The sequence below is a fragment of the Cyprinus carpio genome, chromosome A25 (assembly GCF_018340385.1).
Source record: "Cyprinus carpio isolate SPL01 chromosome A25, ASM1834038v1, whole genome shotgun sequence".
NCBI classification, from domain to species: Eukaryota; Metazoa; Chordata; class Actinopteri; order Cypriniformes; family Cyprinidae; genus Cyprinus; species Cyprinus carpio.
In genome coordinates this window covers 4,796,931-4,852,704 of record NC_056596.1, presented here as the reverse complement: position 1 = coordinate 4,852,704, position 55,774 = coordinate 4,796,931, and the positions used below count along the sequence as shown (strand labels likewise).

General features: G+C 38.7%; 2 protein-coding genes across 2 annotated transcripts; both read left to right on the top strand.

The window, feature by feature from the left end:
- Nucleotides 1-5,435: 5,435 nt before the first annotated feature.
- On the top strand, nucleotides 5,436-22,571 carry LOC109047389 (intestinal mucin-like protein). Its single transcript, XM_042715901.1, is given in 18 exon segments — nucleotides 5,436-5,501; nucleotides 5,503-5,593; nucleotides 17,084-17,331; nucleotides 17,424-17,607; nucleotides 17,718-17,928; nucleotides 18,015-18,190; nucleotides 18,365-18,434; nucleotides 18,673-18,773; nucleotides 18,927-18,958; nucleotides 19,485-19,662; nucleotides 19,739-19,843; nucleotides 19,991-20,031; nucleotides 20,148-20,270; nucleotides 20,356-20,454; nucleotides 20,893-21,021; nucleotides 21,128-21,167; nucleotides 21,256-21,379; nucleotides 21,853-22,571. Coding segments are annotated over 18 exon segments (2,199 nt in total). The 3' UTR covers nucleotides 22,034-22,571.
- Nucleotides 22,572-25,648: 3,077 nt separating this feature from the next.
- Nucleotides 25,649-52,599, top strand: LOC122135671 (mucin-5AC-like). Its single transcript, XM_042715900.1, has 6 exons — nucleotides 25,649-26,071; nucleotides 26,176-26,247; nucleotides 26,650-26,911; nucleotides 27,016-27,130; nucleotides 35,740-35,831; nucleotides 52,290-52,599. Exons 1-6 carry the CDS (start codon nucleotides 25,978-25,980, stop codon nucleotides 52,597-52,599), a joined length of 945 nt encoding a protein of 314 aa, XP_042571834.1. The 5' UTR covers nucleotides 25,649-25,977.
- The last annotated feature ends 3,175 nt before the right edge of the window (nucleotides 52,600-55,774 follow it).

Genomic DNA, 55,774 nt, shown 5'->3' with positions numbered 1-55,774 from the left:
CAGAAGTCTACCACAACAACATCAAAACCTACCACACCATCTTCCCCTACACCGACAACTACCACGAAGTCTACTACAACAACATCAAAACCTACCACACCATCTACCCCTACACCGACAATTACAACAAAGTCTACTACAACAACATCAGAACCTACCACACAATATTCCCCTACACCGAAAGCTACCAAAAAGTCTAATACAAAAACAGCAAAAACTTCCACATCATCTTCCTATACAATGACAACAATACAGTCTGGATCAGTCTACTACGACAGCTACCACAAAGTCTACTACAACAACAGAAAATCAAGTTAAAGATACTGCAACACCACAACCTACCACACAATATTCCCCTACACCAAAATCAAGTTAAAGATACTGAACAACACACATCAAAACCTACCACACCAGCTACTCCTAAACCGACAGCTACCACAAGTCCCACAACAACATCAAACTACCACACCACTTCCCTCACCGCAACTACCTCGAGTCTACTCAACAACACTCAAAACCTAACACACACCAATCTACTCCCTACCCGACAGGCTACACATTAAGAGTCTAACTACAACATCATCAAAACCGACCACACCACTCTACCCCTAACCACCGACACTTCCACCAGTCTAGCTACACACATCAAAAACACTACATTTCCATCTTCCTACAACTACAACACCACAAACCTACCACACAACCTCAAAACCTACTACAACATCTTCCACTTACACCGACTACCACCAGTCTTCTACAACAACATCAAAAACCTACCACACCATCTACCCCTATATCGACAACTACCACAAAGTCTACTTCAACAACATCAAAACCTACCATTCCATCTTCCTCTACACCCATACAACTACCACGAGAGTCACAACCATCTACAACAACATACCAAAACCTACCACACCATCTACCCCCTACACAAACAATTACAACAAACCACAGAATGGTCTACTAACTACAACATCAAACCTACCATTCCATCTACCCCTACAACCGACAGCTACCACCACGAAGTCTACTACAACCAACATCAAAACCTACCACACCCATCTACCCCTACACCGACAATTACAACAAAGTCTACTACAACAAAACATCAAAACCTACCAGACCATCTTCCCCTACACCGACAACTACCACAAAGTCTACTAGCAACAACATCAAAACCTACCATTCCATCTTCCCTACACACCGACAACTACCCAAAGGTCTACTAAAACAACAAACATCACAAAAACCTACCACACCCTTCACCCCTATACTGACAATTACCAACGAAGTCTACTACAACAACATCAAAACCTACCATTCCATCGTCCCCTACACAGACAACTCCAAGAAATCGACTACAACTCATCAAAACATACCATTTCCAGCTTCCCCTATGCACCGACAACTTACCAACAAAGTCTACTAGAAACAACATCAACACCTCCCAAAACAGCCATCTTCCTACACCGACAAAAAACTACCAACGAGTCCTACTAAAACAACGTCAGCAAACCTACCACCCCTCCAACCTACTCCTATATCGACGACAAGCTACAACGAAGCCTCCTAACAACAAAACAACATCAAAACCTACCCCACAATCTACCCCTACACCGACAATTACAAAAAAGTCTACTACAACAACATCAAAACCTCCCAGGACCCTCTTCCCCTACACCCGACAACTAGACCACAAAGTCTAACTAACAAAACAAAAACATCAAAAACCTACCACACCAGTTACCCCTACAACCGACAACTACAAACGAAGTCTAATACCAACAACGTCAAAACCACCCAGACCCATCTACTCCTACAACCACAGCTACCACGAAGCTACCACAACAACAACCATGCAAAACATACCACACCAGCTACCCCTACACCGGCCAATTAACAACAAAGTCTACATACAACAACATCAACAAACCCTACCCGACCATCTTACTCATACACCGACACTATACCACGAAGTCTACTACAAAAACAAACATCAAAACATACCACAACACCTTACACCCTACACACCGACAATTACAACAAACGGTCGGTACTACAAACAACGCATCAAAAACCGACCAGACCATCTACTTGCTACTCCTACACCGTACCAACTACCACGAATTCTACTACAACAACATCAAAACCTACCACAACCATCTACCCCTACACCGACAAATACAACAAAGTCTACTACAAACACCATCAAAAACATAACAACACCATATTCCCCTTACACCGACAGCTACCACTAAGTCTACTACAACCACATCAAAACCTACACACCCATCTACCCTAGCACCGACAATTACAAACAAAGTATACTACACACTCAAAACTACCAGGACCAGCTCCCCTACACCGACACTCCACGAAGTCCTACTCAACACATCAAAACCTACCATTTCCATCTCCCCGACACCGACACCTACCACAAAGTCTACTACAAACAACCTCAAAACCTTACCACACCATCTTCCCCCTACACAGACAACTACCACAAAGTCTACTACAACACTCAAAACCTACCACACCAAGCTACCTACACGACCATTACCACAAAGTATACTACAACAACATCAAAACCTACCAATTCCAATCTTCCCCTCACACCGACAACTACCACAAAGTCTACTACAAAAACAAAAACATCAAAACATACCACATTTCTCATCTACTCATACACCGAACAGCTACCACAAAGTCTACTAAAACAACCATCAAAACCGACCATTCCGCTTCCCCTACAACCGACAACTAACCCCAGTCCCTACTACAACCAACACAACATAAACCTACCAACCCTCTACCCCTCCACCGACAGTACAACAACGAAGTCTACTACACAACACAAAACCTACCAACCAATCTACTCCTACACCGACATCTAACCACGAAGTCTACTACAACCACCCATCAAAACCTACACACCCATCTACCCCTACACCGACATTACAACAAGTCTACTGCGACACAGCAAACCCTACCAGACCATCTTACCCTGACCACCGACAACTACCACAAAGGGATACTAACAAAACAACAACAACATCAAAACCTACACACCATCTACCCCTACAAACTGACAATTACAAACAAAGGATCTACCTACATACAACATCAAGACCTCACCAGACCATCTTCCCCTACTACCGACAAAACACCATCGAAGTCTACTTACAACATGCAAAACCCTACCACTTCCCTCTTCCCCTACTACCGACAACTACCACAAAGTCTACTACAACAACCTCAAAACCTAACCCACTACCATCCCTACTCCTACACAGACCGCTCCAACAGGTCCTACTAAAAACAACAACATCAAAACATACCAACACCTCCACCCCTATATCGAAAGCTACCACGAAGTCTACTACAACAACATCAAAACACTACCACACCATCTAACCCCTACCACCGACTATTACAACAAACGTCTACTACACCATCAAAACCTACCATCCCATCCTTCACCTACAACCGACAACTACCACCCAAACGTCTATAACAAACAACATCAAAACCTACCAAAATCTTTCCGGGCACGCCAATAACACGAAGCTACTACAACAACGTTCAAAAAACCTTCCATACCCTATACTCCTAAACCGACAACTACCACGAAAGCCTACAACACAACAACATCACAAAACCTACATCCACCTCTATACCCTACACCGACAGCTCACAACATAATGTCCCCCGAGCCTACAACAAAACAACTCAAACCTAACCACATCCTTGACCATCTTACCTCCACCTACATCTACCGACAACTACCAACGAAGTCTACTACAACAACATCAAACCTACCCAAACATCTTCCCCTACACCGACAACTACCACGGGAAAAAGTCCCCACTACAAGCCTTCAAACTACCACAAATCATTTTCCCAGCATCTACTCCTACCCGACAGCTACAACAAAGCCACTACAACAACAAAACCTACCACACCTCTTCCACTACACTGACATCTACAACCAAGTCTTCTAACAACAACATTCACACCCTACGAAACACCCTCCCCCCCTGATATCGACGCTAGCGACACCACAAAGTCCAACTACTAACAACACCTAAATCTACCACACCCGTCTTTCCCCGACACCGGACAACTACCAAAGCTACCTTACTTACGACTGTCCAGAATGGGATATAATAGATGTACATTGAATATACCTTCTCTTTATTTTTTAGTTTCAAGGGGTCATGAGATTCAGTTGCAGATTTGTTGTATTGTTTCCCCCCCCTTTTCTTGAGGTTTCATTGCGGTCCTATTTTGTAAAATCATAATTTCCAACCTCATTTTCACTCTTCGGTGGAAGAACACGCTCAAATATAAAGGTTCGTGACATCTTGCAGAAACTCATGTTTATGCCCACTGCGGCAATTGACTAAATTTATTGCAAAGGCCATACAGCATGTCCATGTATTTGTAGACGCAAGATGGCACAGGGCCGGTGATAGAGACATATGTATGAAACTAGAGTCAGAACCCAAGGCACTATTATTATTGATACTATTGTACTCTGTACAATATTGATTCTTACTTGTCATATACCAAAGAGATTGCTGTATGTGGGCTACTGATTATTTATTAGTAAACACTAAACAAATGACTTACAGCTCATTGTTGTTAATTGCCTTAAACACTTGGCACTGCAGTACTGACAGCATGTTTAGAATAATTTCACAGGAACAGCTCGTTGTGAAAAATGTGAAGACACCAATGAAAACAGTAATCTTTCGGATACTTCAGGCACGTCCACTTAAACAATAAACGTAAGCCTGTGGCATTTTCTAATTTCACTAAATCTTTAGAAAGTCCATGCAAAGTCTTTGCAATGTTGCAGTTTTTTTACATCCCCTGACAGAATGTACGTAGTTTGACAGTCTTCCTCGGAATCGGTACTCTCAACATGCAAATATTGCTCTTGTGATTGATGAGTAGAAATTGGGTTTTTTCAGAAATACACCATCTGTGATTACATACCATTAGCATATGATATCTATTTTAAGGGGTGGGTCGAGGGACACACAGTGTTTCTCCCAAGTTTCAACATCTGCGGCATTTCCGAAGGGTTAAGAAGCATTAAATTATATGTTAAACTGGGGAGTTAGTTTGGAGTTCGAAAACTTGCAGTATGGTTGTATTGTTCGTAAAGTCTCTTCCTAAGAAGTACTCTCTTTAATGTGTTGATATCAAGAACAGTTGGATTCCAAGTTTCATGACCCCTTCATAATATGATGTAATTGTAAATTACAATTTTTTCTACAGGAGCAACTTTTTTGGGTGTCCATGGTCGATTTTAAAATTCCAAGTAAATAACATAGCTCTTCATTGCCAATTTTAAATGTGTCAGTCTTATTCTAGTACTTTTTTTTTTATGTTCCCCAGAACAATGAGACCTTCCACTTGTGTGAATGCACAATTGGGAGGTGCGGTTAAAGACACCATCATCATCGAAAATTATCCCATTTGAATGCCCTTCCACTGCAGAATATCACCTGTGAAAATGGACCAAAAAAACCAGGGCTGGTATATGATAAGTACGGGCTGCTGCAAATATTTGCATGTGACTGTGAGTAACACTGGTTCTACAATCTTTATATCTGATTCTGTAATTCATTGAATGAATAGACAGTGGATGGGTCCCTTTAAACCCAGTGCGCTTTATTTTTTAATGTGCTGCTCTTCATGTTTCCAAAAGTGCTTGAATTTGACTATATTTCCTTGAAAATGCTTTGTTTTTTTTTTTCTCTTTAGGAAACATTCAACGTTTTCAAATTATTCACTTAATAGTTTCTATGCAGAAGCAGGACATTACCCATCAGGCAAAGGTAGCAACCACCTTTGGCCCCAAATGCCAAGGGCCCCCTAAATGTTTTTTATTATCTTCGAGATAATCTCTATATAGGTATCTCAATGCCCTGACTGGCAAAGTAGTTGTAACTGTTCCTGGTCTTCCACTCCCAGGGGGAAGTGCCGATAGAGTTATTACCTGTGCTCTCAAAGGGGTGGAGAGCACCTTAGGTATATACCTGAGCCTTGGTTTCAGGGTGACCTTAGAGTCATTGGGCCCCCCCGAATTCCAGGCAAGAGGGGCTCACAGAGAGTGCCTGTAGATCTCCCATCCACTTTACCGATACTAGTGCCAGTAGCAGAACGGTTTTTCAGCATCAGGGGATGTTCTTCAGAGCAGGGCTACCAACAGAAACCCTGTGTGCCTTGTTCCCTGATTCGCCTGATTACCCTGTGCGATTCAGGGCGATCGGAGGGGGGAAATGCGTAAAGGAGGAGGCTAAGCCAGTTTAGGGCCAACCAAGTCCATGTCCTTCGAGAAAATAAGTTGGGCAGTGAGAGGTTGTCCCTACTTGAAGCAAATAAGTCAACCTCTGCCCTTGCCAACCCAGATCTCCCAGTAGCTTTTCTGAACCGCTTGGGGGTGGAGCATTTCACTCTCTGAGGGGGACATTGCTCTGAGACAAGCATGTCTGCTCCTTGGTTCAACCTGCCTGGCAATATGCCGTCGCCCTCAGCAAACGCAAGTTGAGCTGAGCCCAATCTAGAGGCACTTTACTAGAGTAAACTGTTCAAAGAGGTGCCTTGAGTGAGGTCCTCCCTGGGTGTTTTATGTAGGACACTACCGTCATGCATGTCTGTTAGGACTACGGACATGGCTTGCTGGTGTCCCCTTAGGTCTGGCAAGAAGGGGCAAAGGCCCAAACACACTGCCAGCATTTCCAGGCAGTTGAACTGAACGGGGTATGCATTTCCCGCAGATCAGGAACGACACCTGAGGCGCTGAGTCCAGCACTAACTTGGGCCGGGGTCTAACCTAACACTTTGGAAATGGGTAGGTCTGGGCAGAGCGGGAGCTTGTTGCATGGCCGGGATGACTTCTGTGCAGCAGTGAAGCACTCTGCAAATCCCTTAACCTGAGGTCTGAAGAGGCCAAGAAGGGGAGACCCGGGGAGTCCAGGGGAATGGGACTTAGTGTTGGATCTTATAATGTCATTGATTAAGGTCAACCATAAATGACGCACAAGCACCACTAAGCGGGCACTCGACACTACTGATCGGCTCCGCGGGCCTTGTTCTTGGTGGTGCATCTCCAAAGCCAAGTCTTTCCACACTGTGCAGCTCTTTTAAAAGCTGCAAAGTCCGGACCAGACTCATCCATAAGACACCATGGAATGGAACCATGAAAAACCCCCCCCCCGACCCAAAGTGCCGAGGCTGCTTGTCCAGCCCGACAACATAGGCCCATCCGACGAGGGGCTCCGACTTCAATCCGGCATAGCTGGATGTGTGAGTGAAGAATGGTGAAGCTCTTGTCGAGGGGCTTGAGGGCGCCCCAGAACAAAACAAAACACTCGTCCCAGGTGGCTGTGAGTGGGCTCCTTAGGGCTTGTAGAGACCACTCCCCACCATCCCAGCATACCCCAGCTCCAGCATAGTCTCTCTATGAGGAGAAAGCATGGCAACGCATGGTACGGGGCCAACGTGAGGCTCGCTTGTAGCTCCAGGGCCCCGGCCAAGGTCCTTTGCCCTGCGTGGAGGAAGAAAACGGGTACCGGAGAGCGAGGGGTGGGGGCTCCATTTCTAAAAAGAAAGACTGCCCGCAAAGCGCAGACCCCTGAGAAAAGACGCATATCCTCCGCATGAGGACACTTCCATCCTCCTTTAGCACATCTTCAGTATGGGATCTACCCCAGCATGAGATGCAACCTCGCCGTGACCGTACCCCGCCCCCCCCCCGTGAAGACAGTGCAGGTGAGCCCTGCACAAGTGACAGAAACAACCCCCGCCCCAGGGTGGCATTGGGCATAACCGCCACAAAATTTGCTCTTTTAGATCACTTGGATTTGCGGTAGGGGATTTGGCCCAAGACAGTGTTGCTTGCGGCGGCTGTCGAGGCGACTGCGAGACCCCCCCCCCCCATCGTAAGCAGCGGAGACTGGCTGAGCAGAGAGGTCTTGATCCACTGCGAGGTGTTTTCAATGGCGAAGCTTTCAAGTCCCGTCGTCTCAGCAAAGATTCTGTCATCTTCGCTGAAGGAGAACCCGAATCTATATTGAAAAAGCTTCAGTCAAATCGGAGAAAAACGGAGTGTTTTCGCCCATAGCGTCTTAGCAGACACAGTACCAGTGAAGTATCGAAAGGCGAGCGGTGGAAAGAGTACGAACAATATATTCTACTCAAGTAAAAGGTACCATTACATTAATGAAATTTTACTTTAAAGGGGTGCTATAATGCCTTTTTTCACTTTTTTAAACTCTTTAGTTAGTCTGTAATGTTGCTGTTTGACATAAAAAAGATCTGCAAAGTTACAAAGTCCAATTCAAAAGGAGATATTTATTTAACAGAAATCACTTTTTCAAAAACTACAATGAAACGACTCGTTTGGACCTACATACGCATATTTTATGGGATTTATGATATCACAAAGCTCGTGGACGCAATGGGACAGAGACCTAGTTGAGCTGCCACTGGAGAAGGCAACGAGTGTTATCACTATGTTGGAGACACGCTAGCTTTCCCCAAGGCAGATGAGCTTAGAGTGGTTACAATCATTCGGGTTTAATCGTGCCCAAATTGATTTGATTTGATTCAATATTTACACTGAAGCTCACAGCAGGCGGCATTGATATAGGGGCATGACATTCCATGACCAGGCGCCGAGGTGCTGTCGATCACAATAACACACTGGCGCCAGCTAAACACAATCACAGCGCATATTCGTTATTTCAGAAGGCAGGCCTTCATTTGATGCAGGCAACTATATCAGCTGTTCATGAGAGAGAGGTGTTGTAATAATGTTAAAATATGTTGAAAAATATATGTTTTTCGAAGAACCTAGTATGAGAGGCTGTTTCTAGTACACCCCCAAAACAAATTCAAGACCTTGTAAAAGAGGACCCCTGAAGTACCAAGTAAAAGTACCAGTCTAAAAATATACTCAAGTAAAAGTAAAAAAGTAGCTTGTTTAAAATTACTCAGAGGTAAAAAATTACTGTTACCATTTTAAACAGTGGGAGGGAGGCAATAAATGGAATAGGGGCCAAGGGTGTCAAACTCAGTTCCTGGAGGGCCACAGCCTTACACAGTTTAGAGATAACCCTAACTTAAAACCACATCTGATCCAGCCTAATGTAATCATTTAGGACCTTATTTTTATTGAAAACTACATGGTATGCTATATGTCGGTAAGCAGCAGCGCCACGTAGAGATAATAAGACATTTGGGCTGTGTACCACCCACTTCCTGCAGGTCATATCATCAAATCTAATTTAATGCTTTTTAATGGCTTTTTAAAAAATGTTTTAATGCCATACACGACCCATACATACATACATATACATACATATATTACTACACACACTACCAGTCAAATGTTTTTCATGTTTTTGAAACAAGTATCTTCTGCTCACTAAGGCTGCACATAAGTAATAGTAACTAATGAGAAATATTATGTCGAATTGTGTTGTCCGTGTGATCAAAGCTGAATTTTTCAGCATCATTACTCACCCAACGTGCTTCAGTACAAGTAAAATCATTCTAATATGCTGATTTGCTGCTCTTTGGTGTTGTTAGTGGATTAGGTGGGTGCTAAGTTGGTGCTCAGTCCTTTATAATGGTTATTATTATCATCACATATTGAACACATTTTTTTCCTGCTTTATACTTTGTGTTGTAAATCATGATATTTTACTTTTCAGCATACATGGGGGGTCAGCATACATAATATTATATTCAATATTATTTAATATTCTTTGTGAAATAAAATATCTATTGTAACATTATAAATGTATTAACTGTCAATTTTTATCAATTTAATTTGTCCTTGTTTTCATATGTTTATATAAAAAAAACACACTGATAGTTTTTTATTTTTATGTTTTGAATCGATGAATATATATTATGGTTTCCGTTGGGTCAAAAAAAAAAAGAAGAAGAAAAAAGATTAAGTTTCAATTGCTTTACGTTCTATATTTATAATCAGAAATGTCTGGTTGCGGAGCAGCAAATCCATATGATTATATGATCATATATATCGGATTTCACAATTACTCCTGCTTTTATGGGATTTTTGGTCAAAATCAAAATGTGAATGGCGAAATAATCATAAGCCTGATAAGAGTATATTCTTTCAAAAACATGTAAAAAAAAAATCCTAATGATCCCAAACAATGTAAACCTAAAGTGGGACCAAACCGGCCCTCTATTTTAAATTTAACCAGTATTCACATGTGACAATAATGCCAATAACGATCGTGAGATTTGGAGTAATTCAAGTCAGATATGACAATAAGACATGAACATATCTTAGGATATGTAAAACTATCACTATTGTATATGATCAGTTCTTTACGAGTCTACTACTGAAATGGATTAATGTGATAATGTTAAATTGATTTTCAAGGTGTTTTTTTTAACATCTAGAGAAGGGCAACTTGCCTGGTTTTTTTTTTTTTGTTTGTTTTAAAAAAAATCCTAATCTAATAAAAATGTTTGCATTATCTTTCATATCAAATTCTTACATTTCATTAATGATAATACATTTACATTGCAAAATTACAACTGCATGAATAATGTTATGAGCTTAGTGTTTTAAATAATTTTGTAGATTAGGCCAGCATTAGTTTTACTCCAGTCCGCCGACCCTGTAAACGCCACTACTAAACATCCACATTGCGGTTGGTTCACAGCAACCCGGAGGCAATTACCAAACTGTTCCGCTTGTGTATCACACCAATGTACATATTTTGCAACAGCAAATTAAAAAGTTAATAATTATGAAGGTACTATATTCAAAATAAACTGGTAATATTTTTATTCAAAATCATCTAAAAAAATTGAATGCATGTAGAAATCAATTTAATGACTTTTAATGCTATTTAAGGCCTTAATTTTCACAAAATCCATTTAATGACTTTTAATGCTCTTAAACGCGGAAACCCTGTGTTACCAGGCAAATTAAATCAGTATCAACAAAATTCATCTTTGCAATGCAGAGGAAACACAGAAGCTTCATCTGAAGTGGCATTTAGATTACACACTGTTTAATGCAGGACATGAATGCATTTAACCTGCAGTTACAAATGCAGAAATAATGTTTTGATATATACAACATAAAATGGTGAATACTCATTTCAAATTATAACAAAAAATAATAATAATTCAAAAGATACTTTAAATGTGAAATTAAAACCGCCATTAGGTGTCAGCAAGTCACTGTTAATAAGTGAGTCATTGCGATTGAACTGAATCATTTAAACGGTTGATTCATTCTGGAACTAAACACCATCATTGCTCAGAGACACAAAACTGTGCTATGGTGGCATGTGTTTGGAATTATTTTTGTTGTCGAAATAGAGCAAAAACAGGCAATATGGTGTCTAAAACTCAAGTCTCTTAATCAGGCCCAGTTCTACGGGGGTAGCAGTTAAAAGCACCCGCAGTTAAAGTTGTTTAATGGCATTTTATTGCAGTTATGGCAAACTATCCAGTGCATTATGATTTGCGCTTTGGAGATCGATTTCTGTTTCAACATGTTTTTGCAGCGTTGAGCAATGTAGCCAATAACAGACATATCTGTTGATTTCTTGAATCAGAGGCGTTTAAAGGGGTCCTATTATTCTTTTTCACTTTTTCAACTTTAGTTAGTCTGTAATGTGGCTGTTTGAACATAAAAAAAATATCTGCAAAGTTACAAAGCTCAAAGTCCACTTCAAAAGGAGATATTTAATTTAACAGAAATCACTTTTCAAAAACTACAATGAATGACTACAACGCATATTTTCTGGGATTTGTGATATGGGACGAATGGGACGAGACCTGGTTGAGCTGCACTAGAGAAGTGTTATCACTATATCGGAGACACGGTAGCTTTCCCAAGGCAGACGAACTTAGAGTGGTTACAATCATCAGGGTTTAAATCGCGCAAATTTTGATTTGATTTTGACTCTACATTTACACTGAAGCTGGCAGGCGGCTATGGTAAGGGGCATGACATTTCCCAATCATGCACCAAGTGGTGGCAATCACAACAAACACTGGCCCAGCTAACCAATCACAGCACATTTTTTATTTCAGAAGGCGGGCCTTCATTTGATGCAGGAACTATTTGAGCCATTCATGCCAGACTGGGGAGAGAGGTGTTGTAATAATGTAAAATGTGTGAAAAATAATGTGTTTTTCGAACAACCTAGTGCCTGTTCTAGTACACCCCCAAAGCAAAATCAAGACTTTGTAAAAGAGCATAATAGGACCCCTTTAAGTTAGAATCAGTTCAGCAAAAAGTGTTGATGCAATGTAAATAAGAGATTCTTTGTGCAGCGTGAAGAACTTTAATGATAATAATGTATCTTTATGAGATCACCATGAACTAAGATGAGTGACAACATTTTTAACGTGATTATGAACTGAGCGCTCTTTGCGCCATAGCAACGGACACCACTAATATTTGTGTGTGTGTGTATTATATTATATTATATTATATATATATATATACATATACATACATATATATATACTGTATATATGTATATATGTATATATATATCCCCCATATATGTTATATATATATATATATATATATATATATACAGTCTGACATTATTACACTGTTGTTTAAAAGTCTGGGGAGAGTGTTTTGTTTTAACGTGAGACTCTTATCGGACGATAAAAAAAATATCGCCGTTAATTTATTCTCAAAGTTGGGTTGGGAGCTGGGTCTATACTACGCAAGCTATGATGACTTTCACCGGGATAGTTTAGCGCGGATGTATACCTAGACGAATTGCACTGTAGGGGGCGAGAACGAGTCTTCGAACCTGTGTGTATGCCTACTGTGAAATTACCAAGCTTCCCAAAAAAAAAAAACTCGACAAGACTCACGCTTGTTTCACACATACTCTGTCTGCAGTGCGTATGCAGTCCATGTGTGTGTGGTGCAGAAGCAGCACGGACTCATTGTGCTTTCACACAGGACGCGTTTGCAGTCCGCTACTGGTCCGCGGCTGTTTAGTCCACAAACACAACATTTGTTCATCATTCTATATTTCAAACCATGTTAAAAAAAAAACACAATCGTGACTCTTATCACAGAACAGTAAAAGTCTTTCATAATCATAGACATTAGTTTAAACTTAATAAATATAAACAACATATTATTCATGCATTTTACTTCTAGGTTTGTATAATAAGCTGCTCAAGCAAGCGGCAAAACATTTAAACACAACAATTAGCCTACTTTTCTTGTTGGGATATCGTAAATATTTAAAATTAAAGCACCGCTGACAGAAACAGTCGACTCTCGTGCCTTTTGGATTTAGATCTTTATTACAAGCAATCGCATGGTTCTTAATGAACTTTGTTTTTCTGCTTCCATAAAAGTGCATAGGCCTATATCATGTTGCCTCATTTATCTAAAGGTGCTCTTTTTCTTGTTTTAAACCTAGCCAAAACCCATGTGTTGCGTGTAAAACAGTAGGCTTTAATTAGTATACATTTATTGTGAAATTACTGCATTTCCGTGTCAATCCATGTTAATTTTCACCGCGAACAATGCGCTGTCATGCGCTGCTCCTGGAACGCACTGACGGACCACAACCGCGTGAACGCTGGTATCCGTTCTCTTTCATCATCTCGTGTTCGCGATCCAGAATCCGTTAACATGGGAGCGTAAAAAAAAAAAAATGCAAGGCATACGCACTACAGACGGAGTAGGCCTATGTGTGAAACAGGCGTAAGGTTGTTTGCAACTTGTGCAATGCGGAATTAGTTTACTGTAGGAGTTCTTTCAGTCTTAAGTACCACCTAAACGCAAAGCATCCCTTAGCTAATGCGGAAGATGCCGGGCAAAGTAATGTAGCGCAGGGGAAGAGTCGTCGTCAAACTACTATGTTTGAGTGGAACACAGCTCTATCAGTACTAACAAGTACATCTTATTGAACATAATTTGAATGCCTTCGGCAGAATTCAAATGAGCCATTTTAATCTAGATTAGCACTAGTCTAATCTACTAGACTTCATGGCACTCTGTAGAAGTGGTTTGTTTGGTTTTGGGCAAAATAATGATAATGTCAAATCACACATCTTTAAAACAACAATTACGATATTATCGAAAACGATATATATCGCATACCCTGCACCACTGTCTTTTTGGCTAATTTGTGCAAAACCTTTTGCTAAACTGTCAAAGCTTCATTTTAATCAAACAAATGCAACGATGCAAGTATTTAGCTTACCCCTACATGCTTGCGAAGGGTTGATTTCGAGATTTTATAAGCTGTTCGCTTGGTCTCCCTAGGCAATCATGGCTTACACTGCATAATAGAGCATAAATATGGCCAGGGCTTCACTTCATTTCCTTCGAGTTCAACTTTAGCAGAATACGACAGGGTTTCGTTTTCAGCTGGGTCTGCACCACTAACGCCTGTCTTGTCTGTCTACATCTTTCATGTGATTTTAGCATCAGTTTCTTCTTCTTCTTCTTCTTCTTCTTAAAGAATTTGCGGCAGGCTAGATGCATCACCGGTGTATTACTGCCCTCCTCAGGTCATCTGGATACTCCGCTTAACCTTAAAATCCTTGCGTAAAAGTCCAGTCATGTGCAAAAAATTGATAAAGACTTTCTTAGACTCATAATCCTTGTGCTAAGGATAGATTTTACAGAAACATTTGTGACTCCATGTTCAAATAACTTTGAAAACATGCAACGTCTTGCTGCATGATGAATGGAACACTCCATTATAACATGGCTCACAGTTTCTTCTTGTCCACATCTACATCTGCCATCTGGATGTTTTCCAATCCTTGGTAACCCAAAGTTCAACGCACAATGGCCCAACCTTAGTCTGGTTAAAACGACACTATCTTTTCTTCCCTACCTTCTAGTCATAGAATGCCCTACTATTGGCTGAACAGAATAGTAATGTCTGCCTTTATATCCTTCATTCCATTCTTTTTGCCATAATTTTATTGTTCTTTCTTGGATAACACTTTTACACTCAACCCTACCATACATAACCTCCAACTCTACTTCACTTCTATTTACAGCCTTTATTGCCATTTCATCTGCCTCTTCATTTCCCTGAACACTTATGTGAGCTGGCACCTAAAGAAATCCCAATATATTCCCCATTTTATTAACTCGATTAAGTATTACTAATAATTCTACTATTAAGTCTGACCTGGCTTCACCTTTCCTTCCCTTTAATGCCATTAAAGCTGCAGTTGAGTCTGAACAAATGACTGTTTTCCCCGGTCCATTTTTCTCCACCCACTCCAAGGCCAATAAAATAGCCACCAGCTCTGCAGTAATGACTGACATATTATATGCTAATCGTTTTCCATTCATTAAATTCAACTGAGGAATATGTATTCCTATTGCTGTTTTCCTACTTCTTAAATTCATTGAACCATCCGTAAATATCTGAACATAATCTGACCAGATTCTCTTTAAATGATTATAAACCATAACCACAGGATTACCTTCATCTTTCTTTATTAGATCTAAAATACTAAGGTCCACTTTAGGAACTGGCAGTAACCATGGAGGTACTGGAGGCCAAATAATTACTGGTGCAATAATACTATAATTCACTCCTATTTCCTGAGCTCTCTTACCTATTGAAGTCTTCCTACTCTCTCTTTTATTTCCATCCCTTCTCTGGAATTCCCAGTGTTCCTTTAATAGTGTTCCTTTTAAATTTTAATAATACTCTGGAATTCCCAGTGTTCCTTTAATAAAATCCTAGCAGGGTTAGAACAATTATGACTATGAATTTGTTCCATCGGCGCTCTAATGTGGTCTCCTCCAATTCAATTAACAAATTAGCACCAGTTTGGTGCCCCCCCATTATTTATGTACAAGTTTCCAGGGAGCTATTTTTTTAAAATCAGTTATTAATGTTTTTTAAAATGTAGCAAAGTACAATCCTTCAAACAAAATATACTTAAGTAAAAGTAAAATTACAGCAAAAAGCCACTCAATTACAGTAATGTGAGTAAATGTAATTCCTTACTTTCCACCTCTGTTGAAAGGGAACACCACTCCTGCGCCCAAAACCAGTCATCTGTGGATGAGAATCCAAAACAAGGACTGGTGGGACGTTGTCCTGCTCCACTTAACAGACGCTGAGTGAAATGAGAGTTTTATAATGATGGGACACTCATTTATACTACACTTTATTTAACGGGAAGAACAGCTCGTTCTGTGCGTCATATGCTATTTCTGTGTCATTGCACATGCGCAGTCCTTTCTGTTATGGTTTTCAATCCGATCAAGTGTTTACATGCACTCTCAATCGTATTAGAAAAGGAATAAACCACCCATTTCAATCCGAGCTCAATCGGATTGATTAAGGTGTTTACGTGGTTCTCAGCCACATTCCTGGAGGACCCCCTAACACTGCACATTTTGCATGTCTCCTTAATCAAACACACCTGATTCAGGTCACCTGCTCATTAGTAGAAAATCACAGACTTGAGATGGGTGTGTCAGACAAAGGAGACATGCAAAATGTGCAGTGTTGTATTCAGATAAGGTTGTCATTCCAAATAAATTAACACAAGTTGAGAAAACATTTTCAATTCTACCATAAGCTCTCTCTGCTCTGTGGTGCCTCTCCTAGCAGCAACTATCCCAGCCATGTCCAGCGCAAAATTGATTAATTCATGCTTTTTTGGGCATTTAATAATGGAACAAATATCAGTGATTTGATTACCGCAAACCTTATAGTAGTATATCAGCATATAGTAGTATATCACGCATTATTCATTACAATACTCTTCTCCCATAAAATTTGCGCCTGAAAGGAAAACTCCTGCAAATGCACATACAGTAAGATTAGGCACAAAAATTGCTGTCCACGCCTTTCAATGCTTATTTTTCACTGCGTCATTAGTAAAAAGGCAGTAGTTTTTTGACTGCAAAAAGAGGGTTTACCTGGAACAAACTGTTAGTAAATCTGTCTCTTAGTGTTTACCAGGTTCAAGTAGTTTGATCAGTTCAAATAACTGAATGTTGTTTTTTCTATTGTTCATCCTCTCCTAATCATAGGTTTTTGTGAAGGCTGGGGTGACCCGCATTACAACACATTTGATGGACTCTATTACAGTTATCAAGGAAACTGCACTTACATATTAATGGAGGAAATTATGCCTCAATACCATTTGAAGATCTACATCGACAGTGTCTACTGTGACCCTGTTGAGCGTGTATCCTGTCCCAGATCTATAATTGTGTCTTACAACAAACTAGTCATAACACTCACAAATCACAATCTATTAGGTGGTGCAGACCTAGAGGTGAGATTTTATAGATTTGGAATGAATAACATGTTTTGTCTGCTTTACTTAGTATCCTAAAATTTTCTTGTCTTTGTCTCCTTTTATAACAGGCTTTTGTGAACAATGTAAAGTTACGGCTGCCATATTTTCGTAAGGGTGTGAGAGTTATAAGCTCAAGCCTAGACTTGATGCTTAGTATTCAACAGCTGGGTGTTAATATAACATTTGGAGCTACTGGCTTTGGCATCAATTTGCCATTCCAGCATTTTGGGGACAACACTCAAGGTCACTGTGGTAAGGCATGCAACCTCCTAATTGTTGTATAGATGGAGACAATGTGGATGGTATACGAGGGATTTTTTATGCATTGTCCATCTAAATTATTCCAAATAATTCTCACTAAGGAACATGCAACAATAACAAGGCTGATGACTGCATGATCCCTGGAGGGATCTTGGTGGACAACTGTGCAGTGATGGCAGATTACTGGGCAGCCAGTGGTGTGAATAGTGAAATTTGCACTCCACCAACTGCATTACCTACTGCTGTAGGTATTAGAAAATCTACATCTAAGCCATGCCAGGCTCATCAGGACTGCAACCTCCTCAAAAGCAAGTAAGTGGATTCTGTGTGGTGTCCTTATTATAAATTTAAATATACAGAGCTTCCAAAATTATATTTACTTCTTCTGCCTTTCTCAGGTTGTTTGAAGCGTGCCATTCCCATATACCCCCCAAAAATTTCTTTTTAGCATGTCAATATGACAGTTGTCATATGAGAAACCCTGCCTTGGTGTGTACCAGTCTGCAGACTTATGCGAGGGCTTGCTCTCAATTAGGCATCTGCATACACTGGAGGAACTACACTAACCTTTGCAGTACGTTGCATTTTATTAAATTTTTTTTTTAGGTTTATCTAATTTGCTTAACTTTCTGTTGTACCTTTCTGGCATTAAATTTCTTTTTTATGTGAGATTTGTGATCTTCGTGACCTCAGACTTTTGGAAGCTGTTGATTATTTAAGTGTTGTATTTTATCTTTTCTTCCCCCAGAAATTGAATGTCCAGCAGATAAAGTCTTCAATCCTTGTGGTCCAGCTGAGCCACCAACCTGTGCTGATATGTATGCCCATTTATCCAAATTTTTACATAGTTTAGACATTTGTGGATATGAAAGTTTACTGCTTTAGTATTGTAAACTGAGGGATGGGAATATGACAGACATGTACTTGAAAACAAAAAAAAAACTATTAATATGAAGTTTAAGAGTTAATAAATTGTGTTATGCAGATGTTTATTTGAATGAATCTTAGATGATATGTGTGTAATAAAAAAAAGGTTAAATACTTTTTTAATTGCAGACCTGAACAGAACACCATTACAGTGTCCACAGAGGGCTGCTTTTGTCCTAAGGGCACATTACTCTTCAACAAGAACACAGACGTTTGTGTGAAAAAATGCGGTGAGAAACCTTTGACTCAAGTTTATGTGCATGCATAAGGCATTCAAATTGAGAAGTAAAAAAAAAAGTGTGCCTTTCTGCATCATCCTGCATACCTTAGCTGCTTTTCAAGAACATATCTATCTTATGTTGTTCTTCTCTTTTTGTTTTTAGGATGCCTGGATGCCTCTCGAACACCACGTGAGGTACGGTGGTGTTTAACAGTTTTAATTTAGCTGTTTAGACAAAACTAGAATTTCATTTCATAATTCTTAAACTTCAAGGTCATTCCGCAAAACACTGCGGCAAGCTCACTTATTAAAATCATCCAAGATGGCAGGTGACATGAGAAAAATATGAATAATAATCATTCAGTACCAAAATGTATCAATAAAATAGTTAGCACACATGCATATTGGCATGAAAATACTATGCATTTTTATGCTTACCAGAGTTCAATTTTGGCTTAGCAACATACTTAAGCCAAGCTCATATGAATTTATATGAGTAATGCTATTTATATTTGCTTGCAAGGTGAAAAAAGAAGAAGAACTGCATATATGGATTAATTCTTCACACTATAACCTGTAGCATGAATTTACAAAATCAATAGAGTGAATTTTCATCATATGCCGAATTTAAAGATTTAACTGAATAATGCTAAATAATGGCCAAAGCTAAATAATGATGGAAATAGACTTTTAACAGAATTCTCTTGATATTTTGCGGCAGTTCAATGAGGTTTTCGAGTACAACTGTGAGGAGTGTATCTGTAATAAGGACAGCAAATCAGTGACCTGTAAGCCCAAAAAGTGTTCAGATGTCAACCCTGAGATCTGCACTGAGCCCGGCTTTGTGCTGGTGAATGTCACCAATCCTTCAGACCCATGCTGCAGTAAACAAGTTTGCAGTAAGTTTATGTACAGTTTTTTGCAAGATGTTTCTTTTTCATCTTCCCTTTATTAAGTCTCCTTTATGTGATGTAGACTGTGATGGCAGCATGTGCCCACCTATGAATAAAAAGTGTCCAGTCGGACGTGACCCAGTCCCGAAAGTGCCTTATGGAAAATGCTGTCCAGAAATCAAATGCGGTATTGCTATTATCCACACATCAGTTCATTTTTGTGACATTTGTATGCTTATTTTATTTTTATTCATTTTTTTTTATCTCAGATGGTGTCGGTATCCCCTTTAATATCAGTCTGTATAGTTTTGTGCTTTTTTGTTTGCTTCCTCAGAGCCAAAGAAAGTGTGCGTCCACCTAAATATGGAATATATGGTAACTAGAATGACTTGAATATTACTATTTTTTTTTTTAAAAATCAAACATTTTTGAGTTTTTTATTTTAAGTACTAAATGTTTTACACTCTCATGTCTCCCATCACTTCCCCCAGCCTGGTACAAACATCCCCGTCACTGACTGTCAGGAATGCATCTGTACGAAGGACGTGGATCCTGAAACACAGTTGTTCAAGGTCAAATGTGGATCTGTGCAGTGCAATGAGAAATGTGATCCTGTAAGTTGTGTGATGAGATTTTGATCGTCTTGTCTCAGAACCAACGGTAATTTCGCTGACTTCATGTGATATTTATTTTTCACAGGGTTATGAATACATTAAAAATAACCTTAATGACTGCTGTGGAAAGTGTGTGCAAACTCACTGCACTGTCAATATCAATGGTGTCAATCATACATTAAAGGTAAGGTCAAATGTCAGAGGTTCAGTCACCTTGAGGTGTGGAATATTCAGGTTAAATGGAACTTAAAGGAATAGATGTTTAAAAGTTAAATTAATTATAAATGCAGAAAATGTACTCCACATACCCTCATATGTTAAAACTAATACTGTTTTCTTTCTTTGAACACAAAATGAAACAGTTCATGTTGCTTTTTTCCTCCTCAACAACATAAGTGGATTGTCATAATCAGGGACAAAAAAAAAAAAAAAAAAAAAAAACCTTATTAAAGTATTAGTACTGCAGTAAAGTTTTTTGAATTTGTGTGAGGAACAGACCCATAAGCCATTATTTCTTGAAAATCTCATTCTTCCTAACAAACCTAGGAAAATAATAATCATTCAAATAATCATTGCAAATTTTTTTGCAATGAATTTGACCTTGTTCTCTTTTGGTTCATAGGAAGGAAAGACTTTGCCCTCTACAAATCAGGGCTGTGATAGAATCACGTGTACTAAAGTTAATGGACAGTTCATCATCAACAAATACACAGTCCAGTGCCCTCCTTTCAACATTTCCAACTGCAAGCCTGTCAGTACTTCATATATCCCACAAACACATATTTACATATTATACTGACTGATCATGGTGATTAAATTACATTGATAACATTCTGCCTTTGTGATTCGCTCTACAGGGCACTGTTCAGCGGTCACCCGATGACTGCTGTCCTGTTTGTGAGTATTTTTTTTTAGAAGAATATTTTGTTTTTTTTTGTTTATTTTATTATTATTTTTTTTTTGTTTCTATTGCCCGTGTTTGTAGGTGTTGACCAAATTAAGGGATGTCAACTACAGACCATTCGCAGTTACATAAAACACAGAGACTGTCAGTCAGAGAAGAAAATGGACCTGACATTTTGTAGTGGAGACTGTACCAGTTCTAGCAGGTGAGCAGACACAGACTTAACCTGTGTTATACCTTCCGTGTCCACTAGTGTCCGCTATGGTATGTGTGACGTAAAATTCGTCATCAGAGAGTGTTCGCGGAGGCTCTGAGTGGACATCCGCATGCCTCCCATTTTTTGTGACGCGCGGCTTCAAAAGCACCAATTGCACATGCGCAGCCTGTGTGAAGAAGCCCATTGCTACTCGAACCTGTACAATCTGTCGATAAAACAATATACAGACAGCCAGATGTGCAGTAATTCTGGCCGATTGTTTGTTCACACATATGTTGCGGAGCGGACCATCAGCGTACACTTTCTGTAGTCCGCGTCCGCACTGTCCGTGTACGTGTCCGGATTGGTCATGCGAAAAGTTTAACACAGGCTTTACAGACATAGTTGGCATCCTAACTGAAACAGACACTCATAAGTGACTGATTTGAAATGCTTTACATGTGTTTTTCTGTCATTCGTAGGTACATTCAAGCTGGAATGTCCTCTTGTACCTGTTGCCAGGCCACTCAAGCAAGTAATCGCACAGTGAATCTTGGTTGCGTAAATGGAAACATAGTGACCCATACATACATCCATGTTGAGAAGTGTGCCTGCAGCAGAGCTAACTGCCATAGAGAGGACGTGGGCCAAACACTCACTTAAGACAACCAAAGAAAACCCAAAGGACTTCCATGAGCAGCAGCGAATCATCCACCCATCATAATCAAAATCATAACTTTAATTGCACATGCTTTGTTTAACATTTCTTAAACGTGATCTATAGAGCTTTTCTTTTTTCTTTGTTTGATAAATATGTACTCTTTTGCTTGCTTAAAATGAGCAATTAAAAAAGCAATTAAAAAGGCATTTTAAAACTAAATGCATGTTTATTTAGTCGTTAATTGAGAATATCTTTGTGTTTGTATGTTTGTATGGGGTTTGTGTTTATTTACACATATCTAGCATCTGGTCCTTACTTTGGTGTTCCTAGTGCCATGATCTACTGTTTGGGTTAGGGAAATGCTTTAAAAAATGCCCAAACTCTGTCACCAAAATTGTATGATGTAGCTAAGTTGCTTTTAATTGTTAACTTCTCCAAAGCACATGAATCACCTTGCAGAAATGATTTACTGCTCCTATTTTTCTATTTTATAGTAGTGTTTGTTTATGGACAGTCATGGGACAGCTATAGCATGGCAGCCATTAAATTTTTGCTAATATTTTCTCAGCATCTTGACTTTTGTCAGTGTAACGGCAGTTCTTTCACTGTGAGAATGTCAGTATTCCTCCCAATCTTTAGCACTGGTTAAAGACTCCTATATTTTACTTACATGGGGAAAAATCATATGAAAACGTGTTTATTTAGTAATGTAACAGGTCTAATTAATCATACAAGACAAGTATTTACAATCAAGAAAAAGTGACCATGTACTTAGTAACAAACATTAACAGGATGTCTTTGGAAAGCAGATCACTGTATTGATTTGATTTAATATAAAATACATTTAACGTAATAATTATAATGGCCATGTGATGTATCAAAGATATTTGATAGTTACAAACATAATTACTCTTTATTTACATGTAAAGAATTAATATTAGTCATCAAACAGGATCTGGATCAGCTGGTTGTTCCAGTCATCTTACATTGTATTCTATGGGTATATTTGAATATTTCTGTGGACTTTCTGTGGAAGCCTAACTATTGGATTTGATCATGTATTACAATGAAAACCAAACAGGATTTCCAAAGGCAGAAAATGATATTGTTTAATTTGTATGCCAGTGGAGAGAGAAAAAATGTGTACAAACTGATTTGAGTCATGCAAAGTTGTTGATGCACTGTAGAAAAAAAAGAAGGCTACCTCGAAAAAAGAAAAAAAGAGCAACCTAATACAATCAGTTTAAGTTAACTCAGTTAACGACTGATAACTTCAATATTCTTATTCCTCTAATGAGTAACAGGCAGCCCATTAATCAAAATAATTCTGGCTAAGACAACTAAAGATTGTTAGCATTTAGCAATGCAAGGAGCTACTGGGAGCTACAGTACATGTAAAGCAATAATCATTTTTAATAAGATTTCAAGCTGCTATGCATGCTGGCAACTTGCACAACATTGTGCAACATAAAATTGTTCAGATGACTCTATTTGGAAAATTGGGACAACATTTGAACAAGTTTTGAACAAATACTTGAGTAAATTTTGCCAACTATTTTAGAGTAGGCTACTGTTGCTGAGTTCACACAAAATAATAAACTCCTTAAAACATTGCTACTTTTTAAAAAACATTGTTAGAAGAACTTTTTGCAAGTTAAATATTTTTATGTTTTGGTCTTCAAATCGGATTTGCCATGTTCCAAGAGTGCAGATATATGGATATAACTGATTCTACGGTGGACGAGAGAGCTCAATGCACTGTAACTTAAGAAAACACTTGCAAATTGAAAAAAAAACACACGAGAATATAGAGAAAATATTTTTATGTTTTTGAAAACAGCAAAATGGGGACTTTTCAGTGTTTAAACATGCTGTCGGCCTGTGTTTTTTTTTTTGTGGTACGTTGGTTGGTTGGTCTTTATTTATGTTTGTTGCTTTGTTTGTTGGTTGAGCAAAAATAGACAAAATAACACCTTAAATAAAAATGCTTTAATAATAAATAATGGCCTAAATACAGGACCAGCGCCAGAGCAGGCAATTGCCTAGGCCCTAGGGCCTGGAGCTTTAAAAGGGTGGTCTGCCGGCCATTTTCAAAGGCTTGATTGTGTTTGTGGGGAGCACTGTAACATGTGTTCATGCTTTGTTCACATTATCTTTCACATATTTTACCTTTATTCTACACCGCTTTTTCCATTCTCCTGAAACGGTCTGTTGAGTTCCTGGTTCTGTGAAGCCCCTCCCTCAGAAATACACAATGGCTCAGATTGGTTAGCTGGCCGAGTGTGTTGTGGCATAAGGTATTGCCAGTATTACAAACAAAAATTATAAAACAGTGCATTGACATAAAAAATGACATTTACATTTGGTACTTAATTTCAGTTGTAATGGAGTAATATTTGACCAGCGGTATCTGTACTTTCACTCAAGTAATGGAATTGTGTACTTTGTCCACCTCTGGTCATGGAAGCGGGGTGGGGGGCACCCAGGCCTGGGTATTATTTGACATAAAACAATACATAGGCTATAGGTTCATATGTATCAAGTCAAGTCAAGTCACCTTTATTTATATAGCGCTTTAAACAAAAAAGATTGCGTCAAAGCAACTGAACAACATTAATTAGGAAAACAGTGTGTCAATAATGCAAAATGACAGTTAAAGGCAGTTCATCATTGAATTCAGTGATGTCATCATGCAGCTCAGTTCAGTTTAAATAGTATCTGTGGCAATAATTTGCAATCAAGTCAACAATATCACTGTGAATGAAGTGTCCCCCAACTAAGCAAGCCAGAGGCGGACAGCGGCAAGGAACCAAAACTCCATCGGGTGACAGAATGGAGAAAAATCCTTGGGAGAAAACCAGGCTCAATCGGGGGGCCATTGAACTGGTGCCAGACGAAACCAGCAGTTCAATTCCAGGCTGCAGCAAAGTCAGATTGTGCAGAAGAATCATCTGTTTCCCGTGGTCTTGTCCCGATGGTCGTCTGAGACAAGGTCTTTAGAGGGGATGGGGGGATGTCTCTGGGGCTCTAGTTGTTCTGGTCTCCGCTGTCTTTCAAGGGCTGTAGAGGTCTTCCTTTCTAGGTGCTGAGCCACCATCTGGGCTGGATACATACTGGATCCGGGTGACTGTAGTGACTGCTGATCCACCATCCGGGACTGGATCTGGTGGCTACGGTGACCTCGGAATAAGAGAGAAACAGACTAATATTAGCGTAGATGCCATTCTTCTAATGATGTAGCAAGTACATCGGGTGTTATGGGACTGTGTTTCCGGTTCCGGTTTACCTAATAAATGCAGCCTAAAAAATCCTTTAACGGATTTTTGATATTAGAAGCATATTAGTGTGTTATGTGTAAGCCAGGTTAAAGAGATAGGTCTTTAATCTAGATTTAAACTGCAAGAGTGTGTCTGCCTCCTGAACAATGTTAGGTAGGTTATTCCATTATAGGTATTATCAAATTGCCAGGGTTTTGAGAACGCAGCGGACGTGGAGGACTATAATGTAACAAGAGCTCGTTCAAATCCTACTGAGGTACTAAACCATCCAGGCTTTATAAGTAATAAGCAAAGAAAGATTTGAATTTTGCAGCAAAGTCAGATTGTGCAGAAGGGACTACAAATGCCTAACTGGCCCTGCCTAAATAGACTTCTCCTGCTAACCCAGAATCAGCAATGGTTAGATAAATAGATACTTATTGAATGGTTTACTGTGCAACCCCAACTGCCAAGACTCACATCCTTGTTTAATTTGAGATTGAGATAAATGCATTGACCAAGGTTTCAATGTCTCAAACACAGCTTTGTGATGTTAAACATTTATTTAGAATTTGATGGTAATGTATATACTAGGCACCTCCTTCTGATCATAGATAACATTCCAATGAAAACTGTTAGTCACTATAAAAGTAAAAGTTTAGGCAGATAGCTCACATTAGCTCTTGAGGATGGTTGTTGCCTCTATGGTGACTGTGAGGATGTCCCAGATGTGGATGCTGAGATGGGTCGTCCTACTGGCGGGGCTGCAGTTGATACAAGCAGGTTAGGAAAAAAAACAAACAAAAAAAAACATGATTAATTACTGCAAGAAATACTCACAATATCAGCTACACTATATGACTGTATGTGTCTTTCGATGTTTAAAGACTTTATGATCGATTATGAACTTATGGGATTTCCAATGGGGACTATGTGGCCAACAACAACGGCAAAAACAGGTGAATATATTATTTATGTTTATTATTATGTTTATTATACTTTATGAGATGTACTTATAAAGATTTGCAAAGAAACTATAACTTAAAATTAGTCACAGATTTCTGCTTTAGTATGTGTAATGGACCTACACTTTAAACTCAAGGGCAATATTTTGTTTTTAAATGTGGCAAGGACAGTTGTGCCACCGACATTCAAGTAAATAAAAGTAAAATGCAGACAACGAACTTAAAGAAAAACTTAAAAACAACTGAAACTGTTGTAAATGCATCTCAATTACATGTGAATGTCATATAAACGAAAACACCTCAAATTATTACTTAAAGTTTAAGCAAAACCATGCTTGATAAATAACATACTGTAGGGGAACATGTAAGTTTGCATTCTCTTTTATTTTGTTCCAGTTCGTGCCAGTGACCATGTCAACAACATCTGCAGCATGTGGGGAAACTTCCACTTCAAGACATTTGATGGGGACTTTTATCAGTTCCCAGGCACATGCGAGTATAACCTGGTGTCTGACTGCAAAGACCCCATTTCTTTGTTCTCAATTTACGTGAACAGAACAGGACAAACCAAAACACCAAAGATCAGCAGAGTCTTGGTTACCATTAATGGCATCACATTTAATTTGACCAAGAGCCAGGTCATGATCAATGGAGAAAAGTAAGATTCTGGGGAACTAAAGTGCTGCTCACATCCTCATACACAAAACACAAAATAGATACAAATATAATATTGCTTTACTTTGAATCTTTTCTTTTATTTAGTAAATCGCTTCCCCTGCATGAGGCAGGGATCCTTGTGGAAGAGAACACAATTTACATCAGGCTCTATTACAAAATGGGCATCACTGTCATATGGAACAAAGAGGATGCAGTCACGGTGAGTGATTTATTCCTACATGCAAATGACCACACATTTACTACAGTACTTCAGATTGTGTTCAGGTTTCTAGTTCCAAACTAGAGCTTTAAAGGGGACATTGGATGCCTATTTTATCACAAGTAGGTATGATTCTTTAGGGTTTTAAATGAAATGTCTGTAAAATACTTTAGTTAAAATTCCTCAACGGTTGTGTAAAACAACACCTTTTTACCTTGTCAAAAAAAAGCTCTGTTCACAGCGACTTGATTTGGTGTACGTCTCTTTAAATGATAATGAGCCACTGCTCACCCCATCCCTCGCTTTTGTGGGGAATGTCGACACAAAACATGTGAATTGCTGCCTTGGACTTGGTGCCTTATTCAAAAAGCTAGCTTTTTTTTCAGCTTTTCCGAGCTGGCAGACATGCCAGAATCCTAACTAAATGCAAAAAATTTTAAGAGCTGGCAGACATGACAGAATAACAAAAAAAACCCCACTATATTTCATTCTCATCATCGATCGCTGTTTAAATGAAAGATCAATTAATCGATTAATCATTAACTTTAATACTGAAAATTCCTCTATTGCAGCGGCACATAGTCACCGGCGTGACAAGATGTGCAAATGCCACTCAAAACGGCAGCTTCCTCATCTGAATAAAATGGGTTTTTAGTCTAAATAAGGCTAGTAGTAGGACTGTAAAATGAATAAATGTGATTATGATCATTTGATAAAATGAAGGGAGCACGCAGTAGATGGGATAATTTGACTTTCATATCCTGTCAATGTTTCATATCCTGTCACGGAGACTGCTGAATGTGCCTTTTTAAATGTTTTCATGGTGCTTGATGTTGTATTTTAAAACACAGTCGCAATGTTTGCAATTGACTTTATCGGCATTTAAAATAAGGAAAGACTCAAACCCACGACCTTTGGGTTACAAGTCTGACTCTCTAACCATTAGGCCACAACTGCTCCCAATGTATATAAATAAAATGATCCCAAACGTAACGGCGTGTGGGGCTGTGCCGAGCAGTCAGTGAACCGCTTCCACCAGGCAGTGCTGCGGCAAAACACACTGTTGCTCACATGAAACATTTTTCTGTGAGTATATGACACAGTGAGGTACAAAGCTTTGTTTATAAGAGAAATAATTGGTTAGGAGGCAAATGTTACATCGTGACATTTGGACATTTGGATTCATGCCATTCAAGCCTTTGTTTTCCGTTTTTGCCAGTTGGTCACAAATTTTCATGAATTTAATAATATTTATTGTTTCTTTTCCCAAATCATCACCGTCTCAACCTCTATTTTCGCTGGTTTATTTTCCTGTCATTCACTTTGAATCCCTGTTTTTGCATCTCTTACTGTGGTAAACATGTGGGTGGGAAATGAAAGATCTCATGGCCATGAATTAAGAATTCGTTCTTACGACTTCCCTCATTTTAGTTAAACCGTGGGTTATCTAGGGAACAAATTAATGAAACATCAACCATGGCCACAAATGTAGAAGTCGTAGGAATGAATGAACAAGTTGGAATGAATTATGTGTATGTCCTGCATGTGTTCCACAGCCCTGTCAATGTGCAGTGCCTGATATTTTTCTTCACAAATACTTATTTTGTACTTCTAATTCATCATGACTAGTGTTTTGTTTTGCTCTCTACTCTGCGCTTTTCAATTTGTTACTTCTCACTGGAGCTTACGCCATGCCTACGTCCTACATCATCCACCAGAATGCCACTCTCTTCTGAACACACTTACAACAGTTAGCGGAAGCTAGAGATTACGGTTTATAACAGGGGTCTTTTTAATATTTTTCAGGGCAAAGACCTGTTATAGAGACATGAAGCAGGGACCCCCTGATACAAAATGTGTGAAGCAGAGCAACATATGAAGCCCTCAATATTAACAGAAACTAGTATTATGATTAAGAATAAATTATATTATGTTACATGTACACCGAATCAGGCATAACATTATGAACATTGACAGGTGAAGTGAATAACACTGGTTATCTCTTCATCATGGCACCTGTTAGTGGGTGAGATATATTAGGCAGCAAGTGAACATTTTGTCCTTAAAGTTGATGTGTTAGAAGCAGGAAAAATGAGGAAGCATAAGGATTTGGGCAAGTTTGACCAGGGCCAAATTGTAATGGCTAGACAACTCGGTCAGAGCATCTCCAAAACTGCAGCTCTTGTGGGGTGTTCCCAGTCTGCAGTGATCAGTATCTATTAAAAGTGGTCCAAGGAAGGAACAGTGGTGAACCAGCAACAGGGTCATGGGTGGCCAAGGCTCGTGAGCGTTAGAACTGGACCACTGGAACAATAGAAGATGATGGCCTGGTCATCGCTTACCTGGGGAACACATGGCACCAGGATGCACTATGGGAAGAAGCCAAGCCGGCAGAGGCAGTGTGATGCTTTGTGCAATGTTCTGTTGGGAAACCTTAGGTCCTGCCATCCATGTGGTTGTTACTTTGACACGTACCACCTACCTGAGCATTGTTGCAGACCATGTACACCCTTTCATGGAAACGGTATTCCGTGGTGGCTGTGGCCTCTTTCAGCAGGATAATGTGCCCTGCCACAAAGCTAAAATAGTTCAGGAATAGTTTGAGGAGCACAACAACGACTTTGAGGTGTTGACTTGGCCTCCAAATTCCCAGATCTCAATCCAGTCGAGCATCTGTGGGATGTACTGAACAAACAAGTCAGATTCATGGAAGCCCCACCTCACAACTTACAGGACTTAAAGGATCTGATGCTAACATCTTGGTGTCAGATACCACAGCACACCTTCAGGGGTCTAGTAAAGTCCATGCCTCAACAGGTCAAGGCTGTTTTGGCAGCAAAAGGGGGTCCAACACAATATTAGGAAGGTGGCTATAATGTTATGCCTGATCGGTGTATATTAAGACAGCAGATTAGAACTATGAACATTCTTTTAGTTGCACATGCATCACTGCTTGTATATTACTTGTTAAAATGCATCATGCAGTTGTGTTGCTAAACTTAGCAACTTTTCAGACTACCCTAGCAACTATTTCTTCCTAAAGCACCTAGTAACAAATGTAGCTATTTTTAAAATTTATTTGCCATCTTTTAGCAACTTTTGATAAGTGACTCATACGAAAACAATGCACACATTTTTCATCAAAACTAAACAAAAAGAGGCAACCAAAGATGCCTAGCAGTACACACATCACGTGAATTAAGTTAGCTGCTATTTGCAATTGTTCAATAATAATTGTTCACTTATAATACACCTTGTTAGTACTGTAGCTTGTACCTGTGATTGTTGATCAGTTGGTACACTGTAAGAAAAATATCTAGAAAAATGGAAAAGGTACTAGTATTTTCCAGGACATTATCCGTTATCCATTATCTCTTGTAACCCTATTACCCGAAAACATAAAATATAATGCGTTATTTAATATGCAGGTAAAAAAAAAAAAAAAAAAACTGTGAAATATCAATACGGAAAATTCCTTCATGTTAACATAGTAGATTGTGCCCTATTTTGAGTGTAGCATATTTACTAACTACAAATAACTGCAAAACTATAATTGTTCAGAATGTGTAGTTTTACTAGCAAAAAAAGTGTTCAGTAATTAAATGTTGTAGGCTATTTAAAAATACAGTTATTTATATTTTAATATTATATTATGCATTTATATTATTTTACGAACAAATCTTAATTAGCATATATAAAATCTATATTAATCATAATTTTGCGTTATGATTCCATAGTGACGTCATTGCGCAATGACATCACAACATCATTTACCAACTTTTACAAATTGACTTTCCTTTAGCAACTTCCTGAAAAATTTTCCTGAAAATTAGTTGGCAACACTGTACAAGGCATTACACCATGTAACTACACATGATGCAACAAGATTCCAGCAATTTGGCTGTCCACACCAGATGCGACAATGTGGCGCGACATAATCACTCAAATATCACAGTCATTCAGTAGTGAGAAACGCACTGCACTCCCAAGAAAATTGACAAGTTTATCATCTAATTCATAAATATTATATTTAAAACTACTAAATAAATATTATTTTTAAATATTATTTTTAGTGATTAAATTTTTTTAATTTGTTTTTTAATGAGTTGAATTGACAAGGAGTCAAATTAAAGGCATTGATGGCCAGAAAAATAATATTCATATGTAATGCCATGGTTTAACCACTAGATGCCCGTATGGGCTGTGTAATATACAGCATGTAGCCTGTAGCTCTAGTCCAGTTTTTTTGTTAGGTTTTGCATTTGAATATATATTTAGACATTATCAAACACTCCAGTTTTATAAGTTTAGATTTTAGAAGGTTACTTTACGAGGTTTGTCATGTGATTTTTTTTTTTTCTTTGAGAGTAGTGACATGGGATTTTTTATGACCTCAGAGAGTCAGGACCTCGGTATAACTAGTGTCCCCCGTCACTACCCGGTCATTAGGCCCCACACAGAGACGTGGTGAGCAACCCCCTGCTGTCCTCACTAACACCTCTCCAACAGCAACCTAGTTATCCCGGGAGGTTCTCCCTCATGGCTGAGCCTGGTCAGTCCTGATGTGATACCGGCTCCAGCCCGCTTAGCTTCATTGGGACCAGTCTTGGTCTGCAGGGTTTGAGCCTGGTCTCCCATCACACGTTACAGCCACAGGCCTATGACCCTGCAGCCCCAGATGGTTGCCCACGGAATCGAAGCAGGGTGCAGCCTTGTCTTACCTGGATGGGAGACCAGCTCAACCTGCTCCCAAGACTGGTTGCCCAATGAGCTAGCAGGGCTGAGCCTGGTCCATTCCATCCGGTACTGACCAGGCTCAGCCCTTGCTTATGCTTCAAGTGGGCAACCAGTCCTTGGGCTGCAGGGTGATATGGCTGTGGCTGTCCGTGGCAAGTTTGGTGTGCTATAAAGAATATCTCTTTTTGGATTTGAAGACTTTAGTCCTTTGCAAACTTTAAAGATCTTCTTTATGCACCAAGAGCTTGTATGACACTCATAAGACGCATACAGCGAACAAATAAAAATCGCATTATATGACCCCTTTAATTCGCACCCGTGAGCATACGCGTGTGAAGTGCATACACCGACGCAGGAGAGGTGGGTCTGACTCCGGGTTACTTTTACACGTGAAGTTCGTGACTCCGGGTTTACTTTTACACTGTTGCCACTGGTTATAATGCAAGTTAGCACTTCTAAAAGCTGTTTGTAAATTACACTACAAACATACACCTTTTTGTATACGTTCTGTGTGTTATCTAGTGTCCGCATCCAGTGTATGGAAATATCACTGATTATAATCAAGTCGCTCTACGGTCCAGTTTTTTTTGCTTTCACTAGCCTTCTTTTGTAGACATGCGTGGCATGTCTAATCACTTTCACCACCAAAGTAATACTTTGTCAAACAAACACCAGAGACCACTTAAATAAAGGTTTCACATGCTGAGAATGCTAACATAACATATAGGCCAAATATAACACCATAAATGTTTAAGAATCACTTAGGATACCTCGGGGAGATTCATGATCAGGTAGATCAACTTAATCTGAATGCCAGAAAACTACTAATTGGCCAAAATGCTTCTTTTGACTTTTCGGGGGATCATTTGGCTCTTCCTTGTGGATTACCTCTGATCTACTTTCTGTACGATCTGAATTTCTGCATATTGAATTTCAGGAAAAAAAAAATTTGATGTTCCGAATTTCCTCTTCATCTTGAAAACTTGAAGCTGTATTTTTAAAAATTGGATATTTGCAGTCAAAGAATTCAGAACTAAAAATTTGCTGTTTGAAATTACATCTATAAAACTCAGTTGTGTTAAATTTCAAATGTTCAATATTCAAGTTAAAAAAGACTGACGTTTTCGGGGCTGAAGGTCCTGGGAATCATGGAAGGCTTTCATTGGCCTAAGGCCAGCCCATGAGGCCATTTGACCAACATGTCAAACAGCCCCCAATCGATCAAACCATTTCGTTTCAGCGTCACATTTCGTAGCGTGGACAATGTTGCCACAATAAAAAACTGTCCTGTTTAAAAACATGACCGCTTCTCTTCTTTATTAGGGGGTTTGGCACCACAGTATCTTTGTTTCCAGGTGGAAAGTTAAAGAACACGACACACGTCTCCCAGAAATCCTGTGTAATTCAACCTAACATGGATCCTTGTGGCACCCCATAATTTGTTAACTTGGATTTTTCACCATTTAAGTAGACAAAATGGTAACGGTCTGCTAAATACAATCTTAATCACCATAATGCCTGTCCCCCTGAAGACCAGTGTAATTTTGTAGTCATCCTAAGAGTATGTCATGGTCTGTGTTGAACACAGCACTAAGATCAAGTAAAACCAGTATTGGGAGTCTGCCCTTGATACAGATTCGCTGGAAGCAACGTAATGTTTTGTAATTTTTTCGTAGTGCAGTTTCTGTGCTATGATGAGCCTGAAATCCTGACTGAAATTTTTCATAGATGTCTTTTTTTGCAGGAAGCAGTACAGTTTGCGTGGACACACCAATTTAATAATATTTTAGATCATAAACGGAAGATTTGAAAATGGGTTTGTAGTGTTGCACATTCATTATGGATCTAGTTCGCGGTGTTTCTTAATGTAGAGGGCTTATATAGCAGCGCATCTTAAATGGTTTTGGGAACAATGACCGCTAGTGATAGAGATGACTTAACAATATTGAGAATACGCACTTCTGGCTACAGGATAACTACTCTTTCAATAATTTAGTGTGGAATGGGCTCTACTAAACATGTTGTTTGGTTTAGTGATGTGATGATCATAGTGTTTACTTAGTTCTTATTGTCCTATAGTTTGTATAGCACTGTATTGTTCTTTAGGAGCAGTATTGAGCTCATAAAAATGGATCATAAAACGCAGTCAAAGGTTGTACATTAATAATTGTATTTCTAATAGTTGTGTGATTGTTCTTGGTGAAGAACAGGCCTTATTTCTAAACTGTTGATAGGGGTACTATTCTAGTTTAGGTGATGCCGGGTTTTATGTGTTTGAGGTCTAGCGGACTGTAGGATTAAATAATACCTTGGATTGTTTTTGGTTATTTGTTCTATGACGTTTGCGGTTTGCAAGGTAGTGATCAGTAACATTCATCACTTTGCTTGTAGAAACGTTCTAGTTTCCGTACGGACTGGTTCCCACATGTGATGTAATTAAGTCTTTGTAGTGATTCCGACGTACTTGTCCAAATTAACATTACAGCTATGTGTTTACAATGGAATGCTCAATGTGTTTTGGTGACTAAGTTTGTGAAGATTAGTGAATTTTTATACTTTTAAAATCTGCCAAGATTATGCCAAAAGTGTCCGATTCCATTTAGTGCCAAGTCATCAGAATAAGGTAAACACGCTGGATTTTGTAGCCTAATCGATTGTTCTGTGTTGTTTTCAATGTAATGTTAAAATTGAACTTTTTTATAAATAAATTAATGCATATATCAGATACATGCACTGGGCCCAACAAGCTTTTATTTACACTTTTTATGTATTTTATGTTATTATAATTTAATTTTTCAGCTTGGGTAGATCTTGTTGAAGGTTCTCATTTGAAAAAGCAGATCCCCACACAAAAAAGTGTGGGCACCCCTGGCTCTATAGCTAAGCCTATTAAGTAAACACGGAGTGAGAATTTGGTAATGTTTACTGTAGAAAAGCGTACAGGTATTTAAAAGGTGGGACTAAATACCCAAATCAACTGGCCGTTTAGTCCTTTTTGTGCTATATGGGCTAAATGGGTCGGTATTATGGGCAGAGCTGCATATAAGGCGCCTAAGTACATATTGCATATAATTGCATAATTTTTAAATTGTATTTGCATAATGGATACGTGTATGCAAGTAGTAGTTCTAAACAAGACTTCTGATTTTTTAAAGTCGATTTTTTATTTGATGAAAGTCTAGTTGAAGTCAACACCTAGTCGCTGATGACGTCATTTATGAACCAAATACGTCTGGAGCTGTGTGACAACCACCTTGTGCCGTATGTGCCAAGCTATGGCATAATGACACAGTGCTCCCACATGGCTTATTGCCCCATAACAGCTCATTTTTATCAAGTTTTTTTTGGCCTTTCGGTTGTTTTTATTTTGGCACAGATTTCTGCTTCGTTCTAAATCAGATATAGATAAAGTTGCTACAGTAAAGAGTACATTTTATATGAATCCATTAAGTGAGAGCGAATGTGCATGTGTGAATTAATTTCTACATATCAGCGTCCTCGTCTAGGTAGGGTAGTACCACTGCTGAAATTTTGTTATTCAGAAATATATGCTGGATTTTCAGTTTCTAAGCTGTCTTGACTGGGGACTTGACTTGGGACTTGAATGCAAAGACTTGTGACTTACTTGTGACTTTCAAAATAATGACTTGGTCCCACCTCTAGTCCAAACAGGGCTTATGACATACTTTATAAATGATCTTGTCTCTATATATTTTATTTTTTTATATACATTTATTTGTTGAAAAAGTGCCTGTGTTGACAGCAATTAACAACGTCGATCCGCGGGTTACGCATGCTAAATTTATTGTTGATATCTATAATTCATGATTTTACTATTGGTTAATGGTTTTTCCCTGTGGTTGTTGTTGTAGGTGGAGTTGGACTCCAAATATTCAAATAGAACCTGTGGAGGTGTGGGTTGGCGATTTCAGTGGCGTTCTATAAGAAGGTTAATTCCGGTCAGGTGAGTTTGCCTGTAATTGACGTGTCTTTTTTTTTGTTCATATGATTTCTCAATTACAGTATTTCCCACAGTATTGCAATTTTGCCATATCTTTCAAGATCATGTGTTGCACTATAAGGAGGCTCATCATTGTCTTTTCTTATATTCAATGACGAGACTAAACTGCTCAAGGTGACACTAGAGGTGATGGGAATAATGCAAATCAGCGTTTCCATATACGGGGGTGAAACCAAATGTGCTTGGCGATGATCCTGGTGCGTGAGAGTAGGGAAATAAGACACAAAGTTGGTAGACTCAATTGTACAAAATTATGTGGGAGTTCGAAGTAGGTGGTTACTCTGTAGGGGTGTTGGAGGAGCTTGTGTCGTGTGTTAGTGTGGATATTGGGGGTCTGGAATGAAGGCATGTATGCCCGGGGTTTAGGCTTTGTCAACTAAACAATTGTGGCAAAATCACTATCCTAAGACAAAATCTTAAAGAATTAACAAGGATTGTGTTTCATGATGTGTGTTATCTGCTGGATGGTAAAGGTTGAATGTTGTCTCAATCAAAAGATTATCCATGTTTCGACGAACACGGGCGGGCAGTGAGGGTTTGCAGTGCCGTTTTGAAAAATAGCATGACGTGTGTCTCCTGCGTATCGGGAGGATCAAGTACCCCTGAGGTTATCCGCCGCGTGGAGCCGTGATTCGAGGCCTGGTTGAATGATATTTGCTGAATCAAACGGAAGACACGGTCAACTAACGGCACAACGCTCTGGCGACGTTTGTCCGGGAAAAATAGTCACGTCAGTGTTCAGCACGCTGGCGGGAACTCCGCCGAACTGGAGAGAGCTGACTTCTGCGGTAATAACTAACACTGAGTTTGGTGGATGGTCACAGGCATTCCTCTCTTGAGCATGTCATTTACTTTTCCCTTGTTTTTTTAATTTATCATTATTAGCAGGCAGATGTAAAGAACTCCTTATTTACTTCTGTATTCACTGCAGGGGGGGGTGCGGGGCTGTGGACATGCCCCTACAAGATGGTAACATTCTAGAAAAGCGGTCTTCCCTGTATGGCACAATGTATGCACAAAGATACAAACGCACTGTGTGAGGAACACCCCATCGATGGCATGCTATCTGCCGCACAAGGTCAGTCCCCCAATTCATAGTAATTTAATTTATCTTAAGAACACGCATATAGAACGTTGATTTTACATTACAATCACCAATATACTGTATATTAGTGCTGCCAAAATTAGTACATTAAAGGGATAGTTCACCAAAAATGATAAATTTAGCCATGATTTGCTCACCCTCAAGGCATCCTAGGTGTATCCTTTCTGTCACGACGAATCCATATTGGAAGTAATATTAACAAAATGAACTGGCTCTTCCAAGCTTTTTAATGGAAGTGAGAGGGGTGTTATTTTTCAGTAGTTTCCAAAGAAGTCAATACAGCACATCCATGCATCATAGAACCATGTCCCACACAGCGTGTCCGGGGGAGTGAATAAAGGCCTCCTGAAGTGAAAGTGAATCAATGCGTTTTTTGTAAGAGTAAATATCCATATTTGGATACTTTATAAAAAGTAATAATCCAAATTCCACTAACTGTCTGACACACAGTCCACAATGGAACACCGTTATGTGCAGATGCCGTATGCGTACATCTACAGAGTAATCTTTCCAGCTACATGCCATATCAGCAACTCTGATCAGAGGTCTTTCTGAGATTTAGTTTTTGCGAGGCATGGCTCACATCAGCTAATGCTGATTGTGAATAGCACACTGACACTGTTTGGGTGTTTATATAAGTCTAAACCACACCACACATTTTACTTTCAGTGATTGGACTTCTGGTTTGCTAACACCTGACTCCAATGGCATTTAGTGACACCTGAAGCCTAGTGTTTCACTTACTTTTTTGAGTGAGCTCAATAAAGACAATGAAGATGATGAGATGTTTGTGATTTTCATACGATTTTAACATTTGCGTGTTCACATTAGGGAGGCATTTAGCAGTATGCGTTTATTATCCAAAGTCGACTTAAAAATGAGGACAATGGGAGCAATCAAAATCAGCAGACAAGGGGAGCGAATGAATGCCAAGGGCTGGATAGGCAAGTCTCAGTTAGCATTAATGCAGTGGACACAGCTAAGCAAGTTTTAACAAAACTTACATATATAAACGTAAAGTCTGAGAAGAGAAAAAAAAAATAATAATAATAAAATGAAAAGGTAAAAGATTAGAATAGGAAGAAGAATAGAGCAAGCTACATTGGTAGAGGTCTTTTTTGCTTTTGTTAATGTATATCTACACATAAAAAAGAAAACAAATTAGGATAGAATGACCATAAGATTATAGTGAGCTCAAGTGAGTTGATTTTGTTTAATAGAAAAGTGATGGGGGGGGAGTGGGTGGTGGGGGGGGGGGATGAGGGGGGGCAAGCGGGTGTGTTAGGGTAATATCATCGAGGGGCACTGAGTCTCAACTGTTGGCCGGGGGATGTTTGGTTTTTTTTTTAAGAGATAGAATTAAGATAGAGAGAGTAAGTTGGAAGATGGAGTTAAAATAGTAGAATGGAAGAGATGTGTTTTTACCTGATTCTTGATGATGGACAAGTTGGGCCAGGGTCATTCCACCAAGGAGGGAACGATTTAATTTAAAAGTCTGTGAAAGTGATTATTGTGCCTGTTTGGGATGGCAACAATAAAGCGCGGTTCCCTTGCAGAATGCAAGCTTCTAGGAGGCACATAAGTCTGAAGTAATGAATTTAGGTAAAGGGTGTGAGAGCCACAGTGGTTGGTTTGGTAGCAAACATTAATGCCCGCTTGAATGCGAGCATGCTCTTGGTAGCCAGTGCAAATTGATAAAACATATAATCTTGCTACTGCGTTTGGAGTTAATTGCTAAAGGTTTGATAGAATGACTGGAAGACCTGCCAAGAAAAGCAATAGTACCATCCTGGACAGAACAATTTAAGTTTCATTAAAAGCATGTTCTGAAAGAAAGGGCCTGATCTTCTTGATGTTGAATAAAGCAAATCTGGCAGGACCGGGCAGTTTTAGCCAATGTGGGTTTAGAAAAGTCAGCTGATCATTACTCATAACTGCCAAGGGGGTTTCTGGCTGTGTTTTTGAAGGAATTATGGTTGATGTCGGCCTAACTGGATGGTAAAATAAAATTTTTTTGGTTGAAAAACGATGGGTTTGATGGAACCACAAGCTGTTCTGTATTGGCAAGGTTGAGTTGAAGGGATGGTCCTTCATTCGCAAGAAATGTCTGTTAGACAAGCTGAGAGATGTAGCGTAGCTATCGTTGGATCATCAGGTTGGAATTACAGGTTAGAGTGAGTGTCATTCAGCATAGCAGTGATATGGAAAACAGCCCGTTTCTGAATGACACCACCTAGTGATGCCATGTAGGAAGAGAAGAGAAGGGTCTAAAGACGAGCCCTGAGGCAACCCTAGTAGTTAGATGTGTGTGACTTGGACGCCTCACCTGCTCCAGATACCTTTGAAGGACCTATCTGATGTACGATAAGATCAAACCACCCTGGCGTGCGGTTCCTGTGATGCCCTTTGCCAAGGAGGGTGACAGGGAGGATCTGGTGATTAACGTACTTGGTCACAAACGCAGCCAAGACAGACTCCAGCAAGATAAAGTATTGCAAGATTTGGAATCACGCTCTTGCCAGTCCTTAGGGCGTCAACATCTGAGAGCAAGGCCAGGTCTCAGCTTTGAATGTCCACTTCTGAAAGCCAGATTGTTTGCTGTTCAAGGACGGTTGTCTGTGTGAGAAAGGCAGAAGAGACTGGTGGAACACAAAAAGCTCGTTCAAGTGTTGTTTGCAATGACAGGAAAGAAGGGAAATGGTCTGTAGAGGGATGGGTACGGTGGGGTTTCTTAAGTAGTGGGTTATAAGGCCTGTCTAAATGCTGAGGGAAAACCACCAGTGTTGAAAGGGGCTGTGTTAATGATGTGAGTGAACGGCAGGGACAACGCAGGGAGAATATGGCTTAAAAGGTGATGAAATGGAAATAGGAGCAAGCGGACTTAGCCAGAATCCAAAGTAAATTTCCACATGATCAATTTGAATTTGTAGAAAACCAGAAAATTTGCAAATAAGTCACTTACTTTTTTCTTGCAACTGTGTGTGTGTATGTGCATACATATAGCGCGTGACAATCACATGCGATATATCGCCCATCCCTAATACAGAATAGTACTTTCTAGATAGTTCCGGCTCTAAAATCAAATTAAACTCGCGTGAAATGATTAATAAGTGATATGTTAATATTTTTATCAATGCTTTGTAGATTGAGTTATAAGTAATTTACAAGTGATTAGAATTACATTTTACATTACATTTTTGTACATGTACAAAACATGACTATACGTTCACAAATGATTAATTAATATGCTAACTTGATTTACAAATCTGTCCTAAGTTATCTTAAAAAATAGCATATCATGAAATAATCAAACTTATCCTAAGTAAATAGTTAATAAGTTACTAGTTAATATATTATGAATCACTTATAAATCATTGAAATGTCAACATTGTACTATTATCTCCCGGCGTTGAAAATACTCCATGTGTCCAGAAGAAGACATCTGTCTACACCCTCGACAGTCAGCCCTTATATTGCATTTTCTAAAGTATTCAAAAACTGTTGTGTAAACATATGAATAAATCATTTACAACACTTACTGCATCCTAATCGAGGTGTAAACTACTCATCACTTGTGTATGTTTTGCTCATCATTCATAGATCTTTCCCCCCAGTGTTTTACACACTAGCCTTCCTGTAACCGGCAGGTTTGTAGAAACATTTACAAATAATTTACCGCTAGATTAAGAGGATGCAGAAAGTGTTGTAAAATGAAAGTTTATTCATCACGTTACACAACCCAGGTTTTTGGCGAATACTTTGTAGTGTGTACTGCAATGTAAGGGCTGACTGGTGAGGGTGTAGACAGATGTCTTCTCTGACACATGGAGTATTTTTAACGCTGTGAGATAATAGTACAATGCTGACATTTCAATGATTTATAAATTATTAATAATTTATGAAAAAGTAACTTAGCTAGTAACTATACTGAAAAAATATTCATTGAATTTACTGAAAAAATTAAGATAAGTGGTTGCAATCAATTTATTTTAGCTACATTTAAATAAACAAATTTAGTTGACTAACTTTCAACATTTTGTTTATTTAAGTGCAGCTAAAATATATTGTTTGCAACCACTTTCCTTAAAAACAATTTTGTATCTTTTTTCAGTGTATTAACCTTTTACTAAGGATTTGTTTGATTATTTTATTATGCTATTTTTTAAGATAACTTACGAGAATTTGTAAATCGTTAGCATATTACTTAATAATCATTTGTGAATGTATAGTCATGTTTTGTAAATGATTAGTTAATTATCTAATCAGTTGTAAATTATTTATAACTTAATCTATAAAACATAGATAAAAATATTAACATATCACTTATTAATCTATGAATGCATAGTCATGTTTTGTAAATGATAACTAATCACTTGTAAATGACTTGTAAATCAGTTAACAAAACATACACAAATTGTTAGCATATCACTTATTAACTGCTTATGAACATTTTGAAAAAGATTAGTTCATCATTAACTAATCAATTATAAATGACTTACAATTGAACATTCTTATAAAGTGTTACCATGATGTGTGTGTATGTGGTTATAGATGTGTTAAATGTGTTATAGGAACTGTGTTTGATGAAATCTCAAACAAGGGCTGCATTGAGGTGGAAGGGGGGAGTGTCAGTGTAGCATGAAGGCATCTACATGCCAGGACAGATTCTCCACAAACATAGCGAGATATTAATAAAACAGATTTCCTCTATTCTCCTTTTCAGCTTTTCATGTCTTTAATTGGAAAAAAGCACTTCAACTAAAACACCTTCCACTCTATTATATTACTGTGCCATCCTGTAGTTTTACACGGTGTCTGTTTGTCATTGTTTTGTGTAATTCAGTGTATGTAAGAATGGAGGAGAATGGATCTGTATAAGTGTTCCCCGCCCTGGCCTGTGTGCTTTATAGAGGAAGGATGCCTTCCCATACCTTTGATGGGAAAATTCACTTTCCATGGGGACTGTGTATGTGCTTTCTAAAATAGAGTGTTTTAGTTACTAACTTCACTCATTTAATTGTTGGGCATGACAGGTTTATTTGTTTGTATCATGCCTTTAGGAATATGTAAGTGCTTAATATGCATTTGTGTTTTGTAGGACTGTGAAGTCCAAAGTTCCAACATGTTGATGTATTGTTCCCTTGTTGGCCTGGAAAAATGACACTGTTTGCAAATCCTGTTAGCCCAATGTTGTTTGATGCTTGACAAAGAAAAATGTTATTAATACACCTCTTTGTAGCAAGCACTGCATTTTGTATACTTGGTTACATAGAAATCAGATGTTTTAAAAACAAATTAAAAGGAAGTAATGATATGTACATATTACATTACAATTCAGACATTTAGGGGTCAGTAATATATATCTATATCATATCTATATCTATATATATATATATAGAGTGAGAGAGAGAGAGAGAGAGAGAGTAAAACCATAGCTTGTGAAATATTGTTACAATTTAAAATGTCTGGTATTTCTATTTAATATATTTGAATATATAGAAAATTTATTTAAATCATTCTTTATGTGATTTGCTGCTTAAAATGTTAAGAAAAAAAAAAGTTGTACTATTTAAGTGTACAATTTTGATGAATTGAAAGTAAGAAAAAAAACAGCATTCATTTGGAAATAGAAATCTTTTTAAACATAAAAAATTACTCTACTGTCACTTTTTAATCAATGTAGTGTGTCCTTGGTTAATAATTATAATCATTTCTTTTAAAAGAAAAAAAAAAAATCCTAGTACAAATGTTTAGAACAGTAGTGTAGCTTGTGCAAAATAAATAACACAGTGTGGTGTTATTTATTTACTCCTGATTATTAAAAGTAGACACAGGAATGATTTTACAACACAATGCAGAGTTTTCCACTTCCTTACCCACGACAGGTGAGGGAGAAGAAACTCTTTCATTTCTTTTCTGTGTTTAGAGCTTAGAAGTTGAATATGGCTCTTTTATTCTCAGCTGACTTCCACGATTATTTCAAGCGATGTGATTTCACATCGTACTTCAGACCACCTTTTGGGCTGCAGGTGCAGAGTTCAGCTGGTACTCTTATGCAGGTGTACATCACTGTGGACCAGAAACTTTTTTGAAGCAAGGCTGTGGTGAGTCCTTTGTCTTCAAAACCATAAAAAAAAAAACATCTGAATTATATAGTGGAATTTATCAAAATAATACCATTGATGTGTGGTTGTTTCTTTATACAGGTATCTGTGGGAAATTTTAACAAAAGTGCTGTTTGATGATCGAAGACCCCTCAAGTGTTCAGGTGGAAGTGCAAACGGGTTTCTTTTTTACTTAGAAAGCGCCCTGGGAAGGAGCCCTCTCCAATTGCTTGGGAAGCCGTTTGAGAATGGGTGACCCCTGTTCCTACAGAAGTGACAAGCGGTGAGACTGTTTGCTTCAAATAGTGTATGTAAAGTCATGGTGGACAGTTTTTTCAATTTTGTATTTGTATTGTTTTATACATCTCACGGAAGGGTTTAGAGTGCAAATTCATTTTTGGGATAATGTCGAACAGGTAGCAATCAGGGAACTCCATACCATAACTGATTTAATGCATTTTATTTATTACATTAGATTTAGCTTTTTTTCTGTGGTTTTATCAATGGCACCCCAGTACCCTTCATTGAGAACTGGTGTTCAAGATGAAAGGGCCAAAGAGAAGAACCCTTTTAATCACATAATGTCCAGAACTGGCTACTACTAAGTGAGTCTGAAACAATGGCAGATATATAGAGAGACAAGTAGCATTTTACTTTGCAATTAAGAAGCAAGTTTTATTTAAGTATTAGTTCATTACTTGTAGTATTTTGAAACATTACAAGTCTCTTATGCTCATAGAAAGCTGCATTTATGTGTGCTCAAAATATTGTTAAAACTCTAATATTATTGAAATAGTATTTACAATTTAAAATAACTGTTTTCCTATTGTAAATATATTTTTACAATATAGCACCTTCCTGTGATGCAAGCTAAAGTTCCCTTTGCTCTTTTCTATTTCATTCATGATCCTGAAAAAAAAATTCCACAAAATATATTGAGCAGCAAAAATTGTTTTAACATTTTAATAAGCCAGGCTCATTATTAATATTTGGTAAACAAATAATAATTAAAGGCATTGAATCAATGTTATAATAGAGATTTTTAATGGGTGACGATATGACAATATAGTGACCCATATAAAATGCATTTGAAAACATCAAGTGCACACACACAGAGTAGTGAACACACACACACAGAACAGTGGGCAGCCACATTGCTCGCGAGGGGGAGCAGTTGGGGGGTTCAGTGTGTGCGCCTCAAGGGGTTATTCCTCCCCACCAACTAGACCCTGCCAGATCTTAGACTCGTGCAACCTTGGTTTACGGAAATCCAACTTTCTAACGATCCATGGCTGCCCCTCGAAGTACCCACATTACTAAACCGCTGAATTGTGATGCTGACAATTTCAGCTTTGCATCCACAGGAATAAAATTACGTTTTAAAGAATTTAAATAAATAGTTGTTTCAGGTGTAATAATATTTCACAATATTACTGCTTTTACTGTATTTTTGGTCCGAATAAATGCAAGCCGTGTGGTGGCGTAAGGGGACTTTGTTAAAGCTTGTTTAAAAATTATGTTTTCCAGGCATTTTTACAAATTGCTATTATATGCTATTATAGTATTTATTAAAATTTTAAATTAGCTTTTTATTTTATTTCCAGATTTATTTTCCAGATTTAAATTATTTTGTAGGTATTACTTTAGTCATTTTTATTACATTTTTATTAAATCACTTCCTATTTCGCTTTATTTGTTTGTTGTTTTCATGGAATTACTAATTATTGTGCATATCTGCCATTTATGCGTTGCTTTTTTTCAGCTTTATTTCATTGCTTTGAAAATAAATGAAATTGTTTTAATTATAGTAAATATTAACAATTAGAATGACCCTTAGAAGTGTTCAAACTCGCGTTTGCTTACATTCTAATAAAAAATAAATAAAATGAATAATGATAAAAAAGAAACAATTAGATCAAATATCCCCAAATCTGTAGTTTTTATCCCAATACAACATGCAGTGACTCACCATGTTTATGTGCTTTCAGGGTAGAATACTCCAGCTGTACCTGTAGAGAAGATTGAGGGACTGTCTGTGTGCTGTGTTTCCTCATGCATGGGCCTGTGCAGCTGAAGGAATATTCCTTCAAGGCTGGAAAATTGTTTGCAGTAAGTAGAGATAGACCAATAGTGCAGCTTGATAGTTCGCGTGTACAAAACTGATTCCAAAAAGTTGGGACACTGTACAAGTGTGTGAATAAAAACAGAGATGCAATGATGCCAGTTTAATTTTAATATTTTATTCAGAATATAACATAGATGACATATCAAATGTTTAGAAACTGAAAAATGTATCATTTAAAGGGAAAAATAGTTGATTTTACATTTCATGGCATCGTACATTTTAAGTTAGGACAATACCATGTTTACCACTGTGTAGGGATCCCTCTTCTTTTTATAACAGATGTACATCATAGGGGACTGAAGAGACAAGTTACTCAAGTTTAGGAATAGGAATGTTGTACATTCTTGTCTCTACAGGCTTCTAGTTGCTCCAACTCCTTAGGATGCCTTGCTTTGTTGCATCTTCACTCTTTATGATCGCCAAAGAAGTTTTCTATGGGTGGGAATGGACTGCAGGCTGGCCATTTCAGTACCGGGATCACTTCTTCCTCTTGCCAGCCATGATGTTGTAGTGTTGCAGTATGTGGCCTGGTGTTGTCATGGTATTTGGAAAATGCACAGGGTCTTCCCTGAGAAAGGGCAATCTAGATGGGGAGCATATGTTGTTTCTAGAACTTGGATGCCCTTTCAGCATTGATGGTGCCTTCCAGATGTAAGCTGCCCATGCATAGCACTCATGCAACTATACCATCAGAGATGGGTTGTCCTTGTCCTCTTTAGTTGGGATGACATGGCGTCCCAGTTTTAAAGACTTCCAAGTTTGGTTGTCTGACCACAGAACAGTTTTTCCACTTTGCCTCAGTCAATTTTAAATGATCCTTAGCCCAGAGAAAATGCCTGCGCTTCTGGATCGTGTTTAGATGTGTTGCTTTTTTGACCTATAGAGTTTTAGCCTGCAGTGAATGTACGGTGGATTGTGTTCCGCATTAATGTTTTTGGAGAGTATTCCTGAATTACATGTTGTGATGATAATGAATGTAGCATTCCTGTATGTGATGCAGTGCTCTCTAAGGGGCCCGAAGATCCACGGGCACCCAGTGTAGTTTTGACCTTGACCCTTACACACAGGGTGTTCAGATTCTCTGAATCTTTGGATGATATTATGCACTGTGGGTGGTGGTGCCCCAAACTCTTTTTACATTTTCTACAGAAACTCTTTCTGATATTGCTCCACCATTTTTTGTAAGCCATAGCATTGGAGTGGTGATCCTCTGCCCATCTTGAATTCTGAGACACTGCCACTCTGAGAGGCTCTTTTTATTCCCAATCATGTTGCCAGAGATTGACCTAATAAGTTGCGGGGTGGTCTCCAACATTCCTTATATGTACATTTTGCTTTTCGACCTCTTATTGCTATCAATCCCCAGCTTTTTTTGGAATGTGTGTATAGCTCTCAGGAAATCCAAAATGAGCCAATGTTGGCATGACATTTCAAAATGTCATAAAAGCATAAATATTTGATATATTTTATCACCATTTTATTGTGAATAAAATATGTTTATGAGATTTGTAAATCATTCCTGTTCTTTTTTACTCACAGTTTGTACAGTGTCCCAGCTTTTGAATCAAGTTCTCATCAGGCTCGCTCCTGGAGTCATATTGAGAGAACATGACTTTACATAAATCTCTCAAAACAACCAAAATATTTGGAAATAGCAGCTTAATTAAATTATCTCTCTGTTGTCTTGCTCATAGTATAGTCTTGTAAAGTCCGGTTGATCATTGGTCATTGTTCACACTCTATATAGAAAATATATAGCCTTTACATATTTTGGGTAGGATCGACATATTTGGGTGTATTTGCCAGAAAAAGAAAGCATGAAATCCCTTATCTAAACTAGAATATTAAAGGGATGCTTTTTGTAATTTTTGCTATGGCTTTTTACAACACATTCCTTTCAAACTGGTCCCTGCAGAAGTATGCAGAGAATTGCCCGGCCTGCATGGGGCTACTCATACCAGCTGCCAGAGGCTGTCGGCCGATACCTGTCTGTCTCACCAAGCCTCTCAGCGTAAAGCTGCCGTGTTAACTTTTTGCCTGTTTATGGATGTGCATGTCCAGATGGACTCTACCAAGATGAGGAATGGACTGTGTTGTACCTATAGAAAAATGTCCATGTTTCCACAGCGAACAGAAAATTTATCCCGGCAAGTCTGTCATCGTAGGGATGAACATTGGTAGTGAATGATAATATTCTAGTATTAGTCCAATGAGTGATACAAAATTTTTTAAAGTCTATGAACTGAATATACAATTTGATCTTATTTCTCTGTCTGGCGTTTAGCATTGAAAGGAAAATTCAATGTTATTCCTTGAAACCCCAAATTTATGGTATGAAAAGTGCTTTCATATACTGCATTAGGTTAAAATAAGTTTGCTTATAGAGGTTATCTTGTGAAAATTTATGTTAGAAATAAATTCAGTTAAATTAAATTCTTGTCAAAACTGATATTGAAATTTGCTGGCTAACCAAGGTTTTTAGCTAACCAGCAATCAACCTCTGTTGTAAAAGTCTTATAATAATGCGTTTTTATATCAGAAACTATATTTAAATTACAGCATCTTTGTCGATATCTTTTCCAGGGGATGCTCCTCTCCGAGGTTTTTCTTCAGCTGCAGTACAGCGAGGCCCAAATGAACATGGTTGGAGTGTGCAAAGAGACTTGTTTGCAGCAGAGCGTTGACTGTGTGAGTCTAGTGTTTTCCAATATCTCTTTTTCTTTCCTAGAGTCTATAAACTAGATTTGCTGATGGTCTTGCTTGTATGCATGACAAGGTTTTGTTTGTATATATACATAATGATTTCCCCCTTCTTTCCGGTTCTCCTTGACTGTCAGTCTGGCTGCCAGTGTCCTTCAGGTCTATTGGATGATGGCGGGGAAATTGTGTTAAACCCGGATAACTGCCCATGTACACACAATGGAGAGTTGAAGAACCGGCGATAACCATAGTTGCAATGATTGGTGTGTGTTATTTAAGTATCATTAATGAGCTATTATATTTAACTATTAAACTGTAAGATTTAGTTTTTATTTGTATATTTTGCCATTTTTCATTTAATTTGTGTTAACATTTTAGTACTTCTGAGTTTGCTTTCGTCATTTTAGTAGCTTTATGTCTGTATAGGTTTTATTTTATTTTTTATTTCTTTTAACTATACAAATAATTATTAATATTTCTTTTTTTATTGTTATATATTTTAATTAAGCTAATGTTTATTTCATTTTTAATTGTTTTATTTTTTAGTTTTTATTTCTAGTTCACGATTACTATAGCCTGCATAGTAGCGGCCATTTACATTGCCATGTTAAGAGGTGCTTTACCATAAAACCCCTAAACAAGCGAGGAAATACACTAGTTAACTTGTAACAATCTATAGTGTGAGCTTAAGAGCCACACAAGATTTGAGTCTTCCTCTATATTTACAGCACTTGCCAACAGGAAAATGGAATTGTACTTATCTAGTAAGTGTCAGGCATATACCATATACTGCTTGTGGACATTACAGAACTTTTGATCACCAAATATTTGGATTCAGGAGACTGCAGTTATATTGCTGTTCAGGTATGTGCTATGGGTGGACACAATAGCAATTAAGATCAGAGCTTTATTTAAATAAAATGACAGATAAACATCTTCATTCAGGAGCCAACAAGTCAAATTCTCTTGTTTTGCAGAACAAGTGTGGAAATAAAACTGGCAATTTCGCGTAATAGCTGAGAATATGCCTTGTGGAACAACAGGAACCCATGTTCAAAGGTTGTCCAGGATCCTTTTGGGGTAAGGTACACAGGTGTAGGTCTCATGCTATATGTTTTAACATTTGTAAGAACATTCAATACTTTGTGTGGTACACTCCAGAGTAAAATAAAATATGTTTGAAAAGAGTCATAAGAAGCCTTTCATGAGGTGTTCCAGTACCTGTCAATTTAGTCGAAAAGATAAATAAAAGAATTTCCCCTATTTTTATCAACATTTTGAAAGAGATACAGAGTGAAAATCAGTCACTGGCTGTAATATAGATTTGTGCTATGAACTCCACTAGATATGTTTGCGAACTTGGCTTGTGTTGGGCTGTGAAATGGGGCTGTTTCATACAATATCTTACAGTATCAATATAATTTTTCACATATTTTTTTTTTTTTTTTGTAACTTCTCTCTCACACACAGGGAACTCGGTTGCTGCTTTCACAGTGGGACCATAACAGCCACTTACAATGAAGTGGTCAGAGATCAGGTACTGTGAGTAACATTGGTATGTACCTTGTCGGTGATACTGACATTGGACTGACAATTATGTGGAAACACAAAACCACATTGTTATACATCATTCTGCAACCTCAGCATGGTGAGTTGGAAGTCATGATTTTTCATTTTGTGTGCCACTTCGAGACAATTTCAACAGTCCCTCACAGTAAATTTTTTGGAGTGCAACCTCTGTGCCTTGTTGTTTTCACAGGGGAGATGTTTGTGGCCTCTCGGAAATTTCAATGAAAATGCAAAATGGCTTACACTCAGGGAAATTTGCTGACTAAATAAAATTGAGTTTGTTGACAGCTGGAAGTGGCAAGCCAATGTCTTGATAAAGCAGACTTTAACCCATGCTTTAGCGAAAATGCTCTAGGCATTTAACTGCAAAGCGTACAATGTGGCATCATAAAGGGAGTTACATTCCAAAAATGCCATAACACGGTACAGATGAAAAACGTTTCAATAAATAATTATAAGTTCCTTATAATGTGGTATACAAGAATCCAATATATTTTTTAAGGATAAAATGCTTGTTCCCAGGTGGATCCAAACCCATATTAAATGCTTTGTGTGGCCGACTCATGTGCATGTGTGATGCAGGTGGGGTGTGGAGTGCTTCTGTACAGCTGTTGCAGCTTATGCTCAAGCCTGCAATAAGGCAGGTGTTTGTGAACTGGAGAACACCTGAAATGTGCCGTAAGCATTTTCAGATTCTAGTGCATATGTTTAATCTGTAGTCTTTCAATGTGATTTTAATGCAGATTCTGAATCAGTGTGGATAATGTGAGATGAATTGATTGCCTGATAAATGCTTGAAGTGATTTCCCTTCTTTAACAGTGTACTGTAGTTTGTTGTATTTCATTTAGTTTGCTTCTATATGTTCATACTTATATCCATGTTTCCATGTCAGCTGTGGTACTGTGAATACTACAATAAAAGAAAGACTGTATATGGCATTACAGTCTTGTCATATACTGCTACAAAACCTGTGCTTAACCCTAATGCTACCTGCAATAACATTTTACCCAACCTGGAGGTGAGCTCTCATTCATTTTTTACTGTGTGCTTTTTCTGTTTCTTCTTTTTTAAGATTAGTGTGCACACACTGGATATTTCTAGGCCTTTGGTATATGCTAAACTAGGATTAGAAATGGTTGAAAAAAACTTTCTTGGAAAGTAATACAATACATTTGTATTATTTTGTTGTAAAAACATTGCACCTAATTGCTGAAACAGTTAAGAATGTTTAATTTTTACTTCAATGATTATTTATCAGACATTTTCCCAGTAAAGTCGAAGTAATTGTACCAGCATCTTTTCGGTCTAATGTTTATTTCCTTTGAGAATATTGTAAAAACACTTGAAATGTAAAGACTTATATTCATCTATTTTGAATAAATGCTGATCTTTTTTTAACTTTTTTGTTCATCCAGTGAATCTCAGACAATAAAACAGACTTATCACAGGTTGCAAAAAAAACATATATATATATATATATATATATATATATATATATATATATATATATATTAAACAGCATTATCCAAAATTGAAACAATATATCAGCATATTAGAATGATTTCTGAAGGATCATGTGGCACTGAAGACTAGAGTAATTACTACTGAAATTCAGCTTTGCATCACAAATAGTATTTTAAAGGATACTAAAAGCAGAAACCTATTATTTTAAATTGTAGTAATATTTCACAATGTCGCTGTTTTTCTGTATTTTTTGATCAAATGAATGCAGCCTTTATTTATTTTTCATCAGTAAAGGGAATGGGTTTGATGCACAAAGACTTTATTGTCTCATTTCAAATCTTACTATTTAAACCCTTAGAAATACAGATCCTGTTGTAAATACATATTTTTTGAAGTGTTGTTCCATTATTATGCCTTAACAGATTTTTGATGGGTTTGTTTGTGTGTGTGTGTGTGTGTGTGTGTGTGTGTGTGTGTGTGTGTGTGTGTGTGTGTGTGTGTGTATATGTGTGTGTGTGTGTGTGTGTTTAGGATGTTATCAAAATGTCCAGTAACAAGATTTTTGATGAGAAAAATGGATCTGTGTGGAGAACTGTTTACACTGCAGATCCTGCAAAACAACAGAGTATGCCACATCACCTACATCAACTTCTCCCACAAAGCCTACTACAACAACAGAATCTACCACATCCTTCACCATCAACTACCACAAGCCTACTACAACAACAGAGATCTACCCCTACTCCATCAGCTACCACAAAGCCTACAACAACAGAATATAGCACATCACCTAAACCGTCCACTACCACCAAAACCTACTACAGCAGCCGAATCTACCCCTCACCCAACAACTACCACAAAGCTGCAGCAACAGAATATACCACATCCCACCTACACGATCCACGACCACAAAACTTACTACAACAACCCGAAACTACCCTACACCATCAGCTACCACAGAGAGCCTAATGCAACAGCAGAATCTACCCCTACACCATCAACTACCACAAGCCTACTACAACAACAGAGAGATCCTACCACATCACACCTACACTGACCTACCACAAAACCTACTGCAACAGCAGAATCTACCACATCATTTACATCAGCAACAACAGAATATACCACATCACCTACCATCAACTTCCACAAAGCCTACTACAACAACCCAAGATCTACCACATCACCTACCATCAACTACCACAAAGCCTACTACAACAGCCCGAGATCTACCCCCTGCACCCCGACAGCTACCACAGAGCCTACTACAACAACAGATCTACCACAGCATCACCTACTGTTGACAGCTACCACAAAACCTACACAACTACAGAGTCTCACGACCACTTACCAATAACTACCACAAAGCCTACTATAACAACCAAGGAATCTACCACATCATTTACCTGAACAACAACAGAGATATACCACATCACCTCACCATCAGCTACCACAAAGCCTGCCTCTACAACAACAGAATATACCCATCACCTACACCGTCAACTACCACCAAAGCCTACTACGACAACAGAATCCCTCGGGGCATCACCCTGCACCCACAAAGCTACCCACAAAGCCTACTACAACAACAGAATCTACCCCTCACCATCAAAAAGCTACCACAGAGCCTACTACAACCTTGAGATCCTGCCCCTACGATGTATACCAGAAGCCTACTACAACAACAGATCTACCACATCACCTGGCTGACAACTGCACATCACCTACTACAATGGCAGGTCTCTGACATCACTTGCACCAGTGGCTACCACCAAAACCTACTGTAACAGCAGAATCTGCATGGAGGGTTGGGGTGAATATACCCATCACCTACACGATCGCTACCTACAAAGCCTGCTACAACCTTAGAATCCGCCCCTACACACCCATCCAGCTACCACAAGCCTACTACAACAGCCCGAATCTACCCCTACACCGACAACTACCACAGAGCCTACTGCAACAACAGAATCTACCATGCCTACCGACAGCTACCACATCACCTGCACTACTACAACAGAGTCCTACGACATCACTTACAGTAACTACCTACAAAACCTACTATAACAACAGATCTACCACATCATTTTACATCCAACAGCAACAGAATATACCATCCACCTACACCGTCAACTACCTGAAGCCTACACAGCAACAGAATATACCACATCACCTACACCATCAGCAACTACCCTGAAGCCTACTACAACAACAGAATCTACCCCTACACCCATCAACTACCACAAAGCCTACTACATATGACAGGAATCCCTACCCCTACACCGACAACTACCACTGACCTACTACAACAACAGAATCTGCCACATCACCTACTGGCGACAACTACCACAAAACCTACTACAACAACAGAGTCTCACGACATCACTTACACCAATAACTACCACAAAACCTACTATAACTACAGAATCTACCACATCATTTACACAACAAACAGCAGAATGGCATGCACCCCCATCCAACTACCACAAAGCCTACTACAACAACGGAATATACCAGATCTCACCTACACCGTCCAGCTACCACAAAGCCTACTACAACCAAGTCTACCCCTGCACCATCAGCTACCACAAAGCCTACTCGACAACCCAGATCTACCCCTACACCTGACAACTACCACAAAACCTACTACAACAACAGAGTTTTACGACACATCACTTACACCAATAACTACCACAAAACCTACTATAACTACAGAATCCTACCACATCATTTTACACTGGCAACCAGAGATATACCACATCACCTACACCGTCAATTTCCACAAAGCCTACCACAACAACAGAGATATACCACATCACCTACACCGTCAGCTACCACAAGGTCTACTACCACAACAGCAGAGATATACCACATCACCTGCACCGTCAGCTACCACAAGAAGCCTCCTACAACAGAATATACCACACTCCTTTCACAGAGTCAACTACACAAAGCCTACTACAACAACAGAATCTACCCCTACACCATCAGCTACCACAAAGTCTACTACAACAACCGAATCTACCCCTACACCGACAACTACCACAAAACCTACTACAACAACAGAGTTTACGACATCACTTACACCAATAACTACCACAAAACCTACTATAACTACAGAATCTACCACATCATTTACACCAACAACAACAGAATATACCACATCACCTACACCGTCGAAAATTTCCACAAAGAGCCTACTACAGCAACAGAATATGCACCACATCACCTACACCGTCAACTACCACAAAGTCTACTACAACAACAGAATATACCACATCACCTACACCGTCAACTACCACAAAGCCTCCTACAACAACAGAATATACCACATCACCACACCGTCAACTACCACAAAGCTACTACAAAAACAGATCTAACCCCTACAAACCATCACTACCACAAAGCCTACTACAACAACCGAATCTATCCCTACACCCGACAACTACCACGAAGCCTACTACAACAACAGAATCTACCATATCACCTACAGCGACAACTACCACATCACCTACTACAACAACAGAGTCTACGACATCACTTACACCAATAACTACCACAAAACCTACTACAACAACAGAATATACCACATCACCTACACCGTCAACTACCACAAAGTCTACTACAACAACAGAATATACCAATCCCTACACCGTCAAGCTACCACAAAGCCTACTACAACAACAGAATCTACCCCTACACCATCAGCTACCACAAAGCCTACTACAACAACCGAATCTACCCCTAAACCGACAACTACCACGAAGCCTACTACAACAACAGAATCTACCATATCACCTACAGCGACAACTACCACAACACATACTACAACAACAGAGTCTACGACATCACTTACACCAGTAACTACTACAAAACCTACTATAACAACAGAATTTACTACATCATTACACCAACAACAACAGAATATACTACATCACCTACACCACAACTACCAAGTTTACTACAACAACAGAATCTACCCTACACCCATAACTACCACGTAAGCCTACTACAACAACAGAATCTACCAATATCACTAACACCAACAACTACCACAAACCTACTACAACATGAGATCTGCCACCTCACCTACGGTGACAACTACCACAAAACCTACTACAGCTACAGGTCACGGGCATCACTTACATAATAGCTTGCCACAAGGCCTACTGCCTTAACAACGGAATCTACCACATCGTTTACCACGAACAACGGCAAGACCAGCACCACACATCACCCTGCACCATCAGCTACCACAAAGGCCTACTACAGCTTAACCAGGAATATACCACATCACCTACACAGATCAACTACCACAGAAGCCTACTACAGCAACAGGGAATCTACGACATCACCTACACCCACAACTGCCTAGAAGCCTACTACAGCAACAGAATCTACCCATACACCACAGCTACCACAAACCTACTACAACAACCGATCTACCCCTACACCGACAACTACCACAAAGCCTACTACAACAACAGAATCTACCACATCACCTACAGCGACAACTACCACAAAACCTACTACAACAACAGAATCTACCACATCATTGACACCAATAACTACCACAAAACCTACTATAACAACAGAATCTACCACATCACCTACACCAACAACAACAGAATATACCACATCACCTACACCGTCAACTACCACAAAGCCTACTACCAACAGAATTACACATCACTACACGTCAACTACCACAAGCCTACTACAACAACAGAATCTCCATATCACCTACCCGACAACTCAACCACAAAATCTACTACAAAAACAGAGTCTACGACCACTTACACCAATAACTACCACAAA

What these genes read in the sequence shown, in the direction of transcription:
- LOC122135671 (XM_042715900.1), top strand. Translation starts at nt 25,978, where the DNA reads ATGGTTGTTGCCTCTATGGTGACTGTGAGGATGTCCCAGATGTGGATG. An exon ending in AACAACAACGGCAAAAACAG is followed by an intron (nt 26,248 to 26,649) that starts GTGAATATATTA and finishes ATTTTGTTCCAG; the next exon opens with TTCGTGCCAGTGACCATGTC. An exon ending in AGAAGGTTAATTCCGGTCAG is followed by an intron (nt 35,832 to 52,289) that starts GTGAGTTTGCCT and finishes ACACAACTACAG; the next exon opens with AGTCTCACGACCACTTACCA.